At 41.6% G+C, this 72,089-nt stretch overlaps 3 protein-coding genes across 4 annotated transcripts in view; all 3 read right to left on the reverse strand.

Moving 5' to 3' along the window:
* Nucleotides 1-16,139: 16,139 nt before the first annotated feature.
* Nucleotides 16,140-26,586, reverse strand: LOC144679021 (nuclear transport factor 2-like). Its single transcript, XM_078539247.1, has 4 exons — nucleotides 26,464-26,586; nucleotides 24,079-24,150; nucleotides 20,792-20,890; nucleotides 16,140-16,713 (listed from the first exon to the last, which is right to left on the reverse strand). Exons 1-4 carry the CDS (start codon nucleotides 26,560-26,562, stop codon nucleotides 16,600-16,602), a joined length of 384 nt encoding a protein of 127 aa, XP_078395373.1. The 5' UTR covers nucleotides 26,563-26,586; the 3' UTR covers nucleotides 16,140-16,599.
* A 16,749-nt stretch (nucleotides 26,587-43,335) lies between these two features.
* rbfa (ribosome binding factor A) lies at nucleotides 43,336-54,949 on the reverse strand. Its single transcript, XM_078539248.1, has 7 exons — nucleotides 54,534-54,949; nucleotides 52,391-52,433; nucleotides 48,285-48,458; nucleotides 46,784-46,896; nucleotides 44,881-44,965; nucleotides 44,520-44,605; nucleotides 43,336-43,884 (listed from the first exon to the last, which is right to left on the reverse strand). The coding sequence occupies exons 1-7, from the start codon at nucleotides 54,698-54,700 to the stop codon at nucleotides 43,446-43,448; spliced, it is 1,107 nt and encodes a 368-aa protein (XP_078395374.1). The 5' UTR covers nucleotides 54,701-54,949; the 3' UTR covers nucleotides 43,336-43,445.
* A 4,350-nt stretch (nucleotides 54,950-59,299) lies between these two features.
* Nucleotides 59,300-72,089, reverse strand: part of LOC144679023 (putative 2-ketogluconate reductase) — a 22,167-nt gene continuing 9,377 nt past the window's right edge. The window contains exons 3-5 of one of the 2 annotated variants that reach the window (XM_078539249.1): nucleotides 69,175-69,353; nucleotides 68,890-68,986; nucleotides 59,300-59,424 (exon numbers count right to left, since the gene is read on the reverse strand). In XM_078539249.1, coding sequence (XP_078395375.1) covers nucleotides 59,409-59,424; nucleotides 68,890-68,986; nucleotides 69,175-69,353 — 292 coding nt within the window. In that variant the 3' untranslated portion in view covers nucleotides 59,300-59,408. Of the gene's footprint in view, nucleotides 59,425-67,842; nucleotides 68,770-68,889; nucleotides 68,987-69,174; nucleotides 69,354-72,089 lie in introns of those variants that run through there. The other variant, XM_078539250.1, reaches the window with a different exon arrangement.

Here is a 72,089-nt window from a genome sequence, read left to right on the forward strand (position 1 = left end):
CTCTTTAGAAGCAAGGACGGCATGGGGAATGAGGAAATGGCAGAGATATTGAACAAATATTTTGTCTGTCTTCACAATGGAAGATACAAGTTATATACTAGAAACAGAGGGTAACCTAGAGGCTAATAAGATTGAGGAAATTAAGGCCATTAATATCAACAGAGAAAAAGTACTGGAGAAATTTAAGGGACTAAAATCTGACAAATCCCCAGAACCTGGCTGCCTACATCCTAGGGTTCTACAAGAGAGAGCCAGCACATTCACCATCTCTGCGGCTATGATCTCCCGAAATTCCTTAGATTCTGGAACAGTCCAGCAGATTAGAAGTTAGCAAATTACTACTATTCAAGGGAAGGAGAGAGAAAATAGGGAACGACTGGCCAGTTAGCCTGACATCACTCATTGGGAAACTGCTGCAATCTATTAAGGAAATCTTAACAATGCACCTAAAACATAGTGTGATGAGAACAAGTCAATTTGATTTAGTGAAAGGGAAATGGTGTTTGACAAATTTATTAGTTTTTTGAGGATGTAGCTAGCATGGTAGACAAAGGGGAACCAGAGAATGTAGTATACCTGGATTTCCAAAAGGCATTGGATAAGATGCCACAGGAAAGGTTAATACACAAGATAAGGACTCATGGAGTTGTTAGTGATATATTAATATGGATAGAGGATTGGTTAATGTACAGGAAGCAGAGAGTAGGGATAAATAGAGCATTTTCAAGCTGACTAGTGGAGTGCTGAGGACCAGTGATGGGGTCTTGGCTATTTACAATCTATATTAATGATTTATACATTACCCTGTGTCTCTTTGTCCCCAATTTTGCTGATGATACAATGCCAGGTGGGAATGCAAGTTGTGAGGAGGAATACAAAGAGATATAATCAGGTTAAATGAGTGGGCAACAAGATGAGAGATGGAATCTAATGTGGGGAAGTGTGACATTATTCACTTTGGTCATAAAAATAGAAAAGCAGAATATTTTTTTGAAAGGCGTGAAATTGTAAATGTTCAGGCAGACTAGGGTGTACTTGTACAAGAAACACAAAAAGTTAGTATGCAGGTAACAGTAAGCAATTAGGAAAGAAAATGGCATGTTGGCCTTTATTACAAGGGGATTGGAGGACAAGAATAAAGAAGTCTTGCCACTATGGGGCTTTAGTGAGAGCACACCTGGAATACTGTGTGCAATTTTGGTCTCCATATTTAAGGAATGATATACTTTCATTGGAGGCAATACAGTGAATGATCACTAGATTGGCCCCTGGGATGACAGAGTTGTCCTTTGATGAGATGCCATGTAAACTGGGCCTATACTCTCTGGAGTTTAGAAGAATGAGAGGTAATCTTATTGAAACATACAAGATTCTAAAGAGACTTCACAGGTTAGATACTGATACATTGGCTGGAATTTTCCACTCCTGTTGGCGGCGGGCATCATGGCAGGTGTGAGCGGACAATGAAGGGGTGGGGGGGAGTGGCGTTGTGGTAGGGTTGGAGAGTGAGAGATGCAGCCATGCGATTGGGAAAGCTTGTCAAAAGGTGAGCATTCTTCCATAGCTAAGACTGTTCACCAGTCTTCATTGACACGCTTGGAGTCGGACCTCTGAAGCATTTCTGCCCACTCAAGCAACGCAAAAGCATGAATCTGCCACCAAATGCTCCAGAACTTTTCACCCTCAGGTGCAGACTGCAAATTAATGTGCATTAGGGGGCTACAGAACAATTAGACGACTGGGCAAGTTGCACAATCCCCTTGCGAAAGGTGGCCATGGCACGGTCACTGGTGGAGGTGCTCACAGCCCCTTGCAATGACTTTATTAAGGTGTGGACCAGTATCCATTATGGTTCAATCTAACAGTGCAGCCTTGCACTGCGGGTTAGGAGAATGCCTGCACCTGAGCTGAGAACACAGCATGCAGTCCAGTGGCCGAAGCTGCCACCAATCAATCAAGTGGAGTGGGGCAGAGGTGGGTGGGGGTTTGGACAGCCACTGGCCATCCAAGTGGTGGTCAGTACTCTCCAGCATGCATGAAGAGGCCTTGAGAATTAACCAAGAGAAGTCCTTAGGGCACCTATGCTAACCCACACATGTCTCTTGTTGATCCTGCAGGAGGAGATAATCAGGATCATGCTTACAGGGAGCAGAGAAAAAGGAGAAGAGTGCGATAGAGGTGCCCAGCTCACCCATGAAAAGAGCACCACCCTCAAGATCAAGGTGCAGCAGGGCCTCCTGCATATATAGCTGAAAATCTACAGAGAGCAGTCACTCGTAAGTGCCTCGCTAGGCCCAGGGTCTATAAACGTTGCTTGTCATTCCTGAGAACCAGTGTTGCCGAAGACTGCACGTCTAGGGAACTGTGACATGGGGACATGGAGGGTATCCACTGCCAGTGGTCGTGAAAGTGACTGTGGTACTCAATTTCTATGCCAGTGGTTCCTTCCAGGGCTCCACAGGTGACCTGTGCAGGATCCCCCACACACAAGGGTTACCCACAGATGATGTGGCTGATGACGTCCGTGCAGTGGCCTCAGACTGCAGCAGAGACACGGTATGATGAGGCTTATGCTGCAACCCGGACTTTGGTGAAGCAAATGATAGACATCTTGAAAATGAAGTTCTGGTGCCTCAACAGGCCTGGTGGAGCACTGCAATACAGTCCCCATAGTGTCGCATATCATCATCACTTGCTGCACACTCCACAACCTGATGCTGTGATGGGGTGAGGCCCTGGCTGAGGAGGAGCTGGAAGAACTGCATGTCTCCTCTGATGAGGAGGACGTTGAAGAGGGTGACGGTGATGAGGTCTTCAAAGGCGAGGATGCGGCGATGAGGCCATCACACTGGCCAGACGAGGCAAGCGCACTCGTGAGGCCCTTGTGGCCGCAAGATTCGTGGAGGATGATGCTGAGGCGAGGACAGTCCTGACATCCTCACCTTGTATCTGTGAACGTTTGACTCCTGTATGCTTGTGCTTGATGGCAGCGCACTTACCCTCAGTGCTCAGGCTCCTGTCATGGAGACGCAGCAGAGGCCCTAATAGTCGCAAGATTCCAGGGAGATGATGACGACACGCAGTGAGGACACTCCATAGATCTTCACATAGCCTCTGTGAATGTCAGACTCTTGTCTGGCTGAGGGCAGCTCACTTGCGCTCTGCGATCAGGGTCATATCATGGAGACACAGCTATGAAACTTTAAATGCACCTGATCCTTTGCCAGCTTTCAGCACCTGTCGCATTCAGGACCACACCGTCACTGGACACAGATACTGAAGAGATGGGGGGTGGGGGGCAGCCCAACCTCAAAGATGCTGAGAGCTCACCGAGGGAATGAGAGAACTCTGAGGCCTGCCCAGGACATTCTGGCAGCAATGACAAGCACCATCGAGGTGCAGGCATCACTGATGTGTCCAGTGAGTGTGAAGCCGGACCATCACTTTGGTCTGAAGGTTACACACTGCACAGGAAAGAGGCCCTGGACTGAGACACCTGCCTTTATCTTGTGCAGGAACCAAGGTTTCACATCTGAGTGACACAACCACAGCTCAACATCACAAGGAGGCATAGACAAGAAGACATTCTTGGGAGTTTATTTATAATAGTGAACATTATGTACAAGTGATTAAGATCTGGGCCTACACGGTGCAACTATATCTTAACCTTCCTAACCATGCTGCTATGTCTTGGTGCTCCCTGGACATCCACAGCGGAGGTGGAGGCAGCCTGCTGACTGCTACGCCCTGTTGTCTGTGATAACATTGGCGGATGTCCTCCAGAGGGCCGAGAACCGAAGGGCCTCGGCCTGCTTTGGGTATCCTGCTGTGGGCCTGGAGCACCCTCCTTGGCCTGTGGAGCTGGAGTTGATGGGGTCACAGGAAGAGGTTATTTAGATCAGCTGGACATTCCTGGAGTCACCTGGGTAAATGGCTCAGGCTCAAGCTGCTGGTCCTCCTCCCTATGGGTGCCTGACAGCAATCCTTGAGTGTTTCACAAATAATTTTTTTAAATAGTTTTCACAGAGGAATGAGAGGGGGAGAGCTTTCACATGGGTCTCCTGTGATATACAACATGATTCAATGACACTGTTTCGAACCTGGTGGTATGATTAAGTAGTTCTATGTTAAGATTCAGATGGATTTATGCAAGGTGTGAGCTTTTAGAATTAAAGATAGAAATACTGGAGGAGAATAAACCTTACAGTCTTGCCATGGCAGCTCTAATTTAATCCCAATTCTAGGGTTGTTTCTTCATATCAATAAACCATTAATTCAAAAGTAAGTACAACATTCCTTTTAAGCATCTCTATTTATTCTAGATTAATGACCTTCTAGGGCATTGTGTTCCATATTCTAACAATCCTTTATTGACAAGAATCTTTTTCCTGGATTTGTTGAACTCAAAGTGTAACATGATCTTTTAGTTCTGGATTCCCTCACGACAGGAAAATGTTGTTACCTGTCTATCCCAACTATACCCTTCGTGATCTTAAACATTTCAGTCAGATCATCTCTTAGCTACCACATCTCTGGGAAATATAACCCAAGCATGTTTCATCGTAACTCAGTCCTTTCATGTCTGCTATCATTTTGGTGCATTACCACTGGATGTTTTCCAAAGCCCGTATGTCCTTCCTAATCTAGGGCACCCTCAACTGAACACAGTATTGCAAGTGAGGTCTGACTGGTCCTCTATATATTGTAGCACTTCTTTTCTTTTCTATTTTATGATGTCCAGAAACCTATTTGTCTTTTTGATTGCTTTTAATAACTTGCATACTTGAATCCAAATATCTTTGTTCATTTTCCCCTCTTCCACTATGTCTTCCTCAACTTAGACTGTATTCCCTGTTCTTATGTCTCAAAGTGCATTTCCTTACACTTTGGATTAAAATGTAATTGCCATCATTCTGCTTAGTCATTTGATCTGCCCACATCCTTTGTACTTTTTTTTAAACAGTCGAATTTGCCTCTTTAGGGAAGTATATCCAAGTTTTTAGATATCAAAATCCTGGTCATTCTTATATGAAGTGCAAAGGTGAAGTCCTAGCAATGATCCTTGGAGGGCATTACTTCACTGCCCATCAATCTGAGAAATACCAATTGGATACATAAGACTGGAACGAAGAGAGGGCAGTCCCACTGAACTGGACAACAGAAAAAGGTATTAGAGGAGAACAATGTAAATGTGTCAAAGGCTGCAGAGAGGTCAATAAAGAGATGACAAAGAACTATTATCATATACAATACTGATCTTAACTCATTAAAGTTCAGGCAATGCAATTAAGGACAAAAATGTCACATTACCCAACATCTCCAGAAAAAATCCCTCTCATGTTAATGCAACACCTTCCTAATAGGAACTACTGGTAGTGATCTAAGCAGAACACCATAACTGCTGGCCTTTCCAGATCCCAAGATTTCACAAGCTCTGTGAAACATTGTCATTCCTGTGTTTAATCACCTCTTGTACCTTACACTAACCACTTTGCAGTGAAGTTGGTCACATGGCCTGGCTGCCAACAAATTGTCTATGTAGACCCTTCAGCCAAGCAACTACAGAGCACCAGCATTGTTCCAAGAGAATGGCTGGGTGCTGCTCAGGGTTTTAACTAATGGCAGTCACTGCCAGTTCACCTGCCACCTACATGAAACTGCCATACCCAAAATCGTTTACTCTTCTCCAGTTGTGACAAATAAAGTTTTTGAGACTTTAGAATAACTTCTCATATAAATCCTGATGACAGGCCAAGAATAAAATGACAATCCCAGAAGGATCCATTGCCATTTAAGTTCTTCCTGTTGGAGCCCACTTGCAGCCCAGAAGAAATACTATAAATAAATACCGGTACTGCCTGGGCTGAAAAAGCCAAAATGCTATAATTGTCATGTTATTTAACAGCTTTGCAGTGAAGCTAATAATAACAAGTCTGCACAGGAAATGTGATCTATTGGACAAGAGAATGCACCTTATTAATCTTTGGCTGGAGCTACTAACCTGCATAACTGTCCAGGTTCACCAGTTTTAATAAGAGTAGAAACCAAGTAGGCACTTTACAAGTGTTTGCTTTGGAAAGAGACTTTGTACACCCTGTCACATTTCAAAACCAATAACAGCCCAAACATTCACAAAAATGTTATTGCTAAAAAAGACATGCTATTGAAGTTTTTCCTCTTGCACTCATCAAGACAGACAAAAAGAATGTCAAATTTCAAAGGGAGCAATGATTTATACTGCACAAGGAAAGGAAACTGATTGGTTGGTAGAGGCATTGCCATGGAGAATGCACCAGGGAATTATTGTTCCCCTAAGCTTTTTAATTCAAAAAGAGTGCAATGCCTGAACATGTTCCGTCTGCCTGCAGAGGACAGGTCCCTGCATACAAATATATGTAGCTTCTAGCAAGGGTGCTAATTATGAGCCCGACGATAATCTTAAATAGGTTGTTGGTTTAATTCTCAACACTTCTTTTTCAGTTCGTTGTCCGAAGGTAGTTCTGAACCACAGCGCTAACACCTCCACCACAGGTAGGGCAAAGAAGCAGTTCCCGAATCCATCCCAACCAGAATGGGACTCAAACCCTGTGCTGTTGGCAGTGTGATCCACACCGGCCATCCAGCCAACTGAGCCAACCAAGCCCCACCACCTCCCCTGGCAAGGAGTCCAAGTTGCTAAGGCAACATGCACTTTTACATGCACGTTGTAGTCCAGAGCTATGAAGAGTGATGGTAGAGGCTATTTTCTTCCATCATGTGGCTGACCAGGAATCTCTCCCACTCTTACTGCCTGCCATTGGCATACATTGGAAGGATTTTCAGGCCGATACTCAACCTGTTTGGCCACATTATGAACACACCTTCCTTGGCCATCAAGTCCTGGAGTGGGACTTAAATCCAGAGCTGCTGGCTCAGAGGTAGGGACACTACCACTGCGCCGCAAGACCTCCTAGAATTCTCAGCACACTTTGGATTATTCAGCAAGTGCTTTCAGACCTGAGAAGTGCCCAGTCTACCTCAAATTACACTGCAAGGGCAAGGTATCTCAAAAATTTGAGCAACAGGTGGAGCTAGTGGTTTCACACTGTTACTATGCAGTAGTGATATTTTCCATGAACAGGGTGCTGCTGTCAAGCCAAAAAGACATCCTGTCTACCTCACAAATGAGTGATGTGGTATATGAATTTTATTCAATTGGTGCAATGTTGTACATCCCAACGACTAGCAGGTTCTCCCAAACCACATTCCCTTCAATTATATCTGGAATACTGTGTAGTTTTGGTCTCCTTACTTAAGAAAGGATATAATTGCATTTGAAGCAGTTCAGAGAAGGCTCACTCGACTGATTCCTGGAATGAAGGGGTTACCTTATGAGAAAATGTTGGACAGATTGAGCCTGTGTCCATTGGAGTTTGGAGAATGAGTGATCTTATTGAAACATACAAGATCCTGAGGGGACTTGACAGGGTGGATGCCAAGAGGATGTGCGAGATACTAGAACCATGAGACACAGTTTAAAAATAAGGGGTCTCCCATTTGAGATAGGGATGAGGAGAAATTTTTCTTCGGGAGAAGTTCTCTTCCCCATTGAGCAGTGGAGGCAGGGTCATTGAATATCTTTTAAGGTTATGTTAGTGTCGTACCTGAAAGACATGAAGGAAAATACATATATATGTCCAAATCATCTTGGCCACTTTATTAAATTAGCTTTTTTAAAAAAAATTGACAAAGGCTGACTAGCTACAGCTTACACAAAAGGAATATCTAGGATCAGAAAACACTGAGGATCTTGTTATCTCTAAAGAGGCGCCAATGCCCCTGTGAGCTCAGAAATCAAATCCCAAGGAAACGCACAAAGATCCTTTACATTTCTAAGGCAGAACTCTGGCCAACGAAGACAATACAACTGCAGTGACAAAGGGGCCCTGAAACTTATTAACGGATGCAACATTAACCCTCTCAAGAATCCAGGCCAGGAAGTCCAAACCAAGGAGAAGTGGGAGTTATATCATAAGACCACCCCCCCTCCCTCACAAGCTGCTCAAACCTGTAACATTGCCTTGCGGAGCTGAATCCAGGCAGTCTGCCAACTTCCATCAACAAAGCAGCAGCAGAAACAGAGCTCTGTCCAGATTTAAATTGCCTGGCCCTCATCTACACTCTTTCCTCCTGGAACGTCTGAACTTCTGTATCAGTGCCTACTGCAAGATTGATTCATCTCTACGTACTTCTCCAATTGTGGAAGTCAGCACTACTGGAAAAGTGGATCACCCCACATCAGTTTCAGCAGGCTAACCGCTCTGAAGGAATACACCATTGGACTTTTGATTCTGGACTCACATGAAAAAATAATTCTTATTTTGTCTGTAGTCTTTGCCCTGTGCCTCTTTCTTTCCCTTATCCCTCTTTTATTGTGTGAATGTACCCGAGTTGTGTAGCGACATCCCCGTGATTTGAGTGTGTGCAAAATAAACTAACCTTCTGACTTTACCCTCTTAACTTTGCTGTGTGGTTATTAATAGAGGATTCGATCACTCAAAAAACTGAAGGGTCAGGGAAAATACACCATTTATAAAGGGGAAATCAAAAATAAAAAACCTGTTTATGGACGGGTGGTGAGAGGAGAAATCAGGGCTGTTTAAATTAAACCCCCCCCCCCTGATATCAAGATATATTCTTGATTAACAAGGGAATCAAAAGATATTAGGGATTAGACAGGCAAGTAGTGTTGAGGCCACAATCAGATCAGCCACGGTCATATCAAATGGCAGAACATGCTCAAGGGGCCGGCTGGGTGTGCGTGCATGCGTGGGTATGTATGTATGTAATAAGCAGAGTACTGATCGTACTCAACCAGCATGTGCTGGCAAAATTCAGAACATACTGATTGGACAACACTTGCTGAATAATCCTGCATATGCCAAGAGTTACACTAACATCCAAACTTGACTCGCAATGTGGCTCACTTGCTAGAAGCTACATATATTCGAATGCAGGGACCTGTCCTCTGCAGACAAAGGCAACATTCCAAACATTGTCTTCTTTGAACTAAACAAAAGCACAGGGGAACAACAGTTCCCTGGAGTATTCTCCATGGCGTCACCTTGCCAAGCAATAAGCACCCTTTTCTCATGCAGTATAAATTGTTGCTGCCTTTGAAATTGGGCATTCTTGCATCAGTCCTGATGAGTGCAAGATGAAAAGCTTTGACAGCATGTCTCTTTTTTTCAGCAATACTCAAAACTATGTTTCAGACAAAAAAAATTGAGAACTCAGATTGTGGGAAGGAAATAATCATCCCCACCTCCATTGTGTATCCTAAGCTTAGATAGGTGGAGTAGCCCAAGACCAACTATTAAAAAGTGGCCCTGATACCCTGTTTGACTCAACAACTACCTTCCATTACTTCAATCTAATGAAACCGGTCTCCCAGGACCCTACCAAGGAAATACCTTTCACTAACATTCCAATCCCAAATCTATAAAACCGTATACAACCCTGATTTATGCAATTCCAAATACTGTGCAACGTGCACTTTCCGAGGAGGCAGGTGAATATTTTGATGCATTATCAAAAACAAGTTACTGATCCTTGAAGTTCATTATGCCAGCAGCTGTCTCCAACCCACGTCCATGTGGACTCACTTCTTTAAGCAATGCAGGAAAGGCCAACATGTAAATTGGAACCATGCATCAAAACCTTTCACCCTCTTAATTTTCCTGTTCACTTTTTAAAAAAGTAATCAGTTCATTTTTAGGCAGAGTTGTTATTTCTAATTAAACAGATATTAATAGTATTAAAACAGGCTGGAAACACTCAGCAGGTCAGGCAGCATCTATGGAGAGAAAGAGTTAACATTTCAGGTCAATGGTCCTTCATCAGGTCATTAACCTGAATGCTGCCTGGCCTGAGTATTTCCAGCATCCACAGTTATTTTGCTTTTGTGTTGGTTGCAGATGTTAATAGACCTGCTTTTCAGGCTATGGCCATTGAAGACACAGCTGGTAGAAAATAGTGAAAGAATGCATAACTGCTAAAGGTTGTCTACCAACATGTGGTAGACTGTTACAATTTTGGTGTCTATTTCGAAGGAGATGTCTTAAACTTCACTGGAATAACATTTTTAGAATTCAGGAGCCTTCTTGGCTCTGTTTCTTGTATCATTTACTAATGGATGGAATTCCATAAATTAGTGCTGAGTTACCAAAGACTGTCTTTCCAAGATGGGAACTGGAAGGGCTAGGGTCTTATGTAAATTTGATTGTGCATAGTATCAGATTTCTATTTGTGCTCATTTATTTGTAAATTGGATCAATATTTTAGCCTGTATAGCATGAAGATTTTCTTGGTTAAATTGACAGGTATAGTGGCAGACATTCTCCAGCAAGCAGGTTACCAGAATCAAGGCTAATTGTTAGAAGAGAGCTACACTAACTCAGTATGGAAGCCAGTAATAGGCTTCAAATTATAAGGAATACAGAAACTGTTTACAAGTTCTCATGTGGAAAAAGTTTGGAGAAAAACTGGGACAGGCCTCAAAGTATTCCAAGCTTGAATTTTGTGCTACTCAAGATGAAGGATAGAGGCAGGGTGGCCACCCACACAGGTTAGCACAACCCCACAAGTTTAACCAAAAGCTGCACAGCATGGCATTTCATTTCCTCAACCAAATACTGTACACATGCACAAGCAGGACTGCCCACATCTCATTTTGGACCAATCTAATGCTTGACAGCACCAACACTAGATAAGATATAACAGCAGAAATTAGGCCATTCAGCCCATCGAGTCTGCTCCACCATTCAATCATGGCTGATAAGTTTCTCAACCCCATTCTCCCGCCTTCTCCCCATAACCTTTGATCCCCTTACCAATCAAGAACCTATCTATCTCGGTCTTAAATACACTCAATGACCTGGCCTCCACAGCCTTCTGTGGCAATGAATTCCATAGATTCACCACTCTCTGGCTAAAGAAGTTTCTCCTCATCTCTGTTCTTAAAGGTCTTCCCTTGACTCTGAGGCTATGCCCTCGGGTCCTAGTCTGTCCTACTAATGGAAACATCTTCCCCACATCCACTCTATCCAGGCCTTTCAGTATTCTGTAAGTTTCAATCATATCCCCCCTCATCCTTCTAAACTCCATCGAGTATAGACCCAGAGTCCTCAAACGTTCCTCAAATATTAAGCCTTTCATTCCTGGGATCATTCTCGTGAACCTCCTCTGGACCATCTCCAGGGCCAGCACATCCTTCCTGAGATACGGGGCCCAAAATTGCTCACAATATTCTAAATGTGGTCTGACCAGAGCCTTATAAAGCCTCAGCAGCACATCCCTGCTTTTATATTCTAGTCCTCTCGAAATAAATGCCAACATTGCATTTGCCTTCCTAACTACTGACTGAACCTGCAAGTTATCCTTAAGAGAATCCTGGACTAGGACTCCCAAGTCCCTTTGCACTCCAGATTTCTAAATTCTCTCCCCATTTAGAAAATAGTCTATACCTCTATTCTTCCTACCAAAGTGCATGACCTCACACTTCCCCACGTTGTATTCCTTCTGCCACTTCTTTGCCCATTCTCCTAACCTGTCCAAAGACTTCTGCAGCCTCCCTGCCTCCTCAATACTACCTGTCCCTCCACCTATCTTTGTATCATCTGCAAACTTAGCCAGGATGCCCAGTTCCTTCATCTAGATCATTAATGTATAAAGTGAAAAGTTGTGGTCCCAACACTGACCCCTGCGGAACTCCACTAGTCACCGGCCGCCATCCTGAGAAGGACCCCCTTAACCCCACTCTCTGCCTCCTGCCAGACAGCCAATCTTCTATCCATGCTAGTACCTTGCCTCTAAAACCATGGGCTCTTATCTTACTGAGCAGCCTCCTGTGCGGCACCTTGACAAAGGCCTTCTGGAAGTCCAAGTAGATAACATCCATTGGCTCTCCTTTGTCTAACCTACTCGTTACCTCCTCAAAGAATTCTAACAGATTTGTCAGGCATGACCTCCCCTTGTTGAAACCATGCTGACTTTGCCCGATTTTACCATGCATTTCCAAGTATTCTGAAATCTCATCCTTAATAATGGACTCTAAAATCTTACCAACGACTGAGGTCAGGCTAATTGGCCTGTAATTTCCCGTCTTTTGCCTCACTCCCTTCTTAAACAGGGGGGTTACATTAGTGATTTTCCAGTCCTCTGGGACCCTCTCTGACTCCAGTGATTCCTGAAAGATCGCCACTAACACCTCCACTATCTCTTCAGCTATCTCCTTCAGAACTCTGGGGTGTAATCCATCTGGTCCAGGTGATTTATCCACCTTCAGACCTTTCAGTTTTCCTAGCACCTTCTCCTTGGTAATGGCCACCATACTCACCTCTGCCCCCCGACTCTCTTGAACTTTGGGGATGTCACTCATGTCTTCCGCCGTGAAGACTGACGCAAAGTACCTATTCGGTTCCTCCGCCATTTCTTTGTTCCCCACTACTAATTCTCCAGCGTCATTTTCCAGCGGCCCAATGTCCACTTTTGCCTCTCTCTTACCCTTTATATATCTAAAAAAACTCTTGCAATCTTCTTTTATATTACTGGCTAGTTTACCCTCATATTTAATCTTCTCCCTCCTTATTTCTTTTTTAGTTGTCCTCTGTTGGTCTTTGTAGGCTTCCCAATCCCCTGGTTTCCCACTGCTCTTCGCCGCATTGTATGCTTTCTCTTTAGCTTTTATGCTGTCCCTGACTTCCCTTGTCAGCCATGGTTGCCTCGTCCTCCCTTTAGTATGCTTCTTCTTCCTAGGGATGAATTTTTGCTGTGTCTCCCAAATTACTCCCAGAAACTCCTGCCATTGCTGTTCCACTGTCTTTCCTGCTAGGCTCATCTCCCAGTCAATTCTGGCCAGCTCCTCCCTCATGCCTCTGTAGTTGCCTTTATTCAACTGTAATAGCGTTACATCTGATTCCAGCTTTTTCCTCTCAAATTGCAGGGTAAATTCTATCATATTATGGTCACTTCCTCCTAAGGGTTCCTTCACCCTAAGCTCCCTTATCAAATCTGTCTCATTACACATCACTAAATCTAGAATTGCCTGTTCCCTAGTGGGCTCCACCACAAGCTGCTCCAAAAAGCCATCTCGTTGACATTCCACAAATTCATTTTCTTGGGATCCACTACCAACCTGATTTTCCCAGTCTACCTGCATATTGAAATCCCCCATGATCACTGTAACCTTGCCTTTCTTACACACCTTTTCTATCTCCTTGTGTATCTCGTGCCCCACATCCTGACTACTGTTCGGAGGCCTGTACATAACTCCCATTATGGTTTTTTTACCTTTGCGTTTCCTCAACTCTACCCACAGATTCTACATCATCTGACCCTACATCATTTCTTGCTATTGATTTAATTTCATTTCTTACTAACAAAGCAACGCCACCCCCTCTGCCAACCTGCCTATCTTTTCAATAGGATGTATATCCTTGGATATTTAGCTCCCAGTCCTAATCCCCTTGCAGCCATGTCTCCGTAATGCCCACATCACACCTGCCAATTTCAATCTGTGCCACAAGCTCATTTACCTTATTTCGTATACTGCGTGCATTCAGATACAACACCTTCAGTCCTGTATTTCCCGTTCCCTTTCTCACTGTCGTCCCTTTATCTGATGTGCTTGAAGTTACATTCCTAGCCCTTTCCAAACACTCCATCCTATTTTGTGTTCTGGAGACTTTAATAGCCTCTCCTGGGCTCTCCTTCCTTTTCAGTTTTTTCATAATTTTCCATGAAGTTGAATCCACCCCCCCCACACGCTAACCTGCTGCTTTGTTTCCCATTAGTCATACTTCTTGGAGTTTTACCCTTCCCTCCCCCCACTTTCTAGTTTAAAGTCCTGTTAATCACCCTATTTACCCTTTTCGCTTGAACATTGGTCCCAGATTGGTTCAGGTGGAGACCGTCCCAACGGTACAGATCCCTCCTGTTCCAATACTGATGCCAGTGCCCCACAAATTGGAACCCCTCTTTCCCGCACCACTCCTTTAGCCACGTGTTTACTTCCCTTATTCTCGTGTCGCTATGCCAATCTGCACGTGGCTCGGGTAGTAATCTGGAGATTATAACCCTTGAGGACCTGTTCTTTAATTTAGTTCCTAGTTCCTGATAATCCCCAAACAGGTCCTCTTTCCTAGTCTTACCTATGTTATTTGTCCCAACGTGGACCACAACAACTGGATCCTCCCCCTCCCTCTCCAATATCTAATATATTGAAATATATATCTAATATATGAAATAACTAATTAGTTGTGTTCAGCTGGCAATTTTTACCATCATGCTTTGAAACAACCAATTTAAAGAAAACATAAACCCTACAAAACCTTACCATCAAATTCTGTTCAGGACTTGGTCAAATGTGACAATTTTAATTATAGCAGAATGAACCAATGCGCTGAATGATGGATTACATGTACACATTAAGTTGGTCGACATTTGCTCTCTACCTACAACTTACTTAACCGAAGGGAAAAATGATAATCAAAAGCAGAAAATGCTGGAAAAATTCAGCAGCTCTGACAGCATCTGTGGAGAAAGAAACAGAGTTGACGTTTCAAGTCCGTATGACCCTCCTTCAGTGATGTGGTATATGAAATTCAATGCCAATACAATGCCATACATCCCAACGACTAGCGGATTATACTAAACAGCGCATCCTTCAATTATATCTGGAATACTGTTTATAGTTTTGGTCTCCTTACTTAAGGATATAATTACATTTGAAGCAGTTCAGAGGAGGTTAACTCAACTGATTCCTAGAATGAAGGTGTTTATCTTATGAGAAAATGTTGGACAGGTTGAGCCTGTATCCATTGGAGTTTGGAGACTCTTTGTCTCTCCACAGATGCTGTCAGACCTGCTGAGTTTTTCCAGCATTTTCTGTTTTTGTTTCAGATTTCCAGCATCCGCAGTATTTTGCTTTCATCTTCAGGAAAAATGTTAATGTTGAGCAGAATTAGAATAGATTAAATGTTGGATATCAAGGAGAGTGAAGTAACTTTAAATTTTCCTCAAGAATCTAACAATCTCACCCAATAATTAAATTGATCTTGACCAATTGCACTCAGTATAGTGAAGGTTTTTTCATGAAACTCCAATTTTCAGCAGTGATTTTTTTTTACAAAATAAATAACCTGTAAAAAGGAAGCCAATTTTAATTGTGCTCCTTGATTAAGTTGTGGATAATAGTTCATCCCTCTCCTCTCCACCCAAAATGAAGCACTCCAGAGTGGGCTACCTAACAAGAACTTGGAGAAAGCTAACTTTTCTCTTGTTCCACTCTGTTCAACCATTCAACAACATCAAGTTTTATACCCACCAAACATTTGGTGTCTGGACTGTCAAAATCTCTGCTCCAATTAGTATCATTGCCATTGCCCACAAGATCCATGCTCTCCAATTTACAGTTCAATGCCATTTCTTCAACCTCTACTTTTCTGTTAGAAATTTACTCCATACCTGGATCTTTTTGCCCTTCAAACTACGGCCATTTGTCTTAACCATGGTTCACCAATGTGATGTTTCAAGTTATCTGCTTGTAATCTATAGTTGTCTGTATTGTTCTTAGATATGGCTATTCCAGTGCTCATGTTGCCTATATTATACACTTGTCTTGGACATCATTTCAAGTGTCATCATAACAATCTCTGCCAAAGCTATTCATGGCTATCTTCTCAAATCTAACTGTAGTGTGATGGTTCATGTTGTCATTCAGTAATTCAAGGATCCCCAAGCTCAGTCTGCACTTCCATCATTCCCTGTTCAGTGAGCAAGTGATAACCCTCAACTTTAGTCTGCAACCTCCCTCTCCATCAGTCTCTCACTTTTCTCCAATTTAAAAACCAATACTGCTAGTCAGTGTTACTATGCTAACTCCTGATTCACCAGACCTTTTATATTACTTTCTACCAGTTGTATCATCTTTAAAAATAGTTTTGACCCTTCATCTTAGTTCCTCAATTACTGTAGTCAAATGATAATTTATAGCTAGCAATCAAACAGGCCTTTCCAAAACTGCACTGGTTACAGCTTGGTGTCATCACTTCCAACTGAGTTGCTTGTGTAAATATTTATAGATCCCAATAGAAGCATTTACTCATGTTACTTTTATTCAAAAATCACATGCTGTAAACAAGTGTCTTCTGTGGACATTTTACAAGAACCTGACAAGTATGGATGATAAGCTTCTGAATTGATCAGTGACCTTTTGTAAAATACCCTTCATTAACAAAAGGTCCTATCAGGAGTTTTCAAATATGTTCAAATGTTTCATGAACAAAAAGAGGCACTTAAGGAAACCATTTACAGATAACTTCAAGCACTTTCATTTTCAGTCACTGGTTGACTAAACACTGTGATCTTGCATCTGACCTTTGAATGCTGAACAGATTGAAAATCTTAACAGGCAAATACTGCAATCATTTTCATTAAGTAATTCAGTTCATTACGTTGGTCCTGTACCACAACAGTGCCCTTGTGAATACACTGCTTCACTACAATTTCAGACTAAAAAGAAGTGGCTGATTAAAGTACGACCAGGTCTATAAAGCAGGTCTAGCAAAAGTTATGTAGAGCCAATCTGAACATGTCATTTGTGCAGATCCACTTGTCATTATCATTTTTCAGAAGAAATAACTGATGAAAACCCATCACAGGGTCATCATCCACCTATGGGAGACACAAAAGATTTGAATCAGTCAAGGTTACGTACTGGAACAAAAAACTCTTAACTAGGTCACTATTTTTTTTAAAAATGTATTTAATAACAGCTAGCCTCAAAGTCAGATAGTTGTAAGTTTAAGACCTACTCCAGAGCACCAAATCCAAGCGCTGCGAGGGGGAGGGGGGAACTGCACTGTAATGGGGTGCTGTCTTTTGGATGAGACGTTAAGCAGAGGCCCCATCACCCCTCTCAGGTGGATGTAAAAGATCCCATGGCATTATTTGAAAAGCAGAAAAGCTCTCCCCGATGTCTGTCCAATAGCTCTCCTTTAATTCATGCTTAAAAGATTATAAAGGTACTTTGGGGTGCTTTGTGGCCATGAAATACAATACCATGAATTCATTTTTTCTTCGAAACTGCAGAATGAATATGCAATGTGTAATAAAAAATAAATTTCCTGAGTGGCATGAAAATAAAAATACTCTCCATTTCAATGTAAAGCTTTCCATTTTTGGACGGCAGTTGACATTTTATTAGCAGGTGAAGGACAATAAGACCGACATAATCGATCTGCACTGGATTCAAACCTAGGACACTATCAAAAGCAACATGTGCAAGTTACTGTCACTATAAACTGACAATTCATTCCAAGAATCAGATTAAAATTCTTATTAACAAATTTAAGTGCATACTCTGCTTATGAACCAGGGAGCATACATCCCAAAAAACTGATTGTGGCATGTTCAGAATAATATCAAAGGAGGGAGTAGTTTGAAGAATCTACTTAAGATAATTCACTAAATTATTAAAACACTTACTTCATAACAAAATTGTCTATTCCTCTTAATTCAAAGTTGCTAATTCAAATGAGTATTTTTTTTTTGCCAGAAAAAGTGAATCAAGGGCAGAATGTATATTAAAATACATTCTCCAATAAACTGGACTGACCATAAAAGAGTTTACTTTGTGGAGCCCTTTTCCACATTTAAAAAAGGGTGCACAAATTTCACCACTAACTGCAGCCAACAATGATTTGCATTTATAACACCTTTCATATAGGGAATCAAGGTACACCAACAAATACACAAATCTAATTCAATGGTAAAATTCATGAAATTACTTTGTGTAATCAACCTCAATTTGGAATTCAGAAACAATGGATAAATTACAATTCAAGTTTAAAAATTTGCATCAATCTTCTGGTGAATTGTTAAATTATTTTTACATTTCTTGGCCATTTTGGGCCAGCTTTGTACTTGTAACTATTTAAACATTCAAGCTCTGGCATTTTGTATTTCCGAGATAATTAAATTATACAGTTGAGCAGTGCAGCAAGCCCTTAATGTTTACCACTCAATTGATTGTTGCTCAGTTGATTAAATTACTAGCATGACCAGTTCAATAATGGCTTAAAGCTCAATTGTAGCTAGGGGTCATGTCATTTAGCCGCTGGCAGAAGTGCTCCCAATCAGCAGTTTCACACCAAAGGCAGCACCAAACCAAATATTTTAAGCATTTTGGCAAAAGCCATGTTGAACAGATACTCAACCAAATAATTCAGCTATTCAGTCACCGAATTAACACTCACTCAGTTAGGAATTGCTTCAGCAACTGACATTTTAATTTCCCCACAGTGGGAATCAGTCACATCACATTTTGAAAATTTGTTAAACAATGCTTTTAAAGTACCAAACATTCACTGGTTTTGGAGGGGTTGCACTGTAGATTCACCATAATAATACTAGATCTATGATAAGAGGACAGGCTGCATAAGTTAAGCTTGTACTTGAGCAGAAAAGATTAAGGAATTATATAATTGAGGCGTTTAAAATGAAAGGATTTTGTTGGGTTTACACTGGAAAACTACATTTTCTCTAGTTGGCGGAAGTCCAGAAAAAAGGGGGGTAGAACCTTAATTAGAACCGGGCAGTTCAAAGAAGTCAAGAAGGACTTCACAGAAATGTTAGTGAAAATACAGAACTTTAGTATTGCTGAAAAAAGAGACATCCTGCCAAAGCTTTTCATCTTGCACTCATCAGGATAGATATGCAAGAATACCAATCTCAAGGGGAACAATTTATAGTGCACAAGAAAATGGGTGCCGATTGGTTGACAAGTGGGCTCTGATTGGTAGAGGCATTGCCGTGGAAAATGCACCGAGGGCAGTTAACTGCCAAGCTTTTGCTTAAATTCAAATCAGGTAAATTGATTCTGATTGGTCAAGGTATTACCATGGTGAATGAACCAAGGAATAGCTGTTCCCCAAGCTTTTGTTTAGTTGAATAAGGTGCAATGCATGGACATGTGCCTGTCTGCAAAGGACAGGGCCCTGTGTGTGACTATAGCACACATAACTGAGCCACACTGTGAGCCTGACCGAATCTTAAACTGGTTGCCAGTGTAATTCTTAGCACAATCAAGATTGTTTAGGAAATGCTGTCCAATTGCAGAATCACATCTAATGCTGGACACTATCTTTTGCAAGCATGGGCTGCTTGGTACAGTCAAACAGCCGACGGGACATGCTGTTTGATACTACCTGCCAGTCATTGGGACGTACAGCCTGCATACCTGGCATCACACCAACACAAATATTCACTCCCTCCATCACCAACGCACAGTAGCAGCAGTGTGTGCCATCTACAAGATGCACTTCAGAAACACACCAAGGCTCCTTAGACACACCTTCCAAACCCATGACCACTACCATATAGAAGGGCAATAAGGAAGATACATGGGAATACCACCAAGTGGAAGTTCTTCGCCAAGCCACTCACCACCCTGACTTGGAAATATATCACCATTCCTTCACAGTCACTGGGTCAAAATCCTGGAACTCCCTCCCTAACAGCACTGTGGGTGTACCTGCACCACATGGACTGCAGCGGTTCAAGGTGGCAGTTCACCACCACCTTCTCAAGGGCAACTAGGGATGGGGAACAAATGCCGGCCTAGACAGCGAAGCCCACATCCCTTTAATAAAAAAAATGTTCTGAACAGGTTAGCCATTATCCCACAGGTTGGCTATGATGCGGCCTATTTTGGCATCAAGCTTGCAGAGTGAGCAAATGGCTCAGGCACTATTTATGAGGTTTTCAATATTAGATGTGATTCCACAACTGGACAGCACTTGCCAAACAATCCTGATTGTGCCAAGAATTACACTGACAACCAATTTAAGATTATCAGTCAGGCTCTCAGTGTGGCTTACTTACACATGTTAGAAGTTGCATTTATTCACACACAGGGCCCTGTCTTTTGCAGACACAAGAAGCAGCATGTCCATCATTGCACCTTTTCCAACTAAACAAAAGCTTGGGGGACAGCCATTCTCTGGTTCATTCCCCATGGCAATGCCATGACCAGAGTCAGCCTGCCTAGTCTGAATTTAAACAAAAGCTTGGCAGTTAACTTTTCTCACTGCATTCTCCATGGCAAAACCTCCACCAATCAGTCCACTTGCTAACTAATCAGCACTCTCTTCTCACTTACTTAAGAATTAAGTAAGCACTTTAATTCTTACTCACAATTAAAGTATTAATTATTGTTCCCTTTAAAACTGGCATTCTTGCATACCTGTCCTGATGAGGGCAAGACGAAAAGCTTTGACAACATGTCTCTTTTTTTCAGCAATATGCTAGTGGAAATGTGGAAACTCTGCCCTAAAAAGTTATTGTGGTTGGTAACTGAAAATTTTAAAACCGAGATTAGGATAATAACTAAGGATTATGGAACAAGGTGGGTAAACTGATTTAAGATACAGATTAGCCATGATCTAATTGAATGGTGGACCAGGCCTGTAAGGCTTGATAGCCAACCATAGTTCCACTGCCCCTTAACAGTTTAAAAAAACAAATGCAATTACTAATTTCATTCTTTGACAACAATAAATTAACTCGTTCCTTAAAGGAAAATGCAAAAGGAGTGTTTTAACTGATTGTTCATAGTTTCAATTATAAACGCCCACTTTTGCTGCTGATGACAAGATCATGTCTGTTAAGTTACTGAACTGAGCCACACCACTGTAACATGGTAATTCCCCACTGAAAGAAACCCACAATTCCCGAGCAATTCCCTACCCACCTTTAGCTGTCCTACCACCATACTAAGAACACAGCTGTCCGGTGCTGGCTGATGGTCCTCTGCAGTTATACTATGTTGAATTTTCTGGAATGGTAGACTCTGGAGTGTTTTAAAAAAAGAGATGCAACAAATAAAGCTTTACGCCATGCTTTCGATTCAGTCTAAATTATCAATGACAAAACCATTACCAATAGGAGATTTAGAGCAGAAATTTTGATGTGGTAAGTTTCTAGAACTTGAAGAAATAAAATGCAGCTACTTGAAATTCTCAAAACAGTATATACTCCCAGTGCTCAGGGCATAAAAATCTTGTGGCTGACTTGAATGAAGGGTCTGTTTGCCAGTGAAAAGTAGTTGATGTATTCCCGTCACATTATTAGGCTTATATAGTTTTAGTATCAGTAAATGCACTTTAACCAATATGCACTAATATATACATCACTGGGTTACTCTGCAATCAGGCACACCCTGGGTAAAGCGACATTGCAGGAAGCACACATTCAGAAAGTCACAGGCACACAGCCCCTGGAAGTGCCAATGCATGGAATCACCCACAGATAAGCCACAAACATACTAAAAAGCACACAGTAAATCCCAGATGGAATTCACCAAACAAAACTTACGAAAATATTCCAATTCTTTCTGAAGTATCTCAAACAGACATTGAGACTGTTACTTAATGGTATCACCCAACACACCATTGACAAAGACTTTGAATAGGCCGAGTTACAAAGCAGACCAGCATGATGGATACGAATTCTTTACTTAGGCTCTCAAGTCAGAATATACATTACTGATTTTTAAAAATTCAGTCACCTGTTCCCATAGAAACTGCACTTAATTTTTTCTATAAAGATTTTGATCAAGCATGCGTGTTGGATTTCCGTGTCTGATGCCATTCCATAAAATCATATACAGCAACAATCTGCTGCACATTTAGGAACAAACCCCAGCCCATTCCTTTTTTGTTGCTTCTTCAGAAGTTAATGTACCCAATATACATGTTACAAAAATCTGAGTAAGAGTATTTGAGCTCAAAAGAATACCTTATATTAGTGGAATAAAGTCACATGTGATACCAACTGAATCCTATTACCTCCTCTCAGGAAGGCAGCTCCAAAAACAAGTTGTCAGTTCTCCCAGGTCATTACTCCAACCCCATCACCAGAGGATGCTCTTTAAAACTTACCACAGTAGCTATACCTACCTTGACTCAGTGGCAACACACTCACTTCAGTCAAAAAGTCCCGAGTTCAAATCACACCCCAATGATTTGAGTACATAATCTAGGTTGGCATTTCAGTGCAATTCTGAGGGAGTGCCACACTGTTGGAGGTGCTGTCTTTTAGTGAAAATTTAAACTGATATCCCATCTGCTCTCAGATGGACATGAAGATCTGGTGACACTGTTCAACTGGGAAGCAGGGGACTTCTCATGGTGTCAAACATTCAATCCCCAACCAAAACCACAAATAGCAATAATCCAAATAACCAGATTACCTATCTCTGAAACAGACTGATTACCCTTTTCACAACATTACAACAAAAAGTATCTTGTGGGCTGTGAAGCATTTTGGGATGTCTTGTGGTCGTGAAAGGAATTATTAAATGAAAGTTTTTTTTCCCCTATTTTAAAATTTGACAGGGGTTTTAGCCAGCCACCTTTCCTTCCTGTCAGTTATTTGTGTATTGGTTAACTGACTAGGTCTCTAGCTTCAACCTTTTTAGGGCTTTGGACAGAGGCAAGAAAGCCTTTGATCACACTGTCATGTTCATCTCAAGAGTTGCCACAGAGAAAAGGTCAGACTTAAACCACACAAAAGGATATTACTGATCACAAAAGATTTGGATAGGACCACTCAGCGGAGAGCAGAGTCACTGATTTAGCAACTGTCACTTATTGTGGGATCAACATCTACCCAAAAGAGCAAAGAAGTGCTACTTTTAGCTGGCTACCAGTCTAAAAGTTACTTCAAAGACATGGCAAGCTACTCATAAGTATGTGAATAATTGCTGTACCATCTTGAAATTAACACCAAGGCCATGAAATTGGTGAACCTCTGAAATGCAGTAGATATTAATGTTTTTAAAAGGGATTTGCATCACCTTTGGAATATTTGTGGCCTGGAGCTTCAATCACTCAAAAAGAAGCAATGAGCAGTTAGGAACCCCTTCTATATGGCTATCCAGTGATATACCTACAATCAAAGATCCTCCAGAACACTCTTAATTTGCAGCTTCCAATGGTTTGTCAGAGTCATCCAGGTCTAGATCCATCAATTCTGATCTAACAAGGTTAGCTGAATACACGGACTTCAGCCACCACACAGCAAGTCCTAGTTAACAATCTGAGACACACTTCAAACGGTTCTAACCTAGATCTATAGGCCTTTTCAACCACAAAACCATAATTGGCAACCATTCGATTGCCTTCCTGAACAGCAATTACATGAATCCATTTCCAAGAAATAAAAGTCACATTTTAAATTCCAGGTGACAGAGGCCCAACTTTTCAGAAGGATCTTTATTTTCTATTAGAGACTTCACGTTTTGGAGATCTCCTGCCTTAGCACTCCATTTTTGCAGATAGAGGCTATGCATTGAACTGAAGCAACATCTGAGCAAGCATAACAAAATGTTTTTAACGATTAACATTGACACAGACACGAGGCAGAGTTCTGCTGTTTTTCAAGATCATGCTCCAAGATCCTTTGCATATGTCTGAGGGGGCAGACGGGGCATAGGTTTAATGTTTCTTCCTAAAAGATAGCACCTTCAAAGAAGCAGCACTCCCTCACTACTGCACATATATATCAATTGAAGTCCATGGGATTTCTGATAAGATAGACTAATATTCCTGATGATCTGAAGTACAAACTGGAATTTACTATAATAGATTTGGATAAAACAAAACAGTGGGATTTGGCTGGAAGACTTATTTCTATACTTGGGATGAAACAAACAAAGCCAACTGGTAACGAAACTATAATACTGGAATTAAACACTCAGCAAACACAGTTCGAAAGATATTTGATTATACGAACAACACAAGTTCACAGTACATCAACAACATTACAACAAAGCAGGAAAAATGTACCTCAGAATCCAGAGGTGAATTTGAATAGAAACTAAAATGATGGAAAACATGGGCAAAATGTTTAAAATAAGAGTGTCCAGAAGGTGTCTAAATACCACACTGTGATGGTCAGGTTCACTCACAATACAATGGAAATCAGTGTGTGTTAATACAAGAATTACACACTCAATAACACTATGATTACACATACAGCTATTTTCTCCATTATTGCAGCTTTTCCCTGGAAAGGTTGTCCTTCCCATGTTAAGCAGGAACAGTCACTCTGGAAACAAAAAGAGAGTTTCAAAATTAATGACATGTTATGAAGAGCCGATATTTAAAACCTGCTGACAAATCTTCACGCAGCTCAAATTTTTGTAGTGGTACTGGGGTTCTTTTTCCTCCCTTCAGAGTTAATTTTATAATATGGAAACCAGAGCTGTGCACAGTACAAGTGGCCTAACAAAGGTTCTATACAAGTTTAACACAACTACTCTTTTTTTTAAATTCCATCCTTCTACAGGTAAACCCCAGTGCTTGCTTTGCTGTTTTAAAAAAAACCTGCATCGCTACATTGTAACTTGTATGTCTGCATCCCGAGATTCTTTCACTCCTCTACCCCATTCAAAATGATCATCCAAACAGTATGTGGCCTCCTCCCTCCTCTCAGAAGGCACCACCTCACTTATCTACATTGATAATTAATTTGCCAGTTATACACCCATTCTGCAAGTTTATTGATGACCTGTATTTTGTCTCATTCTTCCTTTTTATTAACTATGGCTCCCAATTTGGTATTGTCCACAAATTTTGGAACTGTACTTCTGATTCCAGTACTAATCGTTAATGTAAATTGTTAACAACCATACCTGTGAAACACCACTTCCCATCTTTTGCCAGTCTGAGTAACTATATTTAATCCCTACTTTGTTTTGTAGCCAGCTGGTTATCCATTATACTGGCTGCCCTCTTGTCTCCATTGTGGAACCTTTGCAAAGGCTTTTTGAAAACCCAAATGTGTTATGTTTACTCTATTACTTTGTCAAAGAAATCAATAAGGTTGGTTAAACACTACCTTCTCCTTTGAAATCTGTGCCAATTACCCTATTATATTTTCAGTTTCTAAATGTTTTTTCTATTACATCATTATTCAAAGATTCCATTATCTTTCCTACCACTGTTAGAATAAGTCCAGGGAACTATAGATCAGTTAACCTACCTCCCTTTTTAAGTACAGGAATCACATTAGCTGTCTGCCAATCATCTGGCATTATTCCCCTTCTAATAAATGGCTATAACTATGAAATAGCGCATCTACTACCTCTTCCCTAACTTTATTTACTATGCACAGATGCAATCCATCCAGACCAAGGGTTTGATCATTTAAGTTTGATTAGTTTATCAATTATCTCCCCCTCTCTACTTTAAAAGATTTTTTAATCTTTTTTTAAAATCTGTTCTTCTAATGTCATGCTCACCTTGTTAGTTTCCTGGGAAATACTAAGTAACTAATCAATATTTCCGCCGTTTCATTGTCATTAGCGGAGAGGTTATTTTGTGTATTCCTCAGTGACCTTATTCCCACCCTGTTTTTTTTTTATGTGTCTGTAAAATATTTTACTCTTTTTATATTCCTCAGTAATTTAATTTCATAGTTCCCATTTGGTTTCCCAATTTAAATCTTTTTTCCTAATCTTTGTATTTCCTTTAGTCATCATCTCCTTTATTGTTTGTGTACTTAGTGTATTGAAGTGACACAGGCGGATCATTTAAAATGACAAGCAGGAGGAACTCAATGGAGCATTCGAAATTAAGACAGTGAAGGATTACTTCCTTCTAAGTTAGGGGACAGGAACTCAATCAGTTTTGGAGGCAGGGGCTTGTATCTACTGCACATTCCACTCCTCCCGAGTCCAGCATTGCCTCTCCTATTAATTCCACTATTCCCCCTCAATCTCTCTCTATAGCGCTCCTCATCTATCCCATGCACTCTCATCACCTGTCCTCAGGGTATACGGAGTTTTTTTTATACTTTTTATTGAGACATGGAATGCTTTGCCTTAAGTGACAATTGAAACAAAGTCAATCACATTTAAAAGGGAAAGTTATATGCACTAAGTAAAATAAAAGGGTACAAGGAAAAGGGATTAGTGCTTCAACAGTGGAGAGAGCATTGACGAAGTGAGCCAAATGGTTCCCTCCTGTACCAAAAGTTCTATGTTTCTGGGTCTCTCAAAATTCACCTAATTGTTGGGAGTTCAGCTAGCCTTTAGAATTTATACAGCAGTGGCATGGAGCTAGTGAAATCTTTCTGTAATATAATACATCTCAAGCCTGGTTCAGCATGTCCCAGTCTCCTTTTTTCATTACATGGTTTCCTTGTCAGGAATATTTTATCATGTCATGCTGTTGATAAATGCTACCTCTACTCACCAGATAGCAAATTTCAAAAGGTACTGTGATACTGGAAGCCCACTAAAGCAGAATCTACAATGCCCTTTATCTTAAAACACAGAAATACAACTACTCATAAAATACAGCTACAACACAAATACAAATATAAAACTTAACACAATGCAAAAGGGCACAAACTTACATAAAGAGTCCCAAGCTGTGTTCGGTCTACATCAAACTGTTGGTAATAGTGCTGCACAAAGCCTCTACCAATCTGCTCCCACAATGGGTGTTCAGCCATTCCGATGCGTAATAATGAACGATTCAGTCCTGACAAAGAGATATTGGTGAGATCATCATTTTCAACATAACCCAACTTCACCAGAATGCTCCAGTTAAGCTGTCGGCAATACAACATTATCTATTAAAGATTGCTTGCAGCAAGGGTTTTACACATTTAAATCAGGGCCCAGGGGCCGGATGCGGCCCATTGCACTTTTTCCAACCGGCCTGCGATGAGATTTCAAAACTTATATCAGAGAACAATTCCTAAATAGTCATAGAATAAAGATGACACAAATGATTAGGGACTAACAAAAGATTTTTTTTAAATTAACTGGAATATTTTAAAATCTGTAATATTTCAGTCCATGTCGACACCATGGGAAATGTGTAAACAAGCCCTGTGCCCAGACTTCAAGAAGCTACTGTAAAGGACAGGGACAGGAACAGAACCATAAAGAAAGGGATTAATGACTGGAGCCACGTTCAAAGCCACTATTTTTGTGTATCATACATTTCCCTTAACAGATTTTTCCTGCCCCATTTTCTAATATTTCAAATGCCGTTTTCTAACACTTAGAGCAGTGTCTGGGTTGAGGAATCAGCGGCTGATAGACAGACCATAAATCAGCTGGGTGCGTCAGTGTGTTGATGGATGGCCGGGTAAAGCTTTGAATAGTCTCAGGATTGTTGGAATCTTAACAGAAACATGGTGTTAAAGTCTCCACTTGCACCAGGATGTGCTTCAGTTCGTTACATCCCCCTGTGTTATCCCAGTGTTATTGAAAATGCCTACATCAAGCTTCTGAATATCTCTGCGCACCAATAGTTAACTCAGAGCAACACACACATGAGAAGCAAATTTCTCTCAGGAGTTCAAGGAAGTAACTATTGCAGTTAATTCAGTTAATTTAAAAGCAAACCTGCTCACATCAGAATCAAAGACTCTTATAAGGTGACCATCATGGATGGTTAGAAGTTTCCTCACAGCAATTAAGTATTGTTTGGGATGGTTGAATACTGGCTTCTCTGCTCATCCTGGCCAAAATCTGTCCCAGGGTAGAATAAGATTGTACTTTCACTCCCTCCCTCTCGCTCTGTGTTAACATGGCCTCTGTTAAGTGATTAATATTTTATTCTTATTTAATATGATAAAGAGAACACTTCTGTCCTGTTCTGCCATTAACATTCAGTGTTTCTGGTTCTAAATTGAAAATCCAAGAGTCAGTGGCACCTTATAAATCCCTGAGCCGTTTACCCGATCGAGAGAGTTTTATTTTCAAACCAGTTCAAGGCTACACATTGCCTGATGGGGGCATCCTGTGATATTCCTGCTGTTAAACAGTGTGCTCTTTTTATTAACCATTTCAGTTGGCGTTCAATACAGATCCAGTTCTGCTCTTTCAAAGCAACCTTATCCAGTTCTCTTTGCTGCCACTCTCCTGTAACACCGTGGTGACTGGCCTCAGGACCACACTCTCCCTGGAGGATGCGAAAAAGAGGACGCCAGGGCATATCGGAGGACCACCCCATATCGAAATCTAGTCGCAGAAGCTAACTGAGTTTAGCAAGGGAAGCAGGTTCAGACTGTGCCACCTTTTTATTATTCATTCACGAGATGCAGGCATCACTGGCCAAGGCCAGCATTTATTGCCCATCTCCAATTGTCCGAGAGAAAGTGGTGGCGAGTCAAACTCCACCATTTAAGGTCATCCCCAGCGGCAGTCACAGCCCAGTGTTCATGCTTCTATATTAACAAGATTCATTAAGGAAAAGCAAACTCAGCCATCGCATTAAAGCAGTGAGTGAATTGAACATTTCTGGATTCTCTCTCTCAAAAAAAGTTGGTTTTTTTGTGCGTGTGGCCTGCAACTGATTTTGTCTATATGTGAGCGGCCCTTGATAAGAAAAAAGGTGAAATAGTACCCATTTAATCAGACCTCATGAACTATCCACAATGCATAAAATTGCACCCTCAGATATCACCAATTATGCTCCGAACGCAGCCATCAGCAATTGTGAATGACATGAGACAGCACTCCATCCAAACTCCACATTGACAATTTCCAGTAACACTTAGACATCCATTCTACAGCATAAATCCACTAAAGTCACCAACCCTTCTAGATCGCCCAGGAATCTCCATGATTGGAAGATTGATCTCTTGGGCTGCTGCTGGCAACAGCAAAGTACTTTGTACACTCATGGTTTAGAACAGTGCACTCATGTACTTTTACTCGCAAGAAACCTTTCCTGGTCAGTTTAATAAGTTGGCCCTGTCCTGGCACCGTAATTATTGCAGGGACGAATGAAGCGGGACAGCCCAGGAGGAAATTACAAGTTGTAATCTAACAAGAATTTTAACTCTGACTGACCGAATGCAGCCTTCAACTGGCAAGTGAAATTATTCTGTATGTAATTCAAGGCGAAAGGAGCTGTCTAATGAATCTAACTATTGTTGCACACATCAAAAACAACCTACTCCAAATCAGTCACCATGTTTAGTGATTAGTAAATGTACCAATGAAGTATGTGCAAGGAAAAACAAAAATACCTGGAAAAACTCAGCAGGTCTGGCAGCATCTGTGGAGAGGAATACAGTTAACGTTTCGAGTCCGCATGACTCTTCAACAGAACTAAGGAAAAGTAGAAAAGGAGTGAAATATAAGCTGGTTTAAGGGGGGAGTGGGACAAGAAGAGCTGGATAGAGGGCCAGTGAAAGGTGGAGATAACCAAAAGATGTCACAGACAAAAGGACAAAGAGGTGTTGAAGGTGGTGATATTATCTAAAGGAATGTGCTAATTAAGGGTAGAAAGCAGGACGAGCAAGGTACAGAATAATATTTCGGCACAGACTAGAAGGGCTGAATGGCCTGTTTTCTGTACTGTAGTATTCTATGGTTCTATAATCCTAGTGGGGGTGGGGTGGGGTGAAGGAATCAAAAAAGGCTGAAAGGTAGAGATAAAACAATGGATGGAAATACATTTAAAAATAATGGAAATAGGTGGGAAAAGAAAATCTATATAAATTATTGGAAAAAACAAAAAGGAGGGGGAAAATCGGAAAGGGGGTGGGGATGGAGAAGAGAGTTTATGATCTAAAATTGTTGAACTCAATATTCAGTCCGGAAGGCTGTAAAGTGCCTAGTCGGAAGATGAGGTGCTGTTCCTCTAGTTTGCGTTGAGCTTCACTGGAACAATGCAGCAGGCCAAGGACAGACACGTGGGCATGAGAGCAGGGTGGAGTGTTGAAATGGCAAGCGACAGGGAGGTCTGGGTAATGCTTGTGGACAGACCGAAGGTGTTTTGCAAAGTGGTCACCCAGTCTGCGTTTGGTCTCTCCAACGTAGAAGAAACCCCATTGGGAGCCCCTTTACTTCCCCTCTCCTCACCGTCCAAGGGCCCAAACACTCATTTCAAGTGAAGCAGCATTTCACTTGCACTTCCCTCAACTTAGTCTACTGCATTCGTTGCTCCCAATGCGGTTTCCTCTACGTTGGAGAGACCAAACGCAGACTGGGTGACCACTTTGCAAAACTGCTTGTGGACAGACCGAAGGTGTTTTGCAAAGTGGTCACCCGGTCTGCGTTTGGTCTCTCCAACGTAGAAGAAACCCCATTGGGAGCCCCTTTACTTCCCCTCTCCTCACCGTCCAAGGGCCCAAACACTCATTCAAGTGAAGCAGCATTTCACTTGCACTTCCCTCAACTTAGTCTACTGCATTCGTTGCTCTCAATGCGGTTTCCTCTACATTGGAGAGACCAAACGCAGACTGGGTGACCACTTTGCAAAACACCATCGGTCTGTCCACAAGCATTACCCAGACCTCCTTGTCGCTTGCCATTTCAACACTCCACCCTGCTCTCATGCCCACGTGTCCGTCCTTGGCCTGCTGCATTGTTCCAGTGAAGCTCAACGCAAACTAGAGGAACAGCACCTCATCGTCCGACTAGGCACTTTACAGCCTTCCGGACTGAATATGGAGTTCAACAATTTTAGATCATAAACTCTCTTCTCCATCCCCACCCCCTTTCCGATTTTCCCCCTCCTTTTTGTTTTTTCCAATAATTTATATAGATTTTCTTTTCCCACCTATTTCCATTATTTTTAAATGTATTTCCATCCATTGTTTTATCTCTACCTTTCAGCCTTTTTCGATTCCTTCACCCCACCCCACCCCCACTAGGGTTATAGAACCATAGAATACTACAGCACAGAAAACAGGCCATTCGGCCCTTCTAGTCTGTGCCGAAATATTATTCTGTACCTTGCTCGTCCTGCTTTCTACCCTTAATTAGCACATTCCTTTAGATAATACCACCACCAACACCTCTTTGTCCTTTTGTCTGTGACATCTTTTGGTTATCTCCACCTATCACTGGCCTTCTATCCAGCTCTTCTTGTCCCACACCCCCCCCCCCACCTTAAACCAGCTTATATTTCACCCCTTTTCTACTTTTCCTTAGTTCTGTTGAAGAGTCATGCAGACTCGAAACGTTAACTGTGCTCCTCTCCACAGATGCTGCCAGACCTGCTGAGTTTTTCCAGGTATTTTTGTTTTTGTTTTGGATTTCCAGCATCCGCAGTTTTTTGCCTTTATCTAAGTATTTTCAAGGATTCAGTGTCCCATTAGGAATAATTTTAAAATGGCCACCTAGTTCAGTTGTAGTGGTATTATCGCTGGACCATTAACCCAGGATCACTTGAGTTCAAATCCCACCACAACAGGTGTTGAAATTTGAATTCAATAATAAAAATACTTAGTTCAGCATGTTTTCTGTTCTGCTCATAACATTTTCAAAAGAAGCTGGTTGTTGTATAGACAAAAGGTGCCTCCATGTAGTTACCCTAACCAAAGAAAGCATTATAACTAGTGCAGCTCCTCAACGCATAAATTAATTTGCTGAATTTAGGATAAGTGTGCACATTAGCCTCTGCAATTCCCAACATTACAATAGTAACAAAAACAGAATTAGCTGGAAAAACTCAGCAGGTCTGGCAGCATCAGCGGAGATGAAAAGAGTTGACATTTCGAGTCCTCATGACCCTTCATGAGGACTCGAAATATCAACTCTTTTCTTCTCCGCTGATGCTGCCAGACCTGCTGAGTTTTTCCAGGTAATCATTTTTGTTTTGGATTTCCAGCATCCACAGTTTTTTGTTTTTATTACAATAGTAACTGTGCTTAAAGTACCTAATTAACTGTAAAGTCCTTTGTGTGCGCTGTGTTGTGAAAGGTGCTTTGCAAATACAAGGTCTTTCTTTCTCTAATCAATGTAAAGCTGATGTAGATGCATTATTGGCCACAGATCTTGTCTTTTGCCACTTCAATCCTGGCGCACAGGACAAATGTCTTCATAATACATTTTCAAAACATTTCTGTCCAAATTCTGCATTGAGTACACAATAACTTTTAACTATGACCTATTGGGCTGTAACTTCTGATGGAGTGGCAACTGGGTCAGATTGCCGCTCCGCTCGAAAGTTTTAAGTCTAGCCGATTCTATCTTGCCGAACCTTCCGACCACGTCCCTAGCATCGAGGGCTGTAGGGTTGATATTGGGCAAGCTGTGACCCTTTTTTTTTCACAGTTATCATAAACCAGGTAAGTAAAAAGTTCCAGCCAACTTTAAAGATCTTTGACAAGGCAGGTAAGCGGGTAGGATTTCAGAGAGACGCGGGGTGGGATGGACCAGCTCGGGTCAGGACTCAGGGGGTGGCTGGGGTCGGGGTGGAGGGACCTCGGAGTGGGGCTGGCGTCGGGTCAGGCCTAGGGAGGGGTGGGGGGTGAGGCTGGTGTCGGGTTAGGCCTGGGGGGGTGGGACTAGGGTCGGGTTAGGCCTTGAAAGGAGGGGGAACTGGGATCGGGTCAGGTCTTATGGGTGGGGCTGGGCGGGGCCGGGCAGGGCCAGGCCTTGGGGGGGGGGGGGGGCTGGGGTCAGGACACGGTCAATTCATTGGGTGTCCCGGCTGAACAGTGCACAAGAAATTCTTAGCTAACAGTCAATTTTCTAGCATGTCTAAATCATGCATACTTAAGTATTTTAGGCAGGTGTGCTATCTTTGGGATAAGATTTTTTTTAAAAATGTCCTCTGCCCTCTCAGGGCAGGTAAAAAAAATCCTGCAACCATTTCAAGAATGAACAGAGAATTTATCGTGTTCTGCCCAGGACCTATTCCTCAACAACTAATCACTAAAACAGATTATCTGGTCATTAACACATTGCTGATTGTGGGAGCTTGCTGCGCACAAATCAGATGTCCAGTTTCCTACAATAGTAACAGCCAGTGCACTTCAAAAAACACGTCATTGGCTTTGAAGCATTTTGGTGCTGAGGTTGTAAAAGGATCTATTCAAATGCAAACTATTTTTCACTTTGAGGACAGTCAATCAGCAAATTGCAGATAAACCTCCCAGATCCCACCACAAAATGAAACAGAATCTCAGAAATATATTGCATATTTTAAAAAAGAACATTTATCTTGATTAAAGGAGATCAGAAAGACAGGTTTGCAATTTCACTCAAGGCTTAATTGGAAACCAGCAGAGAGGTCAGGAGGAAGAGACAAATTAGAGCATACAGAGATTGCACGACTAGCGAAAATAGTTTAAGTATTTTCAACATTTATATCCTTACAAAACATACGTTTTAAAACGTAAATATTCCATTAGTTTGCTAGGAAAGAGGCACGAATTGCAAAGGACAAGTCATCCAACAAAAGCAATTTGCATACCTCCTGCCAGTTAGTGAGCTATTGAACACTTCAGTAATGGGCAAGCACCCATCCTTAACCAGAGTGCAAACTATCAGCTTTCCCAGCGGTGTTTGTCCGGAAGCCACTGCATTCCCACCAGCTCAGCAATCTTGAAACCGTGATTCACTTCGCATTAAACATGCAAATATGTAGCATGGCCACTCTAGAGTGACACATGGTTCATGCTCTCTATATGGATAACCAAAAAAAAAAGTGGTTTTCATGCACGAAGCCTTTCAACTGAAAGAACGGATAAAGATCTGCCTGAAAGGTGAGGGAACGGAAAAACTTTAACAGAACTTTGTGGGCACAACACATGGTTGAAACAAACGTGGAAAGCATTTTTTAAAAGCCCCCTGAACGCATGCACCAAGTTTGATTGAGCGGGTGTTTGAAAGCTTTTCAAATGACTGTTTCCAGTTAAAATTCGCGCCACGCAGAAAATACAAGGCACAAGGCAGCTATGCTGAAAAACTGCCAGCAGCCAAATTTGCATGTCTTGTTGCAATGCATCTTACACAAGGCCTCGAGGGTTGCTGATAATACGGGAGATGGGGGAAACATGCACCTAGCACAAGACAGAGGTTTTGTCAAACAGCCAGCGGGACACTCACTTTTACCAAGGAGCTGGGAACCAGACCTCGTGTCTTCTGTGGAACCTCAAACCAGCGCCGGCTCCAACCGCTCACGCTGCACCTTTCGTACTGCGCGCTGCAGAGCAGCCCAGGGGCCGGAGCCCCGCCCAGGGGCCGCCAGCTCCGCCCAGGAGCCGGAGCCCAGGGAAGGAGCTCCGCCCAGGGGCCGCCAGCTCCGCCCAGCAGCCGGAGCCCGGGGAAGGAACTCCGCCCAGGTACTGCCAGCTCCACCCAGCCGGGAGGTGGCTATCTGCGGTCCTTTTGTTCGACATGATGGTCAGTTGTGCTTGTAATTTTTAAAAATGTTTTAAACTCTTTGCAAATCCTTAAGTAATTATTGCCGACGAAGGCTCTATTTTGACTCACCTGTCCAAAGTCATCCAAATGTTGGATTCTGACTTTGGCTGGGCGTGTTTTTGTTGGCTTCATTACATGAACTCCAGCCTCCAACCATCTATCTCAGTTAAACCACCTTTACCCCGCCTCTCCAGTTTTTGTATATTGAATAAAGAAAAGTGTTCAAAGCAAATGAAAAAATATTTTAATGCCCTTGTCATTTTTCTAACGGGTTGCTTGCAGTAGTGTTCAGGGGATTAATCTTTACTTCCTTAAAACTTCAGGGGAATCCTGAAGGATTGGCAACCCTATCAACATTTAAAAGATAGGAAACTGAGTCGGGTGGCGTGGTCAACCATGTCAAAGGTGAGGAGGGATCATTTACCTTATTTACAGTTATATAGGATGTCATTTTTGACTCTGATAAGAGCCACTTTGGTACTGTGATAAGGACAGAAACTTGATTGGAGAGATTCAATTAGAGTCCTGTGAAAGATGGGCAGGGCTTTGTGAGGTGACAGCATTCAAAGAGAGGAGAGGAAAGGGAGGTCAGAGATGGGGCAGTAGTTTGCAAGGATGAAAGGGTTGAAGTTTTTTTTGAGGAAAGGTGTGATAACGACAGATTTGAAGGGGAAGGAAACAGTATCTGAGAGAAAATCATTAACAATAGTAGCTAACATGGGGACCAGGAAGGGAAATTGGGGTGATCAGCAATTTGTTGAGAATAGGGTCAAGGGAGCAGGAGTGTTTCATAGACAAGGTAAGTTTGGAGAGGGGATGGAGGGAGATTGTAGAGAAACTAGAGAGAGACGTGAGTTCACAGCTTGGGAATTTGGGAAACTCAGAGGAAATTTGGCCCAGTAGGCCAGTGGTAATTAGGGAAACGACAGAGGCAGCTTATCATATGGTCTCAATCTTAGTGACAAAGAAGTCCATAAGCTCCTCACACTTGTTGAAGGTGAGGATGGAGGAGATGGGGAGAGTGGTTTAAGAAGGTGGTTTGCAGTAGTGAAAAGAAGCTGGGCATTATCTTTCCAGGATGATCTTGGAATAGTGAGTCATTTTGGCAGACAACAGATCAGCAGCTGCAAAAATGTGATGATGAATGGAGGCCCAAAGGCTAAACATTTAGAATTTTGAAAGTGAGTTGTAAGTGAATTGGGAGAGTTTTTCCAGGGTTGGACACAGAAGGAAGTAGGGTTTGGGATGGAGGTGTGGGTAGTTGGCAGGGGGAGGTGAGTGGAGAGTGATAAAAGGAAGTGATCAGAGATGGCTTTATCTGGAAATTAACATGATAGAAATAGCAAGGCCATTTGAAACGGCAAGGTGAAGAGGTGGCCTTTAATATGGGTCGGGGAGTTTAGATGCATTAAGGGAAGACAGGAGGACATCATTGCAGGAGTTCCTCAGGCAGTGTCCTAGGTCCAACTATCTTCATCTGTGACCTTCCCTTTATCATAGAGTTAGGAGTGGGGATCTTTGCTGATGATTACTCAGTGTTTAGTTATATGGAGTAACTACATAAATACTGTGTCCACAAGAGCCGATCAAAAGCTGGATATTCTGCAGCAAGTGACTCACCGCCTGACTCCCCAAAGCCTGTCCATCACCTACATGGCACAAGTGAGGAACATGATGGAATACTTTCCACTTGCCTAGATGAGTGCAACAACACAATGTTCAACACCATCCAGGGCAAAGCAGCCCACTTGATTTGTACCCCAGCTACCATCTGAAACATCCATTCTGTGCACCACTGGGGCAATGTAGCTGTACTGTTGTATGTACTGCAGCAACTTGCCATGACTTCTCCAACAGTGCCTCTCAAAATCACAACCTCTATCATCTTGAAGAATAAGGGCAGCAGGCCCATGAGAACATCACCACCTCCAAGCTCTACTCAAACTCACACATCATCCGGATTTGCAAATACATTGCGTTCCATTGTCACTCGGTCAAAAGTCTGGAACTCACTACCTAATTAATCATGTTACTTCCACCACACAGACTTCAGTGGTTAAATAATGTGACTCAGCACCACCTCCTCAAGAGCAGTAAAGGATAAGCAATGGTCTTGCCAATGACAATGTTATCCACTGAATAAATAAGGAAAAAAAGAAGTTTCTCCATAACTGAGTCAATACTATCTACTTCAACCACTCCACGTGACATTGAGTTCCACATTCTCACCTGTATGATGATATGTTTCCTTTCTTTATTTAATCCATTAATGGGAAATTCCTCCTAAATTCTTTTTCAGATCAGTTCTATTTCTTCTGTTCATTGAAAGTAAAATTTTGAGTTAACTTTTTTGATGCATGAGAACATAAGATATAGGAGCAGGAATTTGTTCTCCCATTGAATAATTCATGGCTGATCTACCTGAACTCCACCTTCCAGCACTACCTCCATATTCCTTAACTTGTTTAGTACATATAAAAATGCACAGACCTTTGTCTTGAATATGGTCAACGACTGAGTATCAAGATGTCATTGGCGTATTTGTGGAATCTGATGCATTTTCCAATGATGCCCCTGAGCATCAGCATGCAGAGATCTAGAAGGGTGCCTACAAAGCTCCCAAATATTCTGACCAAAACTGTCTTGTTTTTTTAAATTTAAAATTTACTTTGGACTGTTGCCTTAAAGTGGGTGTATAGTTGGGAGTTAGTTTAATTAAGAATTGTAGGGTTTGTTATAGTATTAAGTAACTATAATCTTTTCTTGTATTAATAAATATTTTAAGTTAATTTTTTAAATCACTAAAAGGTCTTAGTGGACTCATTACTTCTGAATTTAATGCACACATCTTCTCATAATAAATACAAATTGCAAAACCGTTGTGATAGCATGGCCAAGTTTCCGGTGTGGATTTGGTACTCTTGGCACACATCACCTGACACGTCATAGCACACTACAGTACATTCGAAACTTCTGGGTAAGTACACCTCTCTTGCACAGACTATTCCATCTTCTCTTTTCAACCTCTTGCACATGACTGCTGATATCATTGTTAAATCATGGTACACATCACTATCCCATTACCATAACTATTAACCCATTATCCTACATCTCCCCCCAAGTATAATCTCAATTTTTTAAATAACAATCTTAAACTATTTTCTTAAACTATTTACATTACATTTTCAAACTTCTGTAAACCCACCCCCTGTATTGTTACAGATTCTATCCAGCTCCTACCCTTCCCCAACTCTAAGTCACGGTCAAAAAGAGCTTCAGGCCAATAACTTCCACACTCCCCAGCATTGGAATTGGCGGGTAAGCACCCCAAAGATGTGCTAGTTAAGAACTCTGGCAAGTTCCCACATAAGGGTTTGCATAGCAGTTGCCCAGAAGTGCTAACTTCCTCTAGACAATTGCGCAGCACTGGGAACCATCTGAAAATGCGATGTAAATTGCAAACTTTGGATGGTTCTGCCAGGGTTATACCAATAGTTACCTAGAAAAAGTTAGAAGAATTAAAACCTCTTCTATTGTAAAGGCCCAGACCAACCCCATGGTACTCTCCTGCACACCCAACACACCCCCGCCATGGGAGCCCCCCATCCCCCCGCCCCAATCCCACCCCCACCCCCCCTGACCTTGGAACCCCCGACACCCTGGAACCCCCCAACCTCAGGACCCCTGACACGTGACCTCGGAACCCCCCAACCTCGGATCCACCCCTCCAAGCTTGGAACCCCCGATGCCCCTTCCAACCTCGGAACCCTCGACCCCCTCAACCTCAGAACCCCCAACCTCCCAAGAAATCTCCCCCTGACTTCAGAATCCCCGACCTTGAACCCTCGAACCCCCCACCCGACCTCGGAACCCAATACCCCCCGCCACAGCCTTGGAACCCCAATCCCCCCTCCCCCCCCACCCCCCCATGACCTCCAAACACCCACACCCCGCAAATCCTTTTCACTTACCTTCTCCCTGACTTGTCAAGTCAATTTCAATGGGACCATTAAACTGACCTGCTCTACGGCAGCTAGTGCCATAAAAAAGGGGACATGGCCTTCTTCAAATCAACGGTGCTGGACTTTGGAGACAGCTGCGCTGCCTGGATCTCACCCTACCTGAGTTGGAAGGTCGGGTGAGATAGGAAAGGAAGGAATTTGGCATAGGTAAGTGGGCAGGGAGTGACAATCCGGTGCTGATTGCCACTCTGAGGAAGTTACAGCCCTCAATCTCCCACAGCCTTCAATCTCCCAGTGTCCTTGGCTTTCTGGGAGGATGTTGTGGACATATGTGGTTTCTTGTCTTTTGCCTGGAAGACAAAAACATTGGCGGAGTGGGATAGCAACTTTCCACGACCACTAGTAACTTGGCTGTGATCTCTACGACAACTGAACTGTAAGGGTTGTGAAAATTTTTCAATGAAAGGCTGATTCAAGAGAGAAGACAACAGGATATGGGCAATCAGACACTCTTGAATAGGAAGAGGACAAACTAGCATTCTCTCTGGAATCTTCTGTTTCCTCTTAGCACGCTGGAGAAAGGCCTGAGATGATAAAGTATCTTCAACTCTGATGAAGAATTACACAGCTGTATCACTCACCGCTGCATTGTGGACAAAAAAGGCATTCAATATCTAATATTTGAATAAACTTTGAAGACAAGCCGAAGAATGACAAAAATCCTGTATTCTCAGCAGATGCAAAGAAAATTCAACTTCCCTACCACTCTCAGGGTACTACTTGCACTTTCTGTAGGTAGTGATAACATTGCCACCTTTGCTTCAGTGTGAGGCTGCTAGCAATGGGATGATGGTGTCAGCATAAGGTAAGACAACATCATCTTCAACAATGGAGTGACTCTCCAGGACTGGATGCAGATGAAATTTCCGTATAGGAGTCTTCAGCTGTAGAAGCTCTGCAGTTTTGGTCTCCGCTTCTGTACTGAAGGAAGACTTTAGTGGAAGGATGACTTGCTGATGAGATTGAAGTGTGGGCGTCATCTTACTTGCACCCAAACTAGTAGGGTCTGCATTTTCTCTAGCAGTTTGATCCAACTCGGAATCAAGCATTTTGTTCTCCCAAAACATCTCACTGTGGACTGCCAGTGATATATAATGCATCTCATTGGTGGGTTCAATGAGAGGAATATACGAATTCAGCTTTTCAACAACAAACACAGCTAACTCAACAAAGACACCAGACTTCATGTGCTTTGGCAGTAGATTCAAAGAGCGTACCAATCTCTAGGACCTCATCTTCCAACAGACCTCCTCATTGCTGCAACAGCCTCTTTCTCATAACTTTTGTCAGGAAAGAGACATCCCAGGTCTAGAAGCTCCTCTAGAGGATGGTCACCATCTTCCTCAGTGCCTTCTAGTTTCGCACCCACTAGCCTGTCTATGAAAAGAACTGAGATCTCTCCAGTCACTGGGTCAAAATCCTGGAACTCACTTCCTAACAGCACTGTGGGTGAACCTCCACAACATGGACTGCAGCGGTCCAAGGCGGCAGCTCACCATCACCTTCTTGAGGGCAATTATGGGTGGGCACGAAATGCTGGCCTAGCCAGCAACACCACGACTCATGAACAAATAAAAAAGTCTCCCACTGCGGTCCAGCAGATGGTGCTTCTGTTATAAAGAATCACCCACTGTTCAATGAATAAATCTCACCAGCTGCTGCTGAATTGAAATCCGTTGGTTCGTCACCCAACCTTGGAAATTCTGCTATGAATGCTACCTGTCTGCCCCACTGTAGGACTTCATCTACTTTTTCCAGAAGACCCAGTTGTAGACATGCATTTCTGCTCAATAAAGATGTGCTTTGATTGTGCAAGATATAGAGGGTCTCGGTAATCTCTTGCCCCTTGCGGCTAAGGGTAGTGGTTATCTTTTACTTGAAGATCCATACCACCTGGCCTTGCAATTTAATTCTTGATGGCTGGATGGCTACCGCTTTGAGCCATTCCAAATAGTCATCCAGTACTGTAACACCAGCTCCAGTATCAAGTTTGAACTTAATTTTAAAGCCTTTAACTTCTAAAGCAATTGACCAAAATTTTTGTTCTTGATCCTTCACTTTTCCTAGGAAATCTGTGTTCTTATTTCCATCCTTATTCCCAATTTCCTGAATTATCTGCTTTTCAGAGACATTCTCTTGCTTTTTTCCTTTAATTGTGTATTTAGATTTACAGAACTACCTGAAGAGTTGTCTCTCCGCATCAGAAACACTGCACCCCTTGCTGGGCAATCTTGCCTTCTGTGCTGCTTTTTCATTCCACTTTAAAATCGCTACTGCAGAGTGTTCTGCTCTTTCCCCTGTTTTGATGGACTTTTGAGTGGGCGAGGTTGCCACCTTTGGGCCTACCCAACTAACAGACTCATCGGAAGCCATGGTATTTCCACAGATTGTGGCTGATTTTGCTCTCTAAATTTGGCATGTCCAAGGTATTGAACTGCTTGTTCGAGTATTAGGTCGTCTTTTGCCTGCAAAAAACCAGACAACTTTTTGTTGTGGACTCCAACAACAATGTGGCTGTGAATAAATTTTTCTTTCAATGCACCATACCCACAACAACCAGTTAACCTATATAGGTCTGTAAGGAACAATTCAGTGGATTCCCCTGTCCCTTGGGATATTATAACTGAGCCAGCTCGATTCAATTAGAGGTTCCGTTTTGGGCTGAAGTATGCATCGAATGCTTTCAAGATGGTTTCAAATTCTGCAGAGGTCTCTTCTATCTCCTCTGTCTCTGGAGGACATCAACAACGGTCCCACTGCATATGGGAATGTACTAACCTGGTGCTTCGGCTCTTTGGCATGCAAACAGGACCTTGCTCGATACCTCTGGAATTGTTTTTTCCATAACTCCCAATGCTGGCCTCTGTGAATCTTCGAGGTTTGCAGATGGCAGAGGAAAGGACATTCACTGCTTGACAGGTGCTGACATCACTACCAATTCTCAGTATGCCTTCATTAAGACAAGTCTTCTGATTCTTCCTTTGAAGGAGTCTTATCTGCTGCATTTTTATAAATTCATTCACGGGATGAGTGTGTCACTGGCAGGGCTGCATTTGTTGTCCATGTCTAATTTCACTTGAGGTGGCGGCGGTGGCAGCCTTCTTGAACCACTCCAGTCTCTGTGGTGTAGGTATACCACAGTGCTGTTAGGGTGGGAGTTTCAGGTTTTTGATCCAGCAACAGTGAAGTCTTAGAGTTCCAAATCAGGATGGTGTGTAACTTGGAGGGGAATTCCAATAAGTCAAAAACCTGCTGATGCTGAACAAGTGAGAAGAATGTTGTCCATGTAGTTTTCCCTATAGGTTTCACTAACAATTATTCATCTCAAGCAGACAAAAAGGGACAATAGCTGAGGGTCCCTGAATTTTGGGCTATGCAAACAACTAGTTAACATTTATTTTCAAAGGCAATGAAGAATGGTATACTATGATTCCTCATCTTATTAGTGTTACGATCCCATAGACCAATAGCTTTGTAAAAGAAAGTAATCCACAGGATGTCAATGGAAAAAAAAGGACAACATTTTATTTAAGACTTTTACTGTAACAAATTAACTAAAATCAAGATAAAAGCAAAATGCTGCCGATGCTGGAAATCTGAAACAAAAACAGAAAATGCTGGAAAAACTCAACAGGTCCGACAGCATCTGTGGAGAGAGAAACAGAGTTGATGTTTCAAGTCCGTATGACTCTTCTTCAGAGCTCTGAAGAGTCATACGGACTTGAAATGTAAACAGTTTCTCTCTCCACAGATGCTGTAAGACCTGAGTTTTTCCAGCATTTTCTGTTTTTGTAACTAAAATCAACATAGATCAAACATTAGTTATTAGGCAACTGATACATCAAACTAAAGAAAAAGGTGTCACATTAACTAACCAATGCAACCAGAATATGCCTTAAAAAACTTTTACTCTAAGCCACACTACTGGCACATATGTAGTATTAATGGGACAGTCTCAAAGTCTCTCCTAGCTCTCCAGCAGAGGTTTACCACTCCTCGCCATGCCAGGTCAAAAGTACCAGGGTTTTTTGACAATTGGTCCATTCTGCCTGAGTTTATCACCAGCAACGCACATCTTGATAAATTCCCCCTCTCCCTTGAGTCACAAGAGTCCTGACAACCTAGAATTCCAGAGGTTCATGTATCCGACCCCATTTAAACTGCTTAGTCATCTTTGATAAAACTGTTTTTTTCAGAAAGTTTTACTTCTGCTCCCTGTTGTTTCCTACAGAACAGAGATTTGGACCTGGGGGAGTTCCAATTCTTTTCTCCCTGCTACTCAGCAGCAGCTTTTCCTGTTCTGAGAGAGATGTTATAAACTGCAACTCAACGGGTTTCTATTTGAGCTTCTCTTCCTTCTCAACTCCCATCACTATGGCAACCTGAAATGCACAGACATTTTTCCAAATGAAAGTTTTTAAACCAGGAATTCATCACCCCTCCTTTCAGAACCATCTGTTTTATTTTGAGTTAAAGGGACCTTTATCATCTTGAAAAGTTCAGCGTTCATGACAACATCTATAAAAATTTTTGTGCAAAGAAACAAGTCAAAGTCAGGATATCAAAGTAGACAATCTGGTGCTATAACAGTGGAAATATAATTAACCCTACTGTGGAATCCAAGTTTGAAACATTGTTGTATTCTTTTTAAAAAAAAATACATGAATAAAAATGGGTCTCGCAGCGCCCATTTTAGCTAATAATTATAGAAATGAAAGAACAGCCAAGAAAAAAAAACTCAGTGGTGGGTGCATTAATCAAGTGATAATCAAATCTTGGATTACCATGCTCAATACACCTCAATGTCTCCCTGCAATGGCTGGACTCAGGAACTCAGAGCATTAGAAAGCTATAACAAACTGAATCGTAATGCTACATTTTGAACTTTGGGACCAGCTGGATGGACTGCAATTTCTTTCATCATACCTACCGCAGCAAAATACAACTGTTCAATGCACATCACTACTTGATCACTTTATCCAAAGAGTTTTAACAAAGTTTTGAAGAATTCGAACCAGAGAATGATTCCCATGTGTAGTCACAACACTCAGCTTTTCATAAAAAAGGAACCTAGGGAAGGTGAAGGGTTACATTTTGTGGTTTATTTAAATAAAGTTCAGTGGCTCAGCACTACAGAACATAAATTTAATTACAAATTGTAAAGATTGAGAGACAAGTACACACTTTAATAACTATATGTCTTTTAGAGATTTCAAGTGACTTTTCGGATCTTCTTCCTCCACCTCGAGTTCCTTCACTTCCTCATTCATTTCCTTCAGTTCCTCTTCTCTGTCTGACAATGTGTCGGCCATTGTAGAGTCCATGTTATACTTTTCTAACAAGTACATCTCAGGTGTGATATCATCAAACTTGTACTTGGATTTTTTCTTCTTTATTCTCTTTAGTTTTTTAAGGTGAGCAAGTTGCTCTTGGTGCTGTTCTGGTAACATAAAACTATTTGTTTCCAATAAGTTTCCATTACTTTTCTTTTTGTATTCCAATATTTGTCTGTTCAGTAAGTCATGGTCAATACCAAAAAGATCCACTTCAGGAGATGATGGAGGCAGGTCAGATGAGACTGGACTAGATTCTTGAGAAGTAAGTTTCCAAGTAGAGTCTGGAGGAACTTGTCTACAAGGGAAAAAGGTGATAGAGAAAATAATTTTTTTTAAACAATCAAGTGTTCCTGTACATAGCAATTGCTAGATAAAAAAAACCAAGATCCATGTAATTCACCTTCTACCATCCTCATAGTCACATTATACAAAGATAATGGAGTTGACTAATCATAGTAAATCAATCTTTATCGATTCATCTACAACAAACCCAAACTTAACACGGGAAAACTCCAGTGAAGGGACTTTTGGGAACCATAGGTCCAAAATCCCTATTCCTTCCAAACATGCTACACTTACCAAATGACATGTCTCAAATTACACAGATATTGCACCCCAAAATGTTACTTTTTGAAATTTGTACTTGGGTGATTCAGTATTCCCTCCCAATAATCCCCTGATTTAATGATCAGATCATTCTGCTGCAACCAGGAGAATGGAATCTATAAGCTGCACGCCTTCTTCAAGTGGTCACTGGACTGGCAACTATTCACTGGTGCGAGTATGAGTTTACATTGCATGCATGACAGAAACACATCAAATTAGCTACCAATATCATGGTCCTTCCTTTATTTTTGTCTCAAAGATCATAAAAAGATCAAATTTGCAGGATTAAAACACCTTTTTAAAAATGTTATAAATGGTAATTACCTAAAATGCTTTGGGTTCCAAACTTGCCCAGTATCTGCAGTCTCTTCTTCAGAGCCATAATCAGCAATTTCTAACAATCTTTCTACCTGTATTAAGAAGTAAAATTTGTTTTAATACAATCTGCTTTAAAAACCTGTATGTTAAAAAGAAATGATATACACGAGTTAAGTGTTTTATCTTTCTTTTTTATGGTCTTGTCAAATTGTCAATGACAAATGCATCATGTTCTTGTTGAGCTGTAGGTACATTATTCTGTTCAGAACAGACAAAAAATGTGTAACAATACATGAAGCCTTATTTGCTGGTGTTCAGTCTATTTGCACATCATTCATCATAGAAATTCGTTACAATGATTACCCACCTCAGCTATTGCTGTTTGCTGTTGGTCTTTAACAAAGACCACTGGAGGAACGTTGCCCATGACTTGCTGAGTAATAAGAAGGTGTCTAGAAATTAAAAAGGACATTTTGATTTGTTTGGAATTTGTCCCCCTCTAAATCAATTAATGCTCCCACTGTATTCTCAATATCCTATTTCATTGAAAACTATAGATACGGTAAACGTGGCTTATAAATAGTAATTTGGTAATATGGAACTTTGAGTATTGCTGAAAAAAAGACATGCTGTCATAGCTTTTCGTCTTGCAGTCATCAGAACAGTTCGCAAGAATACCAATAGTAAAGGGAACAACAATTTATACTGCATGAGGAGAAAGTGCTAATTTACTTGGCAAATGACTGATAGAGGCATTGCCATAGAGAATGCACCATTCCTTGAATTTATGAACTCAGCAATGCGTGCAGTTGAGTTCAGTTTTAACAACACTATATGTGCCCAAATAGATGGTGTTGCCATGTGGTCCTCACCAGGCCCAGCTCTTGCAAACATCTTTATCAGTTTCCATGAGAAACTCATCTTCGATGGAATGACATCTAATCTTCTACCCCTTGCACATTTGCTATATTTGAATTGGCAGCTGCAGGTAAGAACTTCCTTACACACCTTAATGGGCTCCATCCTGTGCTCAAATTCACCTTTGAAATGGAACAGTCAAATGAGCTCCCTTTCCTCGACATGCTAGTTGAGAAATCTGCCAATAAGTTGTCTACTACTGTCTATCACAAGCCTACCTTCACTGATCAGTATACACATTGGGATTCCTACAGTTCCATACGGACAAGATTGGACTTATTGGCAACCTCATAAATAAGGCCTGAGCAATTTGCTCACCATACAAGCTTGATGCTGAATTAGGGCACATTAAAGCCATCCTGTGGGATAATGGTTACCCTGATCAGATCGCTGCTCACTGTATATCTCGCAAACTCTGGTGACCTAAGGCCACCACTTTCGGCCCTGAAAAATGCCCAGTCTAACTCAGATTACCCTGGAAGGGCAAGGTGTTGCTCAAATTTTTGAGACAGGTGAAGTGAGCTGTTACTATGCAGTAGCGACATGCGTGGTGTTCTCCACTAACAGGACACTGCCATCAAGCCAAAAAGGCATTCAGCCTATCGCATTAATGAGTAATGTGATACATGAATTTCAGTGCCGGTGTGTTTGCAGATATGTAGGCAGCATATCCCAATGACTGGCAGATCATATCAAACAGTATGTCCTGTTGGCTGTTCGCAACAGGCAAAGTACAAACCGTACCCAACCAGCCCGTGCTTGCAAAACTCAAAACAGTGTCCAACATTAGATGTGATTCCACGATTGCACAACATTTGGCAAGCAATCCTGACTGTGCCAAGAATTACTCAGAAAACCAATTTAAGATTATCAGTCAGGCTCATGTTTTAGCACACTTACAAGTGCTAGAAGCTACATATATTCACAGAGCCCAATCCTTTGCAGACAGAAGCAGCATGTTCATGCATTGCGCCTTTTTCAACTAAGCAAACACTTGGGGGATAGCCATTCCTTGGTTCATTCCCCATGACAATACTTGACCAGAGTCCACCTGCCTGGTTTGAATTTGAACAAAAGCTTGGCAGTTAACTGTTCCCTGGTGCATTCTCCATGGCAATGCCTCTACCAATCATAGTCCACTTGCCAATCTAATCAGCACTCTCTTCTCATGTAATACAAATTTTTGTCCCCTTTATTTTGGTATAATTGTGAATTGACCTGATGAATGCAAGATGAAAAGCTTCGACAGCATGTCGCTTTTCTCAGCAGTACTCAAATGTGGTTTAGTTAACATCTAACTGCCAGTGTAATGATGCACAACTTAATAGAAAAATGGTGATGATGACACTTACCTTACACGTGGGGAATATTTATCCAAGACTTGCTGAACACGATCATCTTTTGCCATGGAACCACTTGCCACCCAGTAAACTCGACATGCCGAAAAATTCACAGTCAAAAGAACCTATAATACCAGCAGCCAATCCAAATATTTATGAATCTCTGAACTTATGTACAGCTGTGGATTCAATCTTGATTAGCAGATCGTCAGGACTCAGCAGGTTTTATCCTGAACTATCAATGCAGCCAGGTTATCATCCAGTATTATTTATACCATCACAAATAATTTTACAGACTTCAAATAAAAGAACATCTAATTTGTCCCAAAGAAACCAAAAGATGAAATGTTCAATCTAGAGAATAGAAGTTCTACCCTCTGGATTAAACATTCCATCCCTTGGTTTTGATGTTTTAAGAAGTTTTTTCAGCATTTTCAGAATAAAATTTACCTTCCCAGAGATTGTGTTCCTTCTCTTACATTTTTATTATAAGATAACTGAAAGTGATTTGTAGCAAAATCAATGACATTCTTTAAAAAAGGCATTTACAATCTCACTACAAATGGCAAACAGGAAGAATTCCCTTGGCATTTTCTAAACTGCTGACATCCAAATCCATTCCTTCTGCTCCTACTATAGAATTGTCTTTACATTCTAAATATCTACTGTTTACTCAGTTTCTAGTTACAGTCACTAAGAAGGACCCACAAAGACCCATGCTTTCACATAAATGAGAATAAGTTACATCTGGGAGTGTTAAGACCTGACTGAAATCTGGTCAAGATGCTGAGGAAGCCTGGAGGCAGTTATCCAAATCAATCTGTAGGATTTTTACACAGAGACCCAATTCAAAACGTGTAGTTCCGAATGCATTTTTGTATAGAAGATGGTATCTGAAGACAGGAAAATGGTAGGATTACTAAGCAACTCTGGGGCTTCACTCTCTGCAGGGAAGAGGATGATGTGGCACGCAGTACAGGCAAGAGTTTTACAGGTATGGAAAATCTGGAGTTAATAACATTTTCCTTTCAGGTATAAGACTGTAGGAAACACTATTGAAAATGATTGGTGTGAAAGAACAAGAGGAAATGTTGGTATTTTTATATAGCAATAAGGGTAATTGTACTTTGGAACAGATTATCACAGGGTGGTAGTTGGTAGAGTGACAAGAGAAGGGAGTATTGGAACAGAGTGTCATGTTAGATTTCAAAATAAAAGATTGGACGAATTCCCAAGAAATAGAGCTTTTATTTACAAACAAATAACAAATACGATAGGAGGTACAGAAGGATAACTAGATGGATCAACGGTCTGCATATTATGTACGATGTTGCTTGTTAAAAATAAATCCAGTTCAACACCAATGCTGGTAGGGAGATTGCATTCTGATGGGCTTTCATGGAGTTCTCAGTAAATTTAAAAATTTTGATATTAAAATTGTTCATATTGTTTCCTTCTCCTGTCCGCTGCCTTTAGATAGAATAATACATTATGATAATAAAGTTGTACATACTTTGGATATCTCAACTTTGTGGTCATATACTTCTGGACTGACTTCATTACTGTTCAACAGCTCTGTGATTGCTTTATAAAGAACATTATTGAGTGTTCTCATTCGGATAGTGTCCTCCTTCTGCACCTTGCGTTGAGGTTTCAATACGTTCTCCAAACTGGAGGGCTTGTAAAACTATACAAAAACAGCAAATGAAACCAAACAATTGCAAATCGCCAAGATAAATAAGATACTACTTTTTAAACATCAAGGTAGATCCAAACTAGGCCAAATCTAGTGAATTTGATTTCATCTCAACTTTAATGTTTCAGCTTGGACCAGTCAGTAGTGCTCTCATCTTTAAATCAGAAGGTTATGTACTCAAAGGTCACTACAGAACTTCAGCATATGATGAAAGCTAACTCTTCAGTGGTGCTTTGTTGCTTTTCAGATGAAGTGGTCCATTTTCATGTTAAGCAAAATCCCACAACACTTTTCTCCCCACATTCAAACCAACATTGCTCACTCAACAAATGTTACCAAAAGTACAGGTTAACTGCTCATTCAACTTGCTACTGTTTTATTAACCCAAGAAGTGTTGCACTGTGTATTGCACAATTATTTAACTGTTTAAGTAGAAACGTGTTCCTTTAAAGGTTCAAAATTCACACTGACCTAGGCCTGTGTTTGCTTAACAAAGTTTGTGCTAATGAATTTGAGATAGCAAGTCAGAAGCATCAAGAAACTAGCAACAATAAAGTTCCTGGACATTGCAGTACCCACCAATCATTCCAAACCTAGCTGACCCTCAATTCATTCACTTCATTTGGCTAATTATGCTTTATTTTAACTTCCAGGCAGAAATACAGCAAGGCATACAGCTGGTCCATAAAAGAAAAGCAGCAGGTAGGCTTGATTTATTTTAATGGCCAAGACTCATTAACATGCCATTTGCTCACCCAAACAGTCAAGAAGTCAACATGTAGTGGCTGTCTGGCAGTTAAAAGGCCACTTTCAGGGACCTGGACAATAATCCTTAGCTCGAGGAAGGGTATTTTCCTTTACTTTTCCCTTAAAAGAAGCAATGGTCTCTGCCTCAACTATTCCCTGTAGTAAAGTATTCTAAAGATCTTATAATTTATTTATCCTACCCTCTTAGTTTGCTTTCAGGTGAGGAGTTTTAAACTGACCAACCTCAACTCCCAAACCAGAGGTTGTTTCCTACTGATATTACAACACTTCATAAATTTAAAAACTTACAGTAAATCTCCCCTAAGCCTCATCCAGTCCATTGAAAAAAGTCCCAGTACAAGTCTCTTGTCATTGCTATAGTTTCTCATCCCTCTCCCAGGAACTTATCCATCTTCCTTATGAAGGATTACACGAAAACAATACTCATTGAATGCTTTATAATCTGTTCCAGAGGGAGAGGGAGAGGATCCTGAAAAGAAATACTAGCTCCCAAGATAATCATCTGCCTAAGGATTTTTATTTGCATCCCTATTCATAACAATAAACCTACCCAACTAAATCTAAACTTTCATTTTCTCAATTGCAGACTTTCTAAATCTGTGTTTCTCTTAAAATAAAAACTCCAACTCTACACTATTCTCATAAGTAAGGACTCTTAAGAATAGATATTTTGGTTACCCTCCTCTATACCCTCTCCAAGGTTACAATATCCTGCATCACATGTGGAGACCAAAGCCTGGCACAATACACCAACATTTCGTAGTCAAGCATAGTATTAGGTTTTATTTTGCACTGTCCTAGCATTACAACTTAAAACCCAATAGTCTTCCTAATAGGTTAACTAATGCTGGTGGAAGAGAGGATTTAAACTAATTTGGCAGAGGGAGGGACACCAGGATGAACCTGGTTCAACAAGGGGAGGAATGAGTACTTAATTTTCCTCACTAAAATGTATTCAGGAAAGATAGGGAAAGGGGGAAAAAGGAAAGCATGGCAAACTTGATCAGAGATACTTTTATACCACTAGAAAGGTATAGGTACAAGAGAGTTCAAACATAGGTTGGTTAGAGTTAAGGAACAATAGAGAAACTATTATGTTGCTGGTTGTATGCTATAGGCTACCAAGTGGTAGGAAGTAGAGGAGGAAATTTGAAGGCAAATTGCAGTAAGATGCTAGAGCTTTAGAGTAGTGATAATGGAGGACTTCAATTGTCTGAGAAAATAACAGTATAAAGGACAAAGAGGGGAGGAATTCTTGAAATGTGTACAAGAATTCTCTTGATCAGTTATGTTCCGGGCCTAACTAGAAAGGAAGCAGTGCTGGATCCAGTGCTGGGAATGAAGTAGAGGAAGTGGAGTACGATTCAATGGTAGGGCATTTGGAAAACTGTGAGCACAATGTCATTAAGGTTTTGAGTAGTTATGACAAAGAACCAGAAAATATCAAATGTGCAAATACTCAACTGGGGGAGAGCTAATTTATTTGAATTAAAAATGGATCTAACCAAGGGGACTGGAATGAAGCTTGGCAGGTAAAAAAGTGAATGAGCAATGGGAAGGCTTCAAAGAGATGATGTGGGTACACGTTAGACATATCCTCACGAGGGAGAAAGAAAAAGGAGAAAGCAAGAGCTCCCCAAACAACTAAAGATATAGAGATGCGAGAGAAAAAGGAGTTGCAGTTATGTTAGGTTCATTATTCAGTAGAGAGCCAACCTGAATACAAATGGTACTGAGGGGAACTGAAGAAGGAAGCAAGCAGGGCAAAGAATGAGAACAGATTAGCAAGTAACATAAAAAGGAAGCCAAGAGTCTTTTTAAAAAGATGTAAATAGGAAAATGGTAGCCACAGGGGGAGGGTTGGGGAAAATTAGGAACCAAAAAGGTGGCAGAGTGCATGGCTGAGTTACTAAATGAGTACTTTGCATCAGTTTTCATACAGAAGAAGATGCTGTGTTATGACGTGGCAGGTGATGTGTCCCAGGTGCACCAAATCTACAAGGGAAACTTGGCCAAGCTAACAAAATGGTTTTGCAATTTGTATTTATTACAAGATTTGTGCACTGAATTCAGTAGTAATACGAATTCTTAATTAAACTGACTCCCAACTACACACCCTCTTTAAGGCAACAGTCCAAAATAGATTTTTAATTTAAATAGCAAGTCAGCACGTTTATTCCAAAGGCTTTGCTCCAACTTTAGTTACTGGGCACAGCAGACTTTTGCAAAAATAGACAGATGCTTCCCCAAGGCTGTTTCACACACTCCTGTTAGATCTTACATGGCCCCACAGCATCAACTTTCCTTCCTTATATATGTTTCTCTCTCTTTAATCTGTAAATTCCATTGTTCTATATGTCTTTGGAAATGTACTTTCCCCATATTATAAAAATCTTTCATGTTGCTAATATGGTCAGTACCTTTGGGGAAAAATAAACATAATAACCTTGCCAGTTAGTTGCAAACATCCTACCATCCCTTTTAAACCCAAACAACTCTTTCACTTATCTAAAAAAATACAAATTTCCTTCACACCCTACATGCTAAGGCCTCATCCATGTTTACTCATTAGCATTTCAAATGCCTTTTACCCCTAACTTCTTTTGATAATTTCAAGCTTACACAGACGGAGCCATCTACACTCATCCATAAACCTACTTTACAATAAACCACAATAATATTATGAAAATTATCATTTCTTGACAGCTGCTAATGTCACAGTAAAGGAGAAAATGCATAGAATAAAAATAGATAAAAAGAATGTACTTAAGAGGTTGGTAGTTCTCAAAGTAGAAAAGTCACCTAGTTGGATACATCCTAGACTGCTAAAGGAAGAAAAATGGTAAAGAAAAATTGAGTGATTTGATTCATTCAAAGCTGTTGGTGATTGTCTATTTTTAAAATGTAATTTGTTAACATCATGATTGATGGGTATCAATTTTGGCTTTTGCTATGACGAGGCAAAATTGATAATTTATGGCTTGAGGCTCGATGAGTACTGTTGAAGCTCTTTACTCCTAGAGAAACCACATGAACTCTCTCTATTACACCAACTAAAAGTTTCTTGCATGACTCAAAGACTAGAATTATTTTATCTCGGTCAGAAAAATAATAAATTGTAAACTGCATTTGCTATTTACTGAAAAATTTCTTACCAGTTGTGATCCCAGTGTAGGGCTTTCATACCAAAACTTCTTCCTGTATAGACAGTCAAAAAACAATAGGCTGAGCATATAAATATTTAAGGTAAAAACAAAAAGCTAAAAGCTACCGCGGATGCTGGAAATCCAAAACAAAAACAGAATTACCTGGAAAAACTCAGCAGGTCTGGCAGCATCGGTGGAGAAGAAAAGAGTTGACGTTTCGAGTCCTCATGACCCTTCGGCAGAACTGAAGTATAGTTAGGAGAGAGGTGAAATATAAGCTGGTCAAAAGCTTATATTTCACCTCTCTCCTAACTATACTTCAGTTCTGCCGAAGGGTCATGAGGACTCGAAACGTCAACTCTTTTCTTCTCCACCGATGCTGCCAGACCTGCTGAGTTTTTCCAGGTAATTCTGTTTTTGTTTTAAATATTTAAGGTATTGTTTTAGGCTGGGAGCTACACAGTTACATTGCAGTTGTGAATCGCAATTCTACCACCAAACAAGCTCACACACATGCAAAGTTATCCCCATGGAAAATTCTGAAAGTTTTGTCATTGCGGACGGGAATGAACATGGTGGTAGCAAGCTTAACCCAAGTTCTGTAATTTTAATGAAGACTGGCTCTAATGGTTTAGGATTCATTCTGAAATGACTATTAATTTCCAGTGCCAGTGTAGTTTGCCAAAATCTATTTGTTTTTATTCTATGAATATTAAAATGAAACTAAATTATCAATAAAAGGGGCTGTTATAGCAACCTCTGTACTTATAAATACCACAGAAATCTTCTTGTAATATTCCCAAATGGCAATTAGTTGGCCAACTTAGTTACACTGGATTTTTCCTAAAGATCCACAAGATACATTTCATCATTATTTCCTAACAAATTACATAGCACACTATATCAGACCATTGTAATAATGCAGAGATTAAAATGAGCAATTCGACAGCTTGATTCACACTTTAAGATCATTCAACGGAGGAGCAGGGGGTGGATAAATCAAATTAAGGTTATGTGAACACTACGTAGGTACAGTAGGCCACTTAACCACAACTTGTATTTATATATTCATCAGCATAGTCCTGACGAAGGGTCATCGACCCGAAACGTTAACTCTTTGTCTCTCTGCAGATACTGCCAGACCTGCTGAGTATTTCCAGCATTTTCTGGTTTTTATTTATTACCTCCGCCACTGAAGGTGGGCAGAGGTAATATTTTCACCCCTGTCTGTAAACCACATATCTCAAAAACTAAGACATATTTCAACAAAATCTGGTACACAGATAAGGTATGGCCCAAGAAAGAACTGATTAGTTTCTAGCAAAGGTGCAGATCCAGGCCCTTGAATTTTTTAAAGCATCCATTAACACCGGGAAATAGTGTGAATTCACTTTTTCCTTTTAAAATGTTGATTATTTTAGAATGTTGTGGGTTGTCTCAGCTGCTGTGGTGGAATTTGTCACAGCTGTCAAAACGTGAGCAGAGTATTCAGAGCAGATTGCTAGATGCGGAACTGCTTAAAGCCTCCTCAGTGGGTTCAAAGCTCTTAAAAAAAATAAATTTTCAGCTTTGTGGTTATAAAGCATCAACCAGGCAAGAGAAAGCCTCATGAGCTGTCTGATTGTAAAAACGTTGACACACCATGGCAGAGGTATATGCTCTGAGTGCCATCGTTATGCAATGTAGTCATATCTGAGATTATAATTTTAATTAATTAGGTTTGCATGCTACCACACAGCACAGAATTATACTACCAATTCAAACTGCTCTCAATTTGGAGTAATCAAAACTCTATTCATACACGTTTGTTTTCTTCACCAATCTCCAAAATACCGTAAACTCTGACATTGGAATAGATTTGCTCTTTTATTTACCCTGGGTTTTTTTTAACCACGAAGGCTTGTGACTCAGTTTTGCACTGGCTGTTGGTATAATATGTATCAATACTATACAAAAGCTGAACAAAACTTCTGCTTAAGGAAGACACACAGTATAATTGAAACTTCCACTTAAAACACACGCGCAACATTCACATTTTATCAGCGGGAGCAGGGATTTTAAAATCATATACTCGCTTTACCGCCACTCTGCCACCAAAAAATTATACAAACTACAACGCTGATTATAAATCACGTCAGCACAAAGCACTCACTTTGTTTTGGAGAGGAATTTCTTCAATAAGCTTTTCTTTGCATACAGATAGCCAGTGGTCTGCACATTCCTGCACTGACTCCCGCTCACCAGCAGACCCTGTAATTTGCGGCAGTCAGCACGCGCCGCACACCTGCGCAGTGCGCTCGCCACTCCAACCGCTGCCATCGGGCCGACTGGGAAGACACGGCGGGGGGTATCCGGAGTGGGGTAAAGGCGAATAGCCAGCCTACAACCATGCCCGCTTGTCCATCGCTGTCGAAAGAGGAGTGCGGGTGAAAAGAGAGCTTACTTCTACCCGGAACTCCCCTTATAAGCAGAAAGACACTTCGGCCTTCAACGTCCTAGCAACTGACATCGTCACGCTCCTCCAGTGGACCCTGCCAGTGCTGCATATACGCGCTTTCACCCAGCAACGGAAACCCTGGTCATTGCTGCGCGTGCGCGCTTTCGCCCGGTGTAGAAACCTGGTCATTGCTGCGCGTGCGCGGATTTCGCCCGGTGTGGAAACCTGGTCATTGCTGCGCGTGCGCGGATTTCGCCTGGCGTGGCAACCTGATTATTGCTGCGCGTGCGCACCATCGCCCTTTCGGATACATGCCATTGCTGCGCATTCGCGTTATTCTCGCCCAATGATGCACGTGCGCCCTCCTTTCCCGGCTGTCAATTATCACTGCATTTGAAGCTTGCCCTCGTTGCAACGTGGTGCCGTTGCCGTTTAACACAAGGTTTACACTGGAGTTCTCAAGATGTTTGATTTGTGAAAAGCAGAATAATGTGGATATTGGACATCTGAAATAAATCAGAAAATACTCATCAGGTCTGACAACATCTGTGGAGAGAGAAATAGAGTCAACGTTTCAGGTTGATGTCCTTTTATTAGAACTTGGAAAAGTTAGAGTTATAATAGGTTTTAAGCAAGGGATGAGTGGGATAAAGGAAAGGTCTGTGATAGGTTGGAACACAGGAGAGATTGAATGACAGAAGAACTAGTGATAGGGCCAAAGGGGATGGTGCTGGGGCAAGAAAAGAAACAAAGGGCCATAACTTCTGAGCTCCAGGGGATCATTTTGGGGGTGTTATCCCAAAGATGCGCTGGGGAATCACCTTCGGAGGTTCACAGGTAAGGTTTGCATGGTAATGACCCAGAGATGCATCTGCCCCTGGGCAATTGCCCTACACTGGAAACCATCTGAAAATGCAATTTAAATCGCAAACTTTGGATGGTTCTGATTGGGTTACATCAATAGTTACCCAGAAGAAGATGGAAGAATTAAAACCTCTTCTAACTTCGGGGAAACTATTGTACAGAACCACAGGACTCCCCCAACCTCCACCACCACCCCCCCCCCCCCCCCCAAGCCAGGTCTCCCTCCACAGCCCCCACAGGACTCCTCCCACCCCCAAGGGATTACAACCCCCAACAGGGACTCCACAACCCACGGGATTCCCCACCCCTGTGAGGGCTCTTACCAGCCCCCATCCGATCAGGCTCAACTTTCACCATCATCCCCAGGGCCGACATGACCTAACCCCCCATCCCCCACTGAAACCTGACCCAACAGCCCTCTCCGAAGACTGACATCTACACCCCCCCCCCCCCAACCATGACGCCCAACACCCCACACCCCCCCTGAGGCCCAACCTCCCCCTGAGGCCTGACCCTCCCACAAACCGCCCCCCCCACCCCCACAGCCTGAGGCCAGCCCAATGCCCCCATTCCCCTCAAGGCCAGACTCCTTCACCTCTCCCCAAGGCCTGACTCCCCCATCCCTCTGAGGCCCCACACTCCCACCCCCACAGCCTGAGGCCAGCCCAATGCCCCCATTCCCCTCAAGGCCAGACTCCTTCACCTCTCCCCAAGGCCTGACTCCCCCATCCCTCTGAGGCCCCACACTCCCACCCCCACGAGGCCTGACATCTCCAAATGACCCCCAAAGCCTGACCTCCTCCATCCACAGACCACCCCCAATTCCTACCCACTTGTCTTATACACTTATCTTCTTCCTGGCCTGTCAAGGAACTTTAAATTTCAATGGACCTTTAAGTTACCTGGTTTACAGCAGCTAGTGCCATAAAAAAGGGGGCTTCAACTGAGGTCCCCTTCGACGCTAGGCCCCCGGGACAAGCTGCACTACTTGGATCTCACCCGGCCTGCGTCGGAAGGTCGGGCGAGACGGGCTGGAAAAGAAATTATGGTAAAATCTAGGAGCGGAGTGGCAATCTGACACTGATTGCCACTCCGAGGAAGTTCAGGCCCATAGAAACGAAATATGTGCCAAGGGCAGGTGTGCTTCTGTTAAAAGAGAAAAACATACATGCAAAGAAAAGGAAACAAAATGGGGACAGAGTTTACAATCTGAAATTGTTGGACTTAATTTTGACTCCAGAAGGCTGTAGAATGCCTAATTGAAAGATGGGGTGCTGTTCCTCAAGTGAACACTGAGCTTCTCTGGAACAGTGCAGCAGGCCAAGGATAGAGATGTTAGTGTGAGAGCATTGTGGAGAATCAAAATGACAAGCCACCAGAAGCTCAGGGTTATGTTTGCAGACTGAACAGAGGTGTTCCGTAAAGCAGTCACCAAACTACTTTTGGTCTCCCCAATGTAGAGGAAAATCCACCTAATGAATTTTAGCGCACAGCATGACGTTGAGCTATTTGCCTCCATGCCCACTTCTTTGACCAGGAATCCACCGCTGCTCAACAGACCCTTTAACCCACCTCCAGTGTTTCCCTCCACCTGGACCCCTCCCTCTGGCCTCTCAGCCTATCTTGATCTTTTCATTCAGGACAGCTGGGGTGACACCGGCAGCCTCAATTTCTCTGCTGCCTTCACTCAAACCTGTCTTCCTCTGAACTTGCTGCACTCCGTTGCCTCAGGTCCAACCCTGACATTGTTATTAAATCTGCTGAGAAGGGGGGTTCTATTGTTGTCTGGCGAACAGACCTATCTTGCAGAAGCTAAATGACAACTTTAAAAAATAATTTTAATGTGATGTGGGCATTGCTGTCTAGGCCAGCATTTATTGCCCATCCCTAGTTGCCCTTGAGAAGGTTTTGGTGAGCTGCCGCCTTGAACCGCTGCTGTCCATGTGGTGTAGGTACATCCACAGTGCTGTTAGGGAGGGAATTCCAGCATTTTGACCCAGCGACAGTGAAGGAAAAGTGATATATTTCAAGTCAGGATGGTGTGTGGCTTGGAGGCGAACTTGCAGGTGGCGGTGTTCCCATACATTTACTGCCCTTGGTAGAGGTCCCGGATTTGGAAGGTGCTATTGAAGCAACCTTAGTCAGTTGCTGCAGTGCATTCCTACCTTGACTCCATTTTTTTCCTCTTGTGTAGCCTCTCCCAACTTATATCCTTGACTCTTCTGATGTCCACAATCACTTTAAAAGTTTCCAATTTCCTGGCCCTAATGTCCCCTCTTCACCCTGAATGTCCAATCTCTCTACACCTCCATTTGGTCTGAGGGCTCTCCACTTCTTCCTTGAATGGAGGCTCAAGCAGTTTCCATTGCCCACCACTCCCCTCCACCTGGCTGAACTTGTTCTCTCAGTGAACAATTTCTCCTTTAATTCATCTCATTCCTCCAAATTAAAGGTGTTGCTATTACCCAAACAGGTCCCCTCCCTCAACTCTTCTTCCAGTTCATTGATGACTATATTGGTGCTGTGTCCTGCTCTTGCCCTGAATTGGAAAACTTAATCAATTTTACTTCCAATTTCCACCCTTCTCTCAGTTTTACACAGTCCATTTCCCACTCTTCCCTTCCATTCCATTCCATTCCTTGACTTCTCTGCCTCCATAGCTGGGATTAGGCTATCAACTTATATTAATTATAAGCCCACTGACTTCTGCATCTACCTCAACTACACTTCCTCACGCCTGACCCCTGAAAGGACTCCATTTCATTCTCCCAGTTCCTCTGTCTCCGTTGCATCTGCTTTGGTGATACAAGCTTCCACACCAGTATTTCTGAGATGTCTTTTTTATGAAATCAGGAATGTTCTGATTTGTACCTTTGTACATTGGGGCGTTACATCTTATGTCATGATATGTAAATAAAGGTTTTAGGGCAGCAACTATTTTTATACATCATACGGATCAGAACAAGAGGCTGGGGACTAACGTTCCCACAAAACAGTTGCACAAAAATAATTAAAGGGACCATGCACTGAAAAACTGGCCAAGCACAACAACAAAGTTTTAAAGGAAACGTTGCTGGGAACTTGAGTTGGCAGTGTGGGGATAGCAGATGTAAATTTACATTAACCCATTTTTAAACAGCATTTAATGTTCTTATGACAAAAATGTATTTTTGTATTAAATTGTTATTATTGACGGCTTTATTTCAGTACGTAGAGTTAATGAGAATTTCGGTGTAAGGTAGGAATGTACCTTTACTGTATATACTGGTGTAAAAAACAGAATTTTTCATATACCTTGTGTAAAAGTGGACCCTAATTTTCAGAGTCTGGAAATATGGAAGAAAAATCGATGAACTTTGACATGGCAGCAAAAAAAACTGCTACCAAGATTGGTGAAGAAACCGTCCCTGTAACGATGACTAGCCACGAGATTACATGATCCACATTGCGTCTACTTTGTACGCCGCTTGGCAGAAAATTAAAGCCACTGGTGATATTCAAACGCAAAACTCTCTCCATAGTGAAATTTCAGAAAGGCGTTGTTGTCCATGACCATGAGAAAGACTGGGACGGTTGAAAGAAAGGAAGTGTGGAATTTGAGATTATTAATTACTTACCGGTAATTACCATGGCTCATTAAAAGTACGTGCGGGAATCTTTAGATTTTCCCTCCACCAATTCTAGCTGCAATCTCCCAACCAATCGACAAGGCTAATGGGTGCCACATCATCTCTCATGATGCCTTCGAGAAGGAATAACAAATACATAGCTCAATTTAAAATGAAAATTGTAGCATTTGCCAAGAAGACTAATTTCCCTTAATGCTGAAGAATCATGCTTCTGAGAAAATAGTTAAAGACTGGAAAAAGGTATCTAATTCACTAGGTCTCTAATTAACTAGAAAAGATGCTGAAGAATAAATGCACCAACAGAGGAGGATCGAGCAAGTGGCCTAAGCTGGAGAAAAAAGTGGCAGAATGGGTTAATGAACGTCATTATTATCACCAGCGGTGCAATCTGACTCTACTGCCTCAAAGAAGCGAAGAAAGATTGTATTCCAAAATTCAAGGCAAGTTCGAGATGGTGCACAAGATTTACGAAAGGCTGCATTTATTTTTGCTGCAACAGTAGGGGGAGTACTTCCTGCACATGTGCAGAAACGGTGTCAGTAGCAGGAAGTGAGGTGCTTTTAAGTACAGCTGGTGTCTTATAACACATTTTATCACTTGCAAAATTTTTAAGTTTTGAGAAGCAAACTAAAACCTATTATTAGGGAGTAAATTAAAACAATATCATGTCAGGATTGACTGTTCCTCAAAATATTCTGTTCATTTGTCAGTCATTATTATTAAATTTCTCATCAGAAATACATTGGGGTATTATTTTTTAAATAGGACTTTTTGCAGATGTTATCAAGAAGCCTTTGATAAGCATCAAAATGTATAGGCTTACTCCATTTTACATCATTTGCGAACGGTTACAATTTTCTACAAATGAATGTATTCTTTGGGAGCTGGGCAGTCCTGGAAAGTCCCTATTCATTCTGTATAATAAGGGCCTTTATTCACCACAGTTGTTCAGAGTCTTGAAGAAAAAATATAAATAGATAAATATTAAATCAAAAAATTATCGTCCAATGTGGGGTTCAAGACAATAACTCTGGGATTAAGTGCCTAATTACCTATCGAATGAACTGGCTGGGCTGTGCAGCGATTGGGATTTGCGTAACACTCTCCTACTGCCGACCGGAAAGTTGTGCAAGCATCGGCGGTTGCAACGTGTAGTGTGTGTGCATGCACAACTGTTTCTGACGCCTTTCTGGTTGGCGACAGGAGTCACAGTGGTCATGAAAAGGCACAATTTAGTACTCCATCAGAAAGCAAAATTTTCACAGCATCTGCCATCTAAACCCTATGATGAAATCAACAAGTTCTACCGTTTTGCCATCCGACATTGAGAGGAGAATATTTATCGATTGGCCTGCATTGGAAATATGAGTGAAACACCGATTAATTTTGACATGCCAGCAAAAAGAGAGTTGCCAAGTTTGGTGAAAAAACCGCCCTTGTAAATATGACTGGCCACAAAAATACATGATTCTTAGTGGTTCCACCTTGTCTGTCGCTTGGCACAAAATTAAAGCCTATTGTGATATTCAAACACAAAACCCTCCCCAAAGAGAAATTTTAGAAAGGCGTTGACGTCCATGATCATGAGAAAGACTGGATGGATGAATCTGGTTGCAAGAAATAGATCAAAGCATTGTGGAATTCGATACCAGCAGGATTATGCAAAGAAAAGTGTTTGCTCAGCTGGGACATGTTCAAATCCCACCTTGTCAAATACCAGCAGGATTATGCAAAGAAAAGTGTTTGCTCAGCTGGGACATGTTCAAATCCCACCTTGTCAACGATATAGCCTGTGATGTGAGATCAACCAACGTCAACATGGCAATTATTCCTGGCAGTCTTATGAGTATTGTTCAGCCCTTGCATGTGTGTATAAACAAATCTCTCAAAGACAGTAATCACAATTGATGTTGAAAGGCAAGATAAACATTCAGTAAGGGCGGAAATATGCAAGTACCCTCCCTAGCAACATTGCGTCATTGGGTCATAGATGCGTAGAATGAACTTGATCCCAATGTTGTCAAAAGATAATTTCTAGAATGTGGAATATCGAATGCGCTTGACAGTACCAAGGAAGATTACTCATGGAATGATGATGCTGAAGTTACCAGTATTACCGATAATGATGACTATGTTGAACATGAGGAAGATCCATATGTCGATATTATGTAGGCTATTGGTGCTGTATGTTTTATATTTCAGATTTATGCAGAGATAACACTAGATTCTGCGGAAGTAACAGATTTTATTTACATTGCTTTAAAATGTCTACTCCATGCTTCAGCTCTGCTTTCCAGCTCTTTCTACAGTTTACTTACTTTTCGCTAAGTCCACACCCAGGCTTAACCAATCAAGCACAGTGAGCATCAATAGTAAACAGATTCACATAATCAAACACTGAACAATTCAATCACTACATTTTTTCCTCCTTGTAAAACGAAATACCTTATTTTAAATTAAACCATCCTAAACAACAAACATATGTACATTGATTTCTTGGAAAAAACAGACAAACTGAACTCTACGTACAGAAATAGTCTTTGACATATGAAGGTCTCTGATGACTACGCTGAGATGTATGAACTTGTGGGTGTGGTTCTGCATGATCAGCTTGATGAGGCAGATGATAACTTGGTTGCATGGACCTGTGAAAAACTCAACCTCAAAGTTATACCAATGAAGACAATCTGACCTCTATAGATGCATGGAGGTTGATGACCAGATCCTGATGTAACTAATGGTGTAGTCAGTGCTTGGTGATCAGTGCAGAGAGTGAACTTTCTACTGCAGATTTACATGTACAAAATTCACAGGCATAAGTGCTTCTGTTCTCTAGTAGAGCATTTGAATTCAGTTTCCAACAGCGGGAGTGATGCATAAGTGATTGGTCATTCATTTCCTTCAATGTACTGTGAGAGTACAGCCCCAATCACATTTCCAGCTGCATCTGTTGTGGAATTTGTTTCCTCACGTGGGTTGAAATTCATGAGGATGGGCAGAGATGCTATCTTCACCTTTAATGTATCAAACACTTTTTGCTACGCAATTGGCCACTCTCATTGTGAATCTATGTGCAGTAGCTTTCAAAGAGGCTCCATGATCTCTGCGTACTTAGGAACAAATTTGTGATAAAGGTTAGAGATACTGAGGAAGTACATGAATGGCTTTGACTTTGTCATCAGTAGGCTTTGCGCCAGCTGCTGCTACTCTGTACCCTAGAAAGTCAATCTTGGGTGCTGTGAATATGCATTTGTCCTTGTTTAGCATCAAATTGTGCTGTGCAAGTCAAGTGAGCATTGCTGATAACTGCTGATTGTGTTCTGTTTTGCCCTTTCCATGGACTATGGTGTCCTCAAGTAGGTTGAGTCTCAATGTCTGACAAGACTGAAGAAATGATCTTCTGGAATGTGCTAGGTGCTGAACTTAGTCCATTGAGCATTCTGCTGGACTGAAACACACTTTATTGAGTAACAGAAGCTGTAAGATACTTTTCTGGAATGATAGCTTTGTCGATCGCCTTAAGGTCGATGCATAATTTAAGTTTGCCATTTTTGCATTGTGCAATGGCTAAATTTGATATGCATGACAATGAGTCAATTCACCTGCTTCTAGTCGTTGCAGCTCCCATGACACTTCAGCGTGGATTGCAAATGGCAACTGTCTCAAATTTTGCGAAACTGGTGGAATTGATGTGTCAACAGGAGGAGCATCACAGTACCCCTTGATCTCTCTAATCCAATAAATAAGAAAGGATACTGGCATATATAGTCTGCACTAGCAATCACATTAATGTTTGTTCCAGTGGGGTCTTCAAGTTTGAATCCAAACCTTCTAACTTTAGCTATAAAGAAAGTAAACCTGTCTAGGGTGATGTTTTTGTAGTGGACTTGAACTGTGATCATTCCCAAAACCAGAATGAGAGAGACATTATGAGCCTGAAGAGTGTATGTCTCAGGAGTGAGGGAGAGTTGCAAAAAACTTTGATGGTACAGTTTATCACTCATCATAGATACTTTCACACCAACATCAATTAGCAGTGACACTGAGATTCCCATGATCTCAACTGAGCACTCCTTAAAATTACTTGGTGTTTTACCTTTTGTGATGGTATATACATGTCATACCTCACTCTCAGGAAGACATTCTTTCACATGTCAAACCCATCGAGTCTTCTCCTTCGATGATCTGCACAGCTTTGCAAAATGGTTCCACTTAAAGCATGATTTGCATTTTAACCCTTGAGCTGGACATGGCGTTGTGACTCGATGAACATGTCCACAATTTGGGCACTGTTTTGAAGGTATCTGAGTGTGATGGGTCACATGTTGATGAGATTACTGAGACCTACTTGTCTGTAACCCATGCACTTGAGATGGTTGGACAAGCTGTGTCTGCAACCCGAAGTCTGAGGGTGTTTCGTTGTGTAACCTCTTTAAATGTAACATTGCATATTTGATTTGGACAACCAAGGTCATAGCTTTTTCCAGGGTTAAATTATCATCCTCCATAAGGAGATTTTCCCTAAATCATAGAATTGAAGTCTTTTCAATTAATTTGTCACAAATTAGTTCATTGGTTAGTGTACCAAATTTGCATCTAGAAACCAATTGCCGCAACAGTGCCACATGTGTTTGATGGGCTCACTGTTTCCCTGGCATGTATATCGTTCAATCATCACTCTCTCACAGATCACTGCTACATCTGATTGTCCATCTTTGTAGAGAGTAAGTAGGTCCTGAACCCTGAAATCCATCGCTCCCACGACATGTGAAGATCTCCCAGCGAGCACCACCACAGACTGAGCTGGCTGGGTTCTAAAGGATATAGCTATGGGCAGTTGAGGGAACCAGCAAGAGGGAAAAACATACATGACCTCATCCTCATCATCCTGCCTGCTGCAGATGCATATGTCCATGACAGTATCAGTAGGAGTTACCACTGCACATCCCTTGTGGAGACGAAGTCCTGTCTTCATATCGAAGATACCCTCCATCGTGTTGTGTAGCATTACCACCATGCTAAATGAGATAGATTTCAAATAGATCTAGCAACTCAAAACTGGGCATCCATGAGGCACTGTGGGCTGTCAGCAACAGCAGAATTTTACCCGACCATAACCTGTAACCTCATGGCCCGGCAAATCCCCCACTCTACCATTACCACCAAGCTAGAGGATCAGCCCTGGTTCAATGAAAAGTGCAGGAGGGCATGCCAGGAGCAGCACCAGGCATATCTAACAACGAGTTGTCAATCTGGTGAAGCTACAACACTGGACTACTTGTAGGCCAAGCAGTATAAGCAGCAAGTGATAGAGCTAAGCGATTCCACAACCAACAGATCAGATCTAAGCTCTGCTGTCCTGCCACATTGTCATGATGGTGGTGGACAATTAAACAACTCACTGGAGGAGGAGGCTCTACAAATATCCCAATCCTCCATGATAGGGGAGCCCAGCACTTTAGTGCAAAAGATAAGACTGAAGCACTTGCAACAATCTTTAGCCAGAAATGCCAAGTGGATGATCCATCTTGGCCTCCTTGAGAGGTTCCCAGTTTCACAGATGCCAGTCTTCAGCCAATTCAATTCACTCGACATGATATCAAGAAACAGCTGAAGGCACTGGATACTGCAAAGACTGTGGGCCCTGACAATATTCTGGCAATAGTACTGAAGACTTGTGCTCCAGAACTTGCCGTGCCCCTAGCCAAGCTGCTCCAGTACAGCTACAACGCTGGCATCTACCCAACAATGTGGAAAATTACCCAGATATGTCCAGGACAATTCCAACCTGGCCAATTACCGCCCCATCAGTCTACTATCGATCATCAGTAAAGTGATGGAAGGGGACATCGACAGTGCTATCAAGCAGCACTTAGCAATAACCTGCTCACTGACACCCAGTTTGGGTTCCACCAGGGCCACTCAGCTCCTGACTTCATTACAGCCTTGGTTCAAACATGGACAAAAGAGCTAAACTCCAGAGGTGAGGTGAGAGTGATTGCCATTGACATCAAGGCTGCATTTGACCGAGTGTGGCATCTAGGAGCCCTAGCAATGGGAATCAGGGGGAAGTTCTCCGCTGGTTGGAGTCATACCTAGCACAAAGGAAGAGGGTTGTGGTTGTTGGAGGTCAGTCATCTCAGCTCCAGGACATCAGGGTAGTGTCCTAGGCCCAACCATCTTCAGCTACTTCATCAATGACCTTCCTGCCATCATAAGATCAGAAGTGGGAATGTTTGCTGATGATTGCACAATGTTTAGCACCATTCACAACTCCTCAAATACTGAAGCAGTCCTTGTCCAAATGCAGTAAGACCTGGACAACACCCAGGCTTGGGTTGACAAGTGGCAAGTAATATTTGCACCACACAAGTGCCAGGCAATGACCACCTCCAACGAGAGAGAATTTAACCATCCCTCCTTGACATTCAATGGCATTAGTATTGCTGAATCCCCCACTATCAACATCCTGGGGGTTACCATTGACCAGAAACTGAACTGGACTAGCCATATAAATACTGTGGCTACAAGAGCAGATCAGAAGCTAGGAATCCTGCGGCAAGTAATTCACCTCCTGACTCCCCAAACCCTGTCCACCATCCGCAAGGCACAAGTCAGGAGTGTGATGGAATATTGTCCACTTGCCTTGATGAGTGCAGCTCCAACAATACTCAAGAAGCTTGACATCATCCAGGACAAAGCCACCCGCTTGATTGGCACCCCACCCACAAACATTTACTCCCTCCACCACCGACACACAGTAGCAGCAGTGTGTACCATCTACAAGATGCACTGCAGGAACTCACCAATGCTCCTTAGACGGCACCATCCAAACCCACGACACCACCACCTAGAAGGACAAGGGCAGCAGATACATGGGAACACCACCACCCGGAAGTTCCCCTCCAAGCCACACACCATCCTGACTTGGAAATATAACACTGTTCCTTCAATGTTGCTGGATCAAAATCCTGGAACTCCTCCTACAGCATTGTGGCTATACCAACACCACATAGACTGCAGTGGTTCAAGAAGGCAGCTCACCACCACCTTCTCAAGGGCAATTAGGAATGGGCAATAAATGCTGGCCTGGCCAGCGAAGCCCACATAACCTTGAATGAATAAAAAAAATCCAATTCAAGCTTTGCATTTTAAACCTAAGCTGCATTAAAATAATTTCCTTATGTGACCTCTGATTTGTTTTTAAATCTTTAAATTTGTGCTAGAGGCACTTCAGCCATTGGAAACAGTTTTTCTTTATTCACTGTCTCTTAATAACGAATACAAATAGCTTACCTACCAAACCACAAGAGAAATCACTTCAGCCCAATGGGCTTTTCCTTTAACATGACACTGTTTAGCTCAGGTCCTTTTGCTTTAACAACTGCAGAGGTGTTACAAGGTGCTATAAAAAAATCAAATGCTTTCTTTTTCTTTATCTTTCATCCTCTACCATTACAACAGTGAAAGAAAGCAGTAATAATGCCCTGAAGTGTGATCGTAACCTAGCTCCAACACACAAACATCTGGGTTTAACTGAGGCATGTTTGGCTGCACGCAAATGACAGTGCAGTCAATAGTGCAGACAGGTGGACGCTTCAGACACCCTTTAAGCTGAAATTAACCATCTTATATATTATAATTGGGTAGCCGGTGGAGTTAGATCACTGATGTGCAGATGCTCCATAAGAATCATAAAAATAGCCAAAGTAAGGAAACTAAACTTCAAGATTAGCCACAACCCAAGACTAGGCCAAGGAAAGGGTTGGACCCTTAAGAGGAAAAATGCTGCATCAGTCCACAGAGATTTAAATGCATCATTTTAATTGTATTTCACTGATTTGTTAAATTTTTATAGCTTTATTGTTACAAATGTTACTTTTATCGGTACATAGTCTATGTTGTCCACAAACAGTGTCTTCATTTGATTTAATTGGTTTTGTGATAGTTGTTTGTATCTGACAAAGTTTCAAACAATTTAAAATAATTTGATCATTAAGTGATAGCATTTCCAATGAATGGAATTAGCTTTAATTTATTTGCCTAGAGTGAGATATTTGAAACAATCAGCACAATTAACTTAACAGTTGACCAATGTATTCACAACATGTTTTCTGTTATCCATTTTTACCTTGTTCGGCACCACAAATAGACCAAAGGATGAATTGCAAAGCAGTTCTGTGGCATTTTTAAGGCTTTCAGTAAATTCAGTCATTTGGCACCTACCCATCCAACTTCCTTTTCTCCAAAAACAAGAATGGCGGACCTGGTTTGTGGCTGACTGTACTCAATGCGGCTTTAATATAATTGTACATTTTGTTTGTTGTTACCCCAGCTGCAGAGCCTTGTTCAATGAGTTTGCAAAATAGAGAATTGGGAGTGTGAATGTTCTGGATTTTCCAGTAATTAATTTTAGGGACAGAAATTTGGGAACATTTCAAATCCTGCTCAATTCTCTTTAAGCCATGATCCAGTCAGATGAGTCCCTACACCTTTTTCTATATAATTGCAATTTTTTTTCTTTTCATATGAGGCATCTTAATCACGGTGTGATTTTGCATACCATAATTGTAATGGAAATATGTAATGATATCTTTCTGTGACAATTATTCTAAACCAATTACAACATAGCTGCTTCTCAGACAGTGAAAACCCACAATGCAGCCTTCACAGACCACTCCAATATATATAGGAAAAAAATTATCATGTTTAGTAATGTGTTAGTTAAGACTAGTAGTTGTCAATTCAGTTTACTCAATTCACACAATGTCCGTACATCAGACTATTAATCTTGTCTTTACTGATCTCAGGGAAGAGGTGGGTTTATGGAACAAAAACTTGCCAGCCACTATAGCCAATGGATTCAAGCTTCTCACACTTCAGAGAGCAGGCCACTTAGCCATTGTGGCTCCTTGGAGTGTGAGAATATTTTTCAGTTTATTGTTTTAGCCAGTTGCAAACACTCACAGATGGGCTGCCATTGGCCAGCTTCTGATAATAAGCTCACTTTGCACCATATGACACTGAGTGATACTGTTTTGCTAACTGAGTCAGGTACCTTCTCCTTTAATTTGTTCTTTTTGTCATCTCTACATGACGGTTGTTGTGCTTGCCATGAGGGTTGATATGGAAGGAGGGAAGAGAGAAATCCCACAAACCCTTTATATGAACTATTTATGTTTTGGGTGAAGAGGGAAAACAAAACCTTATTTCTAATTGCAACTGTTACCACTCTTCTTTTAAAAAAAAACGATGCTGAGGAATTCATTCCTACAATGTACTAAATCTATTATTTGTATCCATCATATGGTGGCACTTCATCAGGAATTGGAAGCCCACGAACAGCAGCCAAAGTATTTTCAATCATTCTCTCCAGCATTTTATTATAGGTCTTCTCAGAGGCAGTTCCAATATGAGGAGTTAGAATAACATTTGGTAAGTGTAGCAAAGGATGACCTCTTTAAAAAAAAACAGGGTTTATCACCTAATTTCTGCTGGGTTTCTATAATTCAATTAATGTGTTCTACTTTTCAAATGGTAATTTCTGCTATGTTCAATTAGTGAAAGTGACAACATACCTTGGAAGTGGTTCTGGATCAGTAACATCCAAAGCTGCTGCACGAATGACCCCATTCTGAAGCACTTTCACCAAAGCATCCTGATCAACTACTCCACCTTGGAAAGCAAACTCAATTAGTCTGGATTTCATATTCTACTAAAAGAGGAACATGAATTGTAAATGTACTAAAACCTCATCTGTGAGGTAGCAGTTCTATATCTTTTAACAACAATTGTGCTGCAGGAATTTATCATAAGATTTTTTTACTACAATCATTAACTCTAATTGAAATAAATGTCATCACCTCGGGAGATATTGATGAGAGTGGCGGTGGGTTTCATTAGACTAAGCTCTCTTTCCCCAATCAGTTTGCAGGTTTGAGGAGTCAGATTTACTACCAACATCACAAAGTCTGACTCCTGGAGGAGATCATCAATCTTTGCACAGTAACGGGCCCCGAACAGTTTTTCTTCTTCCTCAGTCCTAAGGATAGATCAGGCAAGTGTTGTAATTAATACAAAGGAACTGAATTTTGAGCACCTGCTATACATCTTGGTTACTAATAGCAATAGGTCTGTGAAAAATCATTTCTTTTGTTTAATCCTTTCACTGTCCAGTTTTGTTCAATGGGGTCTTTCAAAAGGGCATTAAATTCATCTCCAAATTCAGATCATCTGTTGCTTACTGACAATAAGCCCATCCCATTGCTAAAGTACAAAAAACATCAGGGTGCTGTAAAACTTATTTGGAACCTCAGTTAGACCACACTTGGAGTACTATGTGCAATTGTGGTTCCCATACTACAAAAAGGACATTGAAGCAGTGGAGAAAGTACAGAAAAGATTTACAAAATCCAGGTTGGGAGAAACGAGAGGATGCAACTGTATGGAAGGATTGAGAAGGTTGAGGCCATTTTCTGTTGAAAAGCGATGACTAAGAAGACATCTCATAGAGATCCATTTGATAGGGTGGGTATGGAGAAACGGCTTCCGCTTGTGGGAGAGTCCAGAACAATAAGATAGTCATTAATAAATCAAGAATTTTAAAAGTTTCTTTACAGTGAGAAGGTGGAACTCACTGAGATGGAGTAACTGAAGCAGATAGCAATGAGAAATTGAAGGGGTGGTTTGGTGATGTGTACATGAGAGGTAGATTTTAAGTAATTCTAAGAATTGGCACAATTTTAAATTGGGTGCAGAAACAAAGAGACCTGGGTCTATGAAAGCACATCTTTGAAGATGGCAGAAAAAATTGAGAAGGCAATTAACAAAGCTTATGGGATCCTTGGCTTTATTAATAGAGACATAAAGCCAGATTTTCCTATCCCAATGTATGGCCAAAGTGTGTTTGGTGGGCTTTAAAAATGGCAGGCAGGAGCCAAATCCATGGTTCCCGTCCCCATTCCTGGCACCAGCAATTTTCAATGGTGTGGGAAAAGTGGGCAGGTAAGGAGCTGCATGCTGCTATCCCAACATTGCTAGCAACATTGCGAAAGTGAGCTTTTCCAAACTTCCACAATTTTGATGCAGGTGGACTGGTTTTGCTAGGTGACGTAAATCACAGCACAGAGGTGTCGGGAACTAGGGGTGAATCATGATTGGAGGCAGGAACCATACGAAAGGTAAGTACAAAATGTGTTGCCTGCTTCAATTGTTATAATGGAAAGCTGTATCATAAGTTATATCTACTTTTACTACAGTGCTAAATTTTGAAAAGGTAAGTGACCATTAAATAATATGGTTGCCAGGTTGTCATTTCTGACAACTAGCAAGCTGTCAAGAGAAAGAAAAGCACTGTGCAAGTGAAAAAGTCTTCAGATGTGTTAGAGTGATTATACACTGGATGAAGTGCTATTTTGAATTGTACAATTTTGAAAGACTTGCTCAATTTGAAATCCAGAGCTGATTGTGTGAAATGTCCCCATTGTTTTCATTTGTTCCTTGGAGTTCACCAACTTGTTTGGCTACTTAAATACTTTGACAGATGCCTGAACTTCTGGCTGTGTTTAAAGGCTCTAATGGATTTAGCACAGGAGGGTTTATTCACACTGTTGTTCAGTGGCATGTCATTATGAACGCTTGGCTGCCTTTCAAGCCACAAATGGATTTGGTTCAGGAGAATCTGTTCACTCATCTATCCAGGGGAATGTGAACCTGTTTATCTTGATATCTAAGAGGATAATTTTTTTAAAGTGGTTCTCAAGTAATGTTTTCTTATTTTGACAGATCTATATGCTTAAAAAAGCATCCAAATATTATTATGGGGCTCCTGAGTTCTATTTATAGCGGATACAGGGTGGATGGGTTGAGGCAGTTATGGAGAGTGCTGAGGGGGGTATGGTGGGCTGAGCGAAGGTATGGATGGGTTGAGGAGGGTGAGGGTAAGGGGGAAAGGATTGGTGGGGCCTCACACTGATCTGCAGAACTGAGCCAATGTCTCTGCAAGCAGAGGTGGGCCTTTTAACCTGACCACCTCAGCATCAGTCCGAATCCAGGCTGTCCTCATCTCTCCCAGATGAAAATTGCATTGGTCGGCACTCCCGGGTAAGAGGCATGATAGCAACCTCAGGATCTTTCTTGACTGTCAATTCCAACTCAAACATGAAAATCTGTCTGATAGAATAGAAAAACAAGAAGGTTCTGCTAAACCTGTAGGCTTCAGCTGAGTATAATGTTCAATTCTTGGCACAACGTGTTAAGACAGATGTCAAGGCCTTAGAGACATGGAGAAGGGCCTTACTAGAATGGTACCAGGGATGAGGGATTTTGGTTATTTGAAGAGACTGGAAAACCTGCTGTTATCTTTAGAGCAAAGAAAGTTAAAAGGAGATTTGATAGAGGTGTTCAAAATCAAGAAAGGCTTTGATAGAGTAAATGAGAAACAGTTGTTTCCAGTGGCATAAAGTTTGGAAACTGGAGAACACTGAATTGAGGTGATTGACTAAACAACCAGTGGCGACTTGAAGGAAACAAAATTTACACAGCGACATATTGTGATCTCAAATGCACTGCCTGAGAGAGTAGTGGAAGCAGATCCATGTTATTTTTCTAAATCTAAATGGATAAATATTTAAATGGCAAAATTACAAGATCATGGGTGTAGTAATTATTACTTTGGGAAATGTTGGACTGTAGCTTTAAGAATAATCTTGTGCTGTAAGATCACATGATCTGTGTAAACCAATGTGGTAGCAATGCAGGAAACCTCTACAGAGGAGAG

Source organism: Cetorhinus maximus, chromosome 3, assembly GCF_964194155.1.
Source record: "Cetorhinus maximus chromosome 3, sCetMax3.hap1.1, whole genome shotgun sequence".
Lineage (NCBI taxonomy): Eukaryota > Metazoa > Chordata > Chondrichthyes > Lamniformes > Cetorhinidae > Cetorhinus > Cetorhinus maximus.

What these genes read in the sequence shown, in the direction of transcription:
- rbfa (XM_078539248.1), bottom strand. Translation starts at nt 54,700, where the DNA reads ATGGCAGCGGTTGGAGTGGCGAGCGCACTGCGCAGGTGTGCGGCGCGT. An exon ending in AGCAAACAGCAATAGCTGAG is followed by an intron (nt 44,606 to 44,880) that starts GTGGGTAATCAT and finishes TTCTTAATACAG; the next exon opens with GTAGAAAGATTGTTAGAAAT. An exon ending in TGGAACCCAAAGCATTTTAG is followed by an intron (nt 43,885 to 44,519) that starts GTAATTACCATT and finishes TTTCCCTTGTAG; the next exon opens with ACAAGTTCCTCCAGACTCTA.
- LOC144679021 (XM_078539247.1), bottom strand. Translation starts at nt 26,562, where the DNA reads ATGGCTGAACACCCATTGTGGGAGCAGATTGGTAGAGGCTTTGTGCAG. An exon ending in CAATAATGGAGAAAATAGCT is followed by an intron (nt 20,891 to 24,078) that starts GTATGTGTAATC and finishes AAAACACTCCAG; the next exon opens with AGTCTACCATTCCAGAAAAT. An exon ending in TGGTGGTAGGACAGCTAAAG is followed by an intron (nt 16,714 to 20,791) that starts GTGGGTAGGGAA and finishes TGTCTCCCATAG; the next exon opens with GTGGATGATGACCCTGTGAT.